Raw genomic sequence first — 70,873 nt, 5'->3', positions numbered from 1 at the left:
GGTCTGAAGTGCACCTGGACAGTGGTCTGAAGTGCACCTGGACGCTGGTCTGAAGTGCACCTGGACGCTGGTCTGAAGTGCACCTGGATGCTGGTCTGAAGTGCACCTGGATACCTAGAATCAGTGTGTGCTCAGATGTGGGCCTAGGAAGACCACAGATGAAGAAGCATGCATGATAATTGCACATGACCAGGGCCCAGAACAGCTCCATAAACTGTACTTTGAATACCAGCTAAGCCAAAAGGAATATTCTTCAGAGCTGCCTACCTTAAGAACTCCACTTAGTTCAGTTGTATGAAGTAAATGTCATCTTCTCCTAAAACAGGCTGTGACAATAAAAAGGTGCCATCTTCGCCACTGCAATTTACATTTCCAGGAGAGACTTTGAAAGCACAGAGCAAAGTTAATCAGGGTTTGGCAATGAAAGGGTGGGTTTAAGACCAGACAGTCTAGCAACAGGCTTGGTGTCCACCCAGCTGGACCACTAATTCATCACTTGGGTTATACCCCCCACCCCAGCTTCAGTCTCCTCCTCTGTGAGCAGAGACTAATAGATTCTGACTTCCGGGTTGTTAAGTGGGTTGCATGAGAAAATGAACCTAAAGACCTAGCAGTGTCTAGCAGAATAAGTACTAGTGACCTCCCCCACCAGTGCTTGGGATCCAGCTGGGGCCTAGAGCAGAACTATTCTTATGCTTGATGGCCTCCCCATGATGGATGATGACAACAGCCACCATTACCGGCTGTAGGGTCTCCATTTGTAATAAAGTCCAACATCTTAAATAACTCCGTACATATCTACCTATTTATTGAAGCCAGAGAAACACCTCTATCTGCAGTGAACTGCAGTGAACACAAAGACTTACAACTGCTCAAGGCTCGGAGAATAAGCAATGGTGGGATGCTCAGTCCTAAATAAGACGTCTGTTCCAACACCACCCCCGAAGGCTCAGGGGACACCATGGAAGAATGGTGGGGAAAAAATGTAAAAGCCGAATAACTGGGAAAATGGCTGTGAGACATCATCACAAACACAAACACAGAGCAACTGCTGTTACTCGAACTGGGCCTACTCAAGGCTGGGGAGGGGAGGGGCCTTTGGGGCTCTGCCCCTCACCCTGGACCTACTGGCTTCCAATAGAGTGTGGAAGAGCTGGGAGTCACCTTCAGCTGTGCACTCACTGGTGAGCCCATCAGGCTCCAGGATAGTTCCAAACCCATAGCCACGCAGTCAGCCCTGACTAAACAAAGCAAACGGACATGAATGTGGGAAAGGATTGGACTTGGGGGGTGTGGCAAGGATAAGAGTCATCGGAATGTACTATATACATGTATGAAACTATCAAAGAATAAATTTACTTACCTTTTTAAAAAGGAAAACCAGAAAATTCTACTTAGCCCCACCTTTAAACTAAAATAAATTTACAGAAGCTGAAGAATTCCAAGCCAGCAGATGTGCTCATGGTCTGGTTTGCTAGCACATTAAGTCAGGTTGGCACCCAGTGTTGCACTATATTCCCCAAGACTTAAGAGTTAAAACCTAAAGAAAAGGGATTAAGCTCCTTAATGGGAGCTAGCAGCTTCTGGAAAAACCAGCAGTATAAAAGGATTAACAGTGCAATTATGTACGGTCGCTAATAGCGTCAATTTAGTGACTGCGTTGGGGCCTGAGCACGGTCTTGACAAAGACTTGAGAAGCTCCAGAAACCCCAATAGACAGGGCCCTCAGGGGTGCAGGGAGAGCCCAGGAGCACAGAGCTTGTGCTCTGACCTTCTAGGACAGCGCCACTCATCCATTCCTTCTTTTTCTTCTGTCCAAATCAATCTGTTTTTCCAATACAGCACCATTTTTTTTTCCTAGTAGCAATAGTAAAGAAAATTTGTCTAGTTTGAAAAGATAAAATAAAATCCCTATATACTCAATTTTCTAAGCTACAATGCTCCAAAATATAGTTTTAACTCATTTCAAGGGAGTTTGGAGAGTTGCTCAGAAAATAGATGTAATGAAATTCCAGCAAAGCCCTTTATGGAAGACTTTTGAGCAAACTTCATAAAGTCACCATTAGGATTGATGAGACATAAATGCAGGTAAGGGGCTTAGCACAGGACATGGGACTCAGAAACTCTCAAGTCAGTCTGGGAATGACTTTCCAAATAGGATCTACGTATTTGTTCAGTGGGTTTAATGCAAGAAATTAAATAATCTTGGGATGTGATCTGTCTCGAAGCCTGTAGAGCCAGAATGGTCATGGTCAATTTCCCTGATACCGCTGCATGACATTTAAATAGTTATTTAAGTCTAGTCCCTTGAATTCTTACCCACTTGGGAAAACACATGACTCAGAAAAAGAACTACATTTGTTATGAAACTAGTCATTTGTTTTTTTAAGTCAGGCATCTAGGAATTTTCTGAATAATAACATTAAGAGATTAATTTTATTCCATATCATTTCCCTTCAATTTGCACTTTATATACTTAATTAAAATAGCTAGAGAAGGCAATTATTACTGTGTAGTTTAACCCTGTGTCCCATTCTAAGCCCAAACCCTCACTCTTCTATCTAGATTTGCATAAACTCCATAAGAGTGTGTGTGTGTGTGTGTGTGTGTGTGTGTGTGTGTGTGTGTGAGAGAGAGAGAGAGAGAGAGAGAGAGAGAGAGAGAGAGAGATTATGGTCAGTAACACTACAGTCTACACCCAGCCATTCTTTAAATTATCAACGTGGACGGACCACAACAAATAGTCCTAAAAGAATTTTGTGGATTTTGGAGCGTGAGAAACAGCTGTGACATTTTGACACATCATTCACCTTGAGTCCTCTAAGACTGGAGTTTGTGCAGGTCGATTTTGGTCTATTCGGTTCTTCCAGCTTTTCTATTTAATTATGAAAACCAAAATGGATATCATTTTTCTACTTCCTGTTCTTTGTCACTGTGTCCCCTCCAAAGGCAGCTTATTTGTACTAGGCGACTGTCTTTCACAGAGTGGTGTTAGCTTGACCAAAAGAAAAATCCTGTGATACACAAGAGAAATTCAAAGGCTAAATCCTACTTCACTACATACTCACGGGGTGCTTAGACTTAGCAAGTGCCCCAAATTTCATAATACAACTACTTATCTCAGCAGTTTACCTGTATCAAGGCAATCTCAGCAGACCAAACAAATGACTTGATGGAAGAGGGGAAATGCAGGGCCTACTCTCCTACTCTCACACACACACGGCCCCAGAGGTACCCTGTGAATGCCATGTAAAATCTTGGATTTCTTACCCTTACAAAACATTTTCACACCCACAAGTGTCATAAGTTTTTACCAAGCAGGATCAATTTTTGACTCGCCTTTCAGTGTTCAGCTTGCAAGAGTGTCAACATGTCCAGGACAAATGCTGAGAGAACAAAAGCCAAGGAAAGGAAGTGGGAAGGCACTCTGAACTCCTCAGAGAACAATGAGTTTCTATGAGGTGTGCCAAGAATCTAAGGAAGTGAAATGGCCAATCTCCTGGGGGGGTTGGGGGGGAAAGGAGGTCTGCACGTAGTATCACAAAACGCAGTGCAAAGAAGAACTAAGAGAGAGACAGCCACAAGCTGGCCTGGTAGTGAGAAAACTCTCTTGAATGAGATGGCATCCCAGCCACAGTCCGCAGTTGAGATACGAGATGATTTGGACGGAGGGAGCTGTCCACAGAGAAGAACGAGTGCTATTCTAAACCAAGAGCAACAGCCAAGAGTCTCAAGATGGAACCACGTACAGTGTTTCGGCTGAACATGAAAAGGAAGGCCTGCTTGTAATTAAGTAATACTTTAGGAAATGCTCGATTCTTTCGTTGACTTATATATTACTTGTATTTTAGTGTTTAGTATCATTAGGCTCCCTATTTTATGGGATAATAACCTGAAACACAGAAAAGCTGAGTTCTTGCCCCCGGCCACGTAATTACTTCATGAGAACGCAGCTCTCCTTCCATCCCGCCACCTTCACCACAGGGGCCATGGGGTTGTTTGGACAAGGGAGAGCCAGGTTAGAGAAAAGACTTAATCCATCCCAGATGCTCAAGCATGCTGATGAGGCGATGACAGCCCTGCTTGCCAAGCATTAATCACACCCCAGTGAACAGACTAGATCTGTGAACAGACTAGATCTCAATTGACACCATGAGGAGCCAGGGGAAAAAGACTTCAGAAGCTGGTGAACTCATCCTGGGAAAAATACTTGAAAGTCAAGTTTAGAGCACTGGTAGCAAGATATGATAAAATTAGTGAGTTGTTGGGTGGCAGGAAATGGATAAATGAGTTTTATTTTTAAAAAATGGAAGCAAGTGTCACTCACAGATAAATGGACGGCAAATTCATCATAAAGTAAGAAGGCTCAAAATCCTTCCCCCTCTGCTCTCCTCCCTAGCCAGTTTCCACCCTCTAACCCTAGCCTTTCATTGTGTGTGTGTGTGTGTGTGTGTGTGTGTGTGTGTGTGTGTGTGTGTGTGTGTGTGTACTTGTTCATGTGTAAGTACGTGTCTGTGAAGATCAAAGTCAAAGTCAGGCGTCTTCCTCGCTGTCCACCTTATCTTTGAGATGAGGTTTCTTGCTGAACTTAGAGTAATAAACTCAAATGGCTGGTCAGCTAGCCTCAGGGATCCTCTTGTCTGTCTCCTAGCACTGGAGGTTCATCATGCCTGGCTTTTTCACAGATTCTGAGGGATTGACTCAGCAAGTACAAGCACTTTGGTAACTAAGCTGCCTCCCATCCTCCATTCTCCCATATTTTGCAGCCCTAAGTGAGTTAGACTGTAAGAAACAGAAATCAGTGATAAAAAACGAGTATTTGCCAAGCTCTTTTTCTGTACCTGCCATCTGCTGTCCTAATCCTTGATATTTATTAACTCATTAGGCTCCCAAGGTAACTCCATAGAGTAAGCAAAATTATTATTCCTACTTTAGAGAGAGGAAGCAAGGATCAAGCTACACATTTAACAGTGAGCCTGGCTTATAATCCAAGCAGTCTGACTCTAGAGCCTACCCACTGGATCTACACTACCCTCCAAAGCTGTCAGGCAGTTTCCATCTCAGAACAGACGAAGACAGGGGGCAGGGGTGATGTAAGATTATCTGCAGATTTAAGATTGTTGAATTTTAAAGTTTCCCAATGAATAGGCATGGACCTTATCAATACCTTATCATAATTACTCAGCTATTCAACTCTCTCACAGGTCTCTTGGAATCCTATTCTGCACTCTCTTAGCATTCTGTCTGTCCGGATCCTCAAATACAGCCTAGATTGCTCTGTCACATGCCTTGATCCATGGGTATGTTTGTTCGCCTCTCCAGGGACACTCTATACCCCTTGAGGAGCAGGAATTATATCTTAGTCACCTATGTAAGCCCAGGTCATATTGCAGATGCTCAATTAAACCTGTTGAAGAAATGAATAAATTAATATGAACATTAACGACGTGTTCCAGCCAAACTGGTCCCCTTCCAGTCTCCACCTGCTTGTTGTTTTTCAGTCCTCACTTCCATGAACAGTCCTCTCTCTGCTGTTGCACACACTGAAAACTCCAACCCATCCTGCACAGGACTCCACTCGATTCCACCTGTACTGCGAAATTCAGTCCAGTGGCCTCAACAGTCTTACAATGTCAGTTCAGTGTCATGGAAACGGCTGTCCCTGTCGCTGTATCTTTGATTCAAAACCAGACTTTAGCACAGCTGGCTGTGCTTCTCTGGGATGACTCCTGTACAATTCTAAGATGCAAATCTTAGAGAACTGGGGGAGACTGGGAGGAGACCACCTTGACACGATATATGCTAGGCAAGAGTGGGCTCCTCCAGCCCCCCACGCGCCTTTACCCTTCATGTAGCACTGAAGTTGCAGTGCTTAGCATTTCCCTTCTATCAGACTTCAGTGACTGGAGAGATCTTAATGGCCAGGAACTGAATCTCATCCACATTTTGAACATCTCCGCATGCCTTACACAAAAATACAACAAACACTGAGAACAAAGAAATGAGGAAGTAGGTCATGACAACCCCATGCAAGTGACATCAGGACTAGAATCCTACACTTTCATGCAGAATTATCACATGGTGCCTCTGTGATTTCGCTCATGCCAAAGACTTAATTCAGCCAGTAAGTGCAATCAGAGACACAGGTTTGCTTCCATAGAAAGGTGGCGCTCTCCATACTACCTTTTAAGTCAATCTTAAACTAGACTGGGGTTTTTGTGTTTTTCACTGGCACAGAAAACTAAAAGCTAATGCTAAAGTGAACCTAGGAAAATCAAAACCCCAAATCTGTGGTGATTATCAGTAAAATCAAATGCTCTTTGCTTTTTCCATCGAGTTTCAACAGGCAGGCTTCACCTCTCTGAACCTGTCGGACTCTTCTTTTTCCCTGACTTGTCACAGCCTCCTTTTATTGTATGTTATCTTCACAGGAATCAATTCCCATGCGTAGGGCTTGTGTTTCTTTCAGCCGCTGCCCTACTTGCAGGTGCTGACAGGTTAGGGGCGCTGCAATCTGTTGGTAGTAACCTGCAGCCCAACAAGCAACTCTTCATTAATGCCCTCAACCCCTTTCCCTGCAGAAACTATTTCTGTAGCTCTCATTCTGTGGGATGTGCAGCTACAAATTTAATTTGAAAAAACAATTACTAGTGGAGTCATGCCAAGTCCCTGTGCTTTCCATATGTTCCTGCTTCCATTTTCTTTTGGTTTTGCTTTTCCCCCTGGGGAGATGCACATGGCGGGAATTGGCATCTAACACCAAATGCACCGGCAGCAGAGAATCTCAGCATAAGGTGGGATAGTAGAAAAAGGCAAAGCCAAGACTCGGCCACGTGTCAGCCAGCTAGCATTAGGAAAAGTCGCCGCCTTTCTCAGCTTCACCTTCCTGACACAAAATTGAGACAGTAACTGCTAACCCTATGTCAGTGGGTTACTCTGGAGATTTTTAAATCAACCTAGCTCAAAAAGCATTACATAATTCTAAAACATGTGTGAATCTATACATATAAATGTATGTATAACATATTTTAACAAGAGCACTGTCATAGCCTAAGGGTAGATATAAAATAATTCTCTGTCATGTAAAGTCCCAATTAAATACTTCACTAGATGCCGTCCCGCTGAAATCTGTGCACAGTGGGTCCAAGGAAATGTGTTTTGCTTGTTTCTTGAGACGGAAAATCTAGCTTGAGAACAGAGGTGCAAGTCTCGTTCTAAGTCTCAAAGCAGATGCCACTCTGCATCCGGGGTTCATACTGCTACAAGAAAACTTTTATTTTCAGAAAAACAAACCCAAATTCTCCCCTTGTAATCAGTCAGAGCATAAAGCACTGCATGCTAGTTCTTAATTCTTGTGCTCAGAAGTGCTGCATGTCGGGTTGGGGATTTAGCTCAGTGGTAGAGCACTTGCCTAGCAAGCGCAAGGCCCTGGATTCGATCCTCAGCTCAAAAAAAAAGAAGAAGAAGTGCTGCATGGCAGTCTTCGCATGGGCCTGAACCATGAGTTTCAAAGCAGGAAATAACCCAGAATAGCTTGGTGATTTCATAGTCAAAATAGTAGCATTGGGGTTGGGGATTTAGCTCAGTGGTAGAGCGCTTACCTAGCAAGCGCAAGGCCCTGGGTTCGGTCCTCAGCTTTGGGGAAAAAAAATAGTAGCATCATTGCATTTGAAGATTCCGTAGTCACTCCTTGTGTACAGTTTCCTAGGCAAAAATATGAATATACTCTCATTTACCAATAAATAATCCTCTATGTAAGAGATTGTGTGTGTGTGTGTGTGTGTGTGTGTGTGTGTGTGTGTGTGTAATACATTATATATTTTTTTCCTAAATTGTGCTTTGTAAATGTGGCAACTTTTCAACACTAATAAAATAGTTCAGCATATCCTATTTTTGTTGTTTACTTAGTTTCATGATCCTTATTACAGCATGATTCCAGCACACTTGCTACTTACTGCAATTCTAAAGGCTGTTTAAAACATGAATCTGAAAATTTCTTATTTCAACTACAATTTGCAACCAGATTTCTTTTACTTTTCATACTTAGCCAATGCTTAGTACAACTTTAAATTAGCATCAGAACAATTGTTACTCAATGATCTTCAAAAGGTAAAATGTACTCATCTGAACTCCACCCATTTTCAGTTTCAACACAGCAAATCTTCTGTTGTACCCGGAGCAAATTCAAAAGCATTGAAAAGGTATTGGTTATTACTGCAGATAATTTATGCAATCATCAGCCAAAGATGCTAAGCTGGCAAAAAGAAAACCATACAAGCAAGCAAACCCCAGGACCTAAGAGACACGCCCTCTCAGTATATAAAGGCTTGTCACTGTCCTTGGTAGCAGGCACTCCCTGGGCTACATTACACCACCATGTCTGTTCGATACGGCTCCTCCAGCAAGCAGTACTCTTCCTCCCGCAGTGGAGGAGGAGGAGGAGGTGGTGGAGGGTCATCCTTCAGAATTTCCAGCAGCAGCAAAAGCTCCCATAGTGGGGGGTTCAGCGGTGGCTCTTTTAGCCGTGGGAGCTCTGGTGGAGGTTGCTTTGGGGGCTCATCGGGTGGCTATGGAGGCTTTGGAGGTGGCAGCTTTGGTGGAGGTTATGGAGGAGGCAGCTTCGGTGGAGGCTGTGGAGGAGGCAGCTTTGGTGGAGGCTATGGAGGAGGCAGCTATGGAGGAGGCAGCTATGGAGGAGGCAGCTTCGGGGGAGGTAGCTTTGGTGGAGGTGGCTTCGGAGGAGGCATTGGTGGTGGGTATGGAGGAGATGGTGGCGGCCTTCTCTCTGGAAATGAAAAGGTAACCATGCAGAACCTGAACGATCGTCTGGCCTCCTACATGGATAAAGTCCGGGCTCTGGAAGAATCCAACTATGAGCTGGAAGGTAAAATCAAAGAGTGGTATGACAAGCACGGCAACTCAAGCCAGCGAGAGCCCCGGGACTACAGCAAATACTATCAAACCATTGAAGAACTTAAGAACCAGGTAAGGGGCATTTTAAATTCCAGCTTTCAATCACTTCTATCCGTGTAATGCAGACAGATGAGACTAAGCTAAGCATACCGCAGCTGATCACTGTGTCTACCTGCTATTTTGTCATGTCTAGTGGAACCAAATCTCCTCCGAGGTATTTATGAAGGCATGGCATGTCTGTCTCCAGCCAGCATGTGTGTTGCCTTGTCTTCCAGGATGACAGATGACTGAGAACCTTTCAGGTTTTAATAAACATATGAGTTCACAGTTAAAATATGCGAGATCATATGTATATGTGTATATATGTATATGTATATATACATGTATATATCGTTGATATTGATAACAAGTAAGCCATATCCAGCACCAACATTGCAAGAAATACCAACTTTCCAATACAGAAATGAGATACTCCTTGTCTCTAGGAACTCCATCAACTACATCTATAAATTCAGGGTATATGCACTTAGAAGTATTTATAACAAATTAAACAAATACAGATGTGAGTCACTCAAAAGTTAGCTGCAACACAGGAAAATCCCAAACCGTAAAGGAGCAAGTTCTAATTACAGGAATATACCTACACAATCCCAGCCAGTGTTCAGAAAGGAAGCATGGCCAGAAAAGTACAGAAACTACAAGGGAACATATTGTTATATGGGCCAGTCTGTAATAGTCTATGCTGAAATTAACCTCCTTCCAAGATTCTGGAAGAGAACTATATAAAAATGTAATAAATCTATGCTACTCTAAAGGCCATAAACCCACCTGACCTTTGTCTCTCCCTCCAGATCCTCACCCTGACAACTGACAATGCCAATGTCCTGCTGCAGATCGACAATGCCAGGCTGGCAGCTGATGACTTCAGGCTGAAGTAAGTTAAATGAATGTGGTTCAAATAAAGCAGGTGTTTTTAACCAGGACCTCGGATGCCCAGAACAGCACTTATATTTTCCTGAACTCATCCAGCATGAAACAGTTCTGAGATGTTAAAGAAGGTTTTTAGTTGTAATGATATCTTTTGGGTAATCTTTAAAGGGAGATATGTAACAGCTAACTCTTTGTATCAAATTATTAATATTCCTACATGAATTCGTTATTACACATGTTGCCATGATAGGAAATCAAATCTATCTTCACATCTTAGTCAGTCTCTCTCCAAGTATACCTTCACTCTCCTGTATATCCATTGTTTGTATCCTACTTGTTTCAGATATGAGAATGAGGTAGCCCTGCGCCAGAGTGTGGAAGCCGACATCAACGGCCTCCGCAGGGTGCTGGATGAGCTGACCCTTAGCAAGGCTGACCTAGAGATGCAGATTGAGAGTGTGACTGAAGAGCTGGCTTACCTGAAGAAGAACCACGAAGAGGTGACACAAAATTACATTTCCCTCCCCCCCCCAAAAAAGTTCATCTTGGTCATGGTGCATTCATTAAATCTAACTGCTCTTCCAATAGGAAATGAGAGACCTTCAGAACGTGTCCACCGGTGATGTGAATGTGGAAATGAATGCTGCTCCGGGAGTTGACCTGACTCAAAAACTGAACAACATGAGAAACCAATATGAACAACTTTCAGAAAAGAATCGCAAGGATATAGAAACCTGGTTCAATGAGAAGGTAAGTTCATTGCTCTTCTCAGCAAAGCTCCTGGAGATTTTGTTATCATGCCCGGATGTTCTCATCTCTTTGCGTTTCTAATCCTCTAGAGCAAGGAACTCACCACAGAAATCGACAGCAACATTGAACAAATGTCCAGCCATAAGAGTGAAATTACTGAATTGAGACGTACTGTTCAGGGTCTGGAGATCGAACTACAGTCCCAACTGGCTCTGGTATGTTAAACCTTGTTAAATGGCCTCCATTTATTCTATTTCGGGCTAAAAATGAGTTTGGGGCAAGGGCAGAGGGGGGTGTGCAAGAAAATGGAACCGAAATCGCAGCTTTGGGCAGGAAAAGAACCGTTAGCACTGAGGCCGTGATACTCAAACTGCAGTACTGCCATTAAGCAGGAATCCTATCCACTTTCCTTCTATGACGTCTTACTGAAGCATTTCCATGTTTCACTACACTTAACTAAACCTTCTTCTCAGAAACAATCGCTGGAAGCCTCCTTGGCAGAAACAGAAGGTCGCTACTGCGTGCAGCTCTCCCAAATCCAAGGCCAGATCTCCGTCCTGGAGGAACAGCTGCAACAGATTCGGGCTGAGACCGAGTGCCAGAACGCAGAGTATCAACAACTCCTAGACATTAAGACCAGACTGGAGAACGAGATCCAAACCTACCGCAGCCTGCTGGAAGGAGAGGGAAGGTATGTTGGAAACCTGCCAAGTTCCCCCATTGGTTTCATTCAAAAGTCCACATGGCCAAGCTTTCCCAAATCCAAGGAGGCAGGAGGGGAGCAGTGATGTTTTCAGGAATTAGGGCTGTGTGTATACATATTTATGGATGGATAAATGAATGAGTATTAATAGACAAACTCGACTGGGTGGTATTTTCACAAAATATTAATCTGGAATGCAACCTGACGCTTCCACGTTAGAAGGGACCACATTTGACACTCCACACTCCTTTTAGTTCCGGAGGTGGACGCGGCGGCGGCAGCTACGGCGGCGGAAGTTCTGGCGGTGGAAGCTACGGCGGCGGAAGTTCTGGCGGCGGAAGCCACGGCGGCAGTTACGGCGGCGGAAGCTCCGGTGGCGGCGGCGGCGGAAGCTACGGCGGCGGAAGCTCCAGCGGCGGCGGCCACGGAGGCAGTTCCGGTGGTGGCTACGGCGGCGGAAGTTCCAGCGGTGGTGGTCACGGCGGAAGTTCCGGCGGAGGCCAGAGCGGAAGCGGAGGGTTCAAGTCTTCCGGTGGCGACCAATCGTCTAAAGGACCAAGGTCAGCAGAAACTAGCTGGGGTAATCTGAATTAGATTTAACTTTCTCCAATGGTTTTGTTGCTCTTTAAACTCAAGAGCTGATTTTAAAACAATGAAAATCTCGAGTTAGATTTTCGTTTGTGTTTTTAGTAGTTTGGGGAAAATCTACAGCTTGGATTTTTTTTTTTTTTAGAACATCTTGGAAAAGATGCATTATCTTAGTTTTGTAATATTAACAAGTCGTTTCATCTAAATTCTAATTTTTTTTTCTATTCACAGATACTAACAAAACCAGAGTGATCAAGACGATTATTGAGGAGGTGACACCTGACGGTAGAGTCCTTTCGTCTATGATTGAATCAGAAACCAAGAAACACTTCTATTAAACTGCTCTTTGCACAGGCCACTGCACAGACGTGTGGAAAACAAAATGTCCAGGAAAACACTTCTGTCTTAATGGTCTATGAAAATAGATTTGCTCCTTGAAATTAAGGGTCTACAAGGTGTTTTGTGGTTTCTGTATTTCTTCTTTTCATTTATCAGAAAGTGTTCTTTTGTGGAAAAAAGAAAAGAAAACTTTCTCATTTACTAATGAATTTCTCATTTACTAATGAATTTCAATAAACTTTCTTACTGATGCAAACTATCTAAATTTGTCAGAATTATTATTCAATTGTGTGGGTGCGCTCAGACCAATATGAGTAATGTGATTGAAAAAGTCTATAATTCCCCCAAGGTTACATTTACTAAAGATACACAATGTGTGGAGAACTCCCGGTTCTCTGGCTTTAAATTGTTTCAATCTTGGAAATTTTGAAGTCATCTCAAACAAGATTCCCAAATAAAAGGAAGTTTCACAATCTCTTTATTATTTCTCCTCTTTTTTTTTTTTAACTTTATTTTCTTCCACTTTGATATTGGTTCTCAATTCTTATATACTAAAGCTATGTCTTCCAACAGAAATTTAACAAAAGTTAACCAGTCCAAAAGAAATCATATCAAAATTGTTATGCGGCCCATAAAGTTATTTTGTGTGCCAGGTGATGCCAAGTGTGTCCAAACACACATCTCTAAGTCTCCTGATTTCCCCAACTCTTTCGTAATTGCTACTAAAGACTTTGTCCTTCCAGTATACACTGAATTGTATCTCTCAACCAGTTAGACCCCAACTGTGCTGACTAGTTTTGTGTCAACTTGACACAAGCTACAACCATCTGAGAAGAGGGAGCCTCAATTAAGAAAATGCCAACCTAAGATTAGGCTATTGGCAGACAGACCTGTAGGCATTTTTTTTTTAAATTAATGACTGGTGGAGAAGGGCCCAGCTCATTGTTGGTGGGGCAACTCCAGGCTGGTGGTCCTGGGTTCCATAAGAAAACAAGCTAAGCAAGACAGGAGGCGCAAGCCAGTAAGCAGCACTCCTCCATGGCCTCTGCATCAGCTCCTGCCTCCAGATTCGTGCCATGACTTCCTTCCATGATGAATAGTGGTGAGGAAGCATAAGCCAAATAAACTTCCTCCTCAAGTTGCTTTGGTCCTGGAGTTTCATCACAGCAATAGTAACCCTAAGATACCAACTGACATCACTTAGTACTCTACTAAAAGGGGAAAGTCACAGTGTGCTTCTGGATTGCCCATGTCCATTGAGTAGCAGCTTCAGCATCTTTCTTGATTCCTTGAACGCCAGTATTTTTCAAGATCTGAGGCCTGATCCCTTGCCATTTCAGTGGGAATCTACTAAATAAACCCTACCCTGATATATAACACACTTTAGAATGTGCCTTAGCGGGGAGGTGTCCCTCCTCAGACATTGAGAATCAGGCTTTCTTTTCATATCAAGAGTCTCTATAAGAGAAACTTTCTTAGTCTATATACTTTGAGACTCCCTTGGGGTGCTAAATTGTATCCCAGTGTAAATCTAAACTAGATTGTAATGCTAGTGAGAAGAGGACTGGGCCTGCGTTATGTGTCACTATAATCCCCACCCCAGCAAGGTTTTCAACACAGATTGTTAAAACCCAATAAGTGCTGGTTAAGCAACAAAATTAGTGAGTCACATCCAAATAAGTAAATGCAGTACCTCCCAAGGTGAACCCAGAAATGCTGGGGACTAAGACTCAGAAAGTATTTACTGCCACTGTATGACAATACAAATGAGACCAACTCTTTTGTACAGTTATTATATGATTACTTTAAACACTTTGTAAACAAAATGGAAATGATTCAGTTGAGCCAAAAAGGTCAAGAGTATCCATGACACCCAGGGCCTTCCATGTGCTAGAAGTTTGATTAGCTCTCCACCTACAGTACTTTTCTTTCCTCCATTGATAGCAACCCAGCCCTAGCAGGTAACTAGGGACTAGACTATCACCAGTGAGGATGCTTCCAAATGGGAAGGTGAGGAAAGCCATCTAAATGCCAAACAACCAGAGCAGTGAAACCATCAGTCTCCCTGTTCCTCTGGCATTGAGAAGGCAAAGGGTGAAATGCACAGCCCCTTTAAAGAGGTAATAAACACTGTAAGCATTAGAGAACCCCCCCAGCATGAAGAAGGTGGGGGACAGGGAGAGCAGAGACAACTGTCAGAGAAAGGACAAAGCTGCTGAACCATGGCAAAGGTTTGTTGTACATTTGAGTATCCATGATACGATCTTTTCACAACCAATCCCAGGACTCTGCTGAATGAAAAGGAGGACATGACAGCTCCTGGGTATGGTTGAGAAGAAGGTTTTTATTGTCGATAAGAGGAAGAATACAGCCAGAGACATCTAGAAAAGTCCAGACTGGACATGGCTAGCAAAACAGACTGGACCATGAGAAGAGGGGGAGTGAGAGAGGAAGAGAAGAGGGAGGAGCAAGAGAGGGAACCGGGAGAGGGAGAAGAACCAAGATGAGCACATGGACAAAGAGAACCAAGACTGTGTTGCCAAGATGGCTGAGTTACACAGGAAAGAGGAGCTGGAGAAAGGCAAGTGGAGCTCAGGGGCTGGAAACGGTTAGGCTGGGGGCAAGGTGAGAAGTGCTGAGAGGTCCAGGGCCTGGGACAGGCACAGGCAGTGCTGGCAGCGTCCACTTGGATATGTCAATTGGCACCGCAGCTAGCCACATGTCCTGAGTTTCTTCCATCCCTAACACCTACCAAGAGGAAAGGAGAGTTTGGAGTGCTCAGGAATTTAGTTCAGTAGCTAAGATGCATCCATTCATTCAACAAGCACAGTTGTGAGAACTGTGTCATACATGCTCGATCTTGAATGTAAAACAAATGAAGACACAGCCACTCCCATCATACGTGCCACAGAAGATATATCCATTGGAGACTAAAGATCATGGACAAGGTACCAAGGCATTCAAAATAGCAGGTCAGAGAAGGTCTCTGGAAAACATGGCTCTTGAACTGATCCTGGAGGATGGCAGAAAAGAGCTAATTAGAAAGAATGTGAAATCTAGGCCAGCCAGGGACATGTTTACAAGGCACAGCACCCAAGCTCTCCACTACTACTGCTCTAAGAAAACTTCCTCAGAATCATGATTGTTTATCATTAATTCAATCATATCTATAAAGCCCATTTCATTGTGTAAGGGAATATATTCACAGTTCCTGACAATTACAATGGACTAGGGACCATTCTATTTCCAACTACATGAACAATTCTTTTTTTTTTTCTTTTTTCTTTTTGTTTTATCAAGACAGGGTTTCTCTGTGTAGCTTTGGAGCCTGTCCTGGAACTTGCTCTGTAGACCAGGCTGGCCTCTAACTCACAGAGATCTGCCTGCCTCTGCCTCCCTAGCGCTGGGATTAAAGTCTAGTGCAAGAACAATTCTTGGTTCTTCTTTTTTCCATTCACTCCTACCCATTACCATTCACTACCACAGCTAGTCACTGCCAGGTGCTGTTTAGACTATCTTCAAAATTATCACAATACCATCTAGCTCAGCTCTGACTCACCTAAACATCTCCCCCAAATTACTATGGGTGACTTTCTAATGATTTCTCATACTGATTCTTATTCCATCACCAGTTACACTCCACACACCAGCCAGAACAACAAAAAACAAAAAGCAAACAAACAAGAAAAACTCCCTGCTTAAACTTCTCAGTGGTTACCTTTCATGCTCAGAATCAAATTTAAAGTCCCTCCCCAAGCCCAATATGCTGTTTTATCAGTTGCCTCCTGATCCACTACCATCCATCCATCCTCCAGTCCCTTGAAGGAACCACAATCTTCCTTCCTGCTCTGGTTTGGTTATGGTTTGAGTGTGTTCCCCAGAAGTTCGTGTGCTGGAAAGTCGGTCACTAGTATGACAAGGCTCAGAAGAAGTGAAACTCTTACTGGGAGTTGTTTAGATCATTGTGGGCACCACCCTTGGAAGGAACTGATGGAGTTTTCATGGGATCTGGGTTAGTCTTCTGAAAGTGGTGTTGTATAAGACTGATCCTGAGAGATGGCTCAGCAGTTAAGAGCACTGGCTGCTCTTCCAGAGGACCTGAGTTCAATTCCCAACAACCACATGGTACCTCACAGCTATCTGTCACTTCAGTTCCAGGGGATCTGATAGCCTCACTCCAATGCACATAAAAATAAAGTTAAATAAAGTATTATTTTTTAAAAAAAAAAAAGTGATCCTGACACCTCGGTGTTCTGGCTTTTTACCTCACCATGTCATCTCTCCCTTCCATGGCACTCCCTCCATCATCATGAGGTCCTCACCGAAGCAGAGGACAATGCTCTGTTCTTGAATCTCCAGATCTATTAGCTAAAAATAATCCTTTCAGTATATCCAGTCTCTGGTAACTTATATTAATATAAAGCAAACTAACAGCTCCTGGAGTTAAATATAAATACCTTATTCATAATTATATTCTTTTCCACTCTAAAAATGCCTCATCATATCCCTAGAAAATATTTTTTCATCTTTTTTGTATTTACTTGATGTTGTTTCTTTGAAAGAGTACCCCAGCTTAAACTAAGTCTTTTTCAGTAGTTGTGTATTGTTTCTTTTCCTAATTTTTAACAGTTTCCTACATCAATAATAACTAAAGAAAATGCCCCCACAGACTTGCCTAGAGGTTAATCTGATGGAGGTGTTTTCTCAATCTAGGATTCCTCTTCCCAGATGACAGTAGTTTGGATCAAGTAGAAAAAAATAAAAAAACAAAAAACAACCTAGACTACACGAAAGGAAATCTCTCCCTTTCTGGTTTCCAGCTTCCTTGAGATAATGCCTAAGAAACTCCTTTGAAATCTACACCGTGCCCTATCAATTCAAGGCAATCTGGTCTTTTATTAACCACTTCCATCTGAGAGCCCAGCTTCTGTCCTATACACCAAAGCCGTGACATCCATTTGAAGACCAGCACTGCCCCCTAGTGGAAATAGTGGGCAGGGGCCACCAATGTGGGATTTATTTAAGTATATGCTTCTTAGGAGGAGACTTTATATGTGTGTGTGTGTGCCACTTGTATTATTACTTAATAAGTAATGTTCACATATGTTTATTTTATATAATATAATTTCTTGGAATTTTCATATTTGTGAAATGACTAAATTAAACTGACACATCACATACCTTTATTATGGTAACACTTAAAATCTACTTCTTTAAATGCATTGTTGTTTTCTCCCTTTCTTTGACATAAATTTTCTCTTTGAATATTTTACTTACATATGAAAATGCAGTCATATTACGCCAATTAGTTGTCTGCTCGTTGCTTAATTTTAATTATAATTATTATAAGAAATAATTAGCAATAACTAATAGGAATAATAATAAGGAAGACATTTATGTAATAATAAAGCACTGGAGACACTTTAAATTCTTCATGTCTGTTAATGTGCTATATTGATGTTCCAATTCCAACAACTCAATCAAAAGAATGATTTCATAATGCACAAACATTTAGAGTGTGGACAACAACATGCAAAGTAAGTATGCAAATCAGCATTCATACAGAGTAATTATTCATGAGCAAAATAGTGTCCTCAAGTCATTTTTCTTTAAGGGTGTGGTCCTCTGCTAGGTTGTCCATGCTCCAGTGTATGGTTCCATGTCTGTGTGATATGAGCACTTTTAATTGGACCCTCTGGTTGGGAAGGGCATGTGTGGATGTAGGTCCAGGAGGAGCTAGAAAGGGGTATGGATGTGATCAAAATACATTGCATTCATCTATGAAATTCTATGAAAGAATAAGTAAATCTCAGCGTGAGAATTTCGAGTTACCTTGAACAAACAAGTTTTCACTTGACGTGTGCCTGATAATCCTGAATAAAATGTTTGGCATTCTGGCTCTTATTTGACTAACCTGCTAATAAGGAACTGAATTAAGAGATATCTAGGTCTCTTCCTAACCTTAAACATATTCTGCACCTTGGCCCAGGCCATGCATTTAAAGACCATGCTAATGTTGGCCGCAGCACCAGCTGACCACAGCACCAGGCTTATGGCGACATCCCTGACTATCCTAGAGAGAACACAATCCATACCATCTTCTCCACCTGAACCTGAAGCCATTCATTCCAAAGTCGTCTCCCCCACAGTCCCTCCATTCAACCCTCATCTGTCCCTTCTGAGCCTCAGGGACGACTCCCTCCATGCTCTCCTCTCCTTCACTTCTCCAGCCCTGACACACATACACACACACACACACACACACACACACACACACACACACAGAGTGTCACCACTATCAGTGAAAACAGCGTTCCACTTTCTGGGCACAACGTCAAGCACACCCTCCAGTACCTAAACAAACTGATGAGATGGGAACATTTAAACTACATTTTGACAATTTAAACTTTTTCTGCAAAACTCTCTGGAAAAAAAAAAAAACAAAGAAAGTAAAAGGAAAGATATAATGGAAAATCTATGTCTTACAGCATTAACCCTTGAATGTATCTTTCCTTTGAAGTGTCCGGATGAATCTCTCAGCTAGCTCAATCAGTAGGGCATGAGATACTTAATCCCAGGGTCATGAGTTTGTGCCCCACATTGGGCACCAAGTAAAGCAAGAAATCCATGAAGTCTGTTTAAAGGGCAAAGGGATTTATTAAGAAAGAAAAACTCACAAGATAGGACAGAGGAATTGTCACAGGGTCCTGGAAAGGTGAGGCACAGTCCCACACTGTTCTTCCACTTCAGACTGTCCAAGCATCCAAGTTCCACAAGGAAGAGAGAGCAAGCGGTCTACATCTCAGGTCTCAAGAGTAGCCCTAAGCCATGCCCCAGTACTTCAAGGTCATGGGTAGGTAGGACAGTTATCTGCTATATCTCTAGGGCTAGTGTTACAAGGTCATAGACAGAATAGCTATCCATTACTATGTCATCTATCAGAAGCTTCTCATTAGTCCCCAGCCCCATTCTGGTCTCTCTCCCTACCCATGCATTTTCTCCTGACAGTTTTCAGTTCCCATCTTCTCTCTGTCCTCCAGCACCACCCTGAATCTTTCCTTCCCTTCCCACTTCCACACACCCCATCTATGGACTTTCAGACAGATAATATAAGTCCAAATCTCCTCCATATCCAATGCTACTCCCAGCTTTGTGCTACTTAATTCTTTTTTATTTGTGTGTATACATATGCAATGTATGTGTGCATGCATTTGTGTGTGTGTATATGTCTGTCTGTCTGTCTGTAATTCAGGCTTGTACATGTCATGGCCTCCATGTAGCGGTCAAAGGATAATTCATGTAGCGGTCAGAGGTCCAGTGTTAATCTTCAACTTCAGCTTCGTTTGATACAAGGTCTCTTTGTGTTGGTTTTGTGTCAGTTCAGTTGGCTTGTCCCATTGCATATGTCAGACTGGCTGGCCCACACGCTTCTAGGGATTCTCCTGTCTCCCTCCAGTCCCCGTAGATTTGCTGGAGTTAGTCTGGCTTTTGTGTGACTTCTAGGGACTCGAATTCAGGCCTCATGCTTCCGGGGTGAGCACTTACACCCACTGAGCCTGCCCTTAGGCCTGTGCCACTTAAACATTGTGCTAAAATTCTTTTGAGGAAAAATGCTATCCAAGTGCCCCTTCCCACATGCCCTTGTTAGCCCATCATCCAAAGATGTCAGCAGCTGACTGGTGGTTCATTTCCCGCCCACCTCCAGACATCACAAGACACTTCATGTCCAGGAGTTCCTGGTCTAGTATTCAATGACTTAGGGGCCTGATCTCCTCCTGACTTCTCATTCCAGTGATGCTGAATCCAGCCCTCACGGCTGGTTCCTAGGCTTGGACATCTGGGCTTCTACCTGTTTTAAAATTCTGTACATTGACCACTGTTAATTTGATGCTAAAGGTTCCTCTAGATATCTCTGTGCATAGACTTTGGTGTGTTTACATAGTTGTTATCCTACTGTGCATACAATCTTATGTCCCTTTTGTACTTAACATAAACTTTTTTTTTTTTTGCCATGTCTTAAACAGGATTTTATGGCAAAGAAAGAAATTTAAAAAAAAAAAGAAAAAAAGAAAAAAGTTCTGTACATTGGTCTCCACCCTCCAATTGCTAGAGTTTGAAGGTGGTTTGTATAAGTTTCCTAAAGGCTTCTGTGCTAGAGACCTGGTCCCTGGTGGGGTGGTTTTGAGGGAGTAGGACCTTTCCGTGGTTGGACACAATGAAAGATGGTCGATTCGCTGTTCATTAGAGACACTGTCTCAAAGAGGATTGACCCAGTTTGCTTGTGAGACCCAGGCAGCTCTTACGAAAGAGCCATTTTTAAAGCAAGGCCATCTGCAAGTCCTTGCTCCTTCTTCACATGGGCTGTTTCCCTTCCCATTTCTCTACCACATCGTGATGTAGACAAAGAGAACCTCGCCAGAAGCTGAAAAGATGGTGCTACCCACTCTTGGACTCCCATCTTTCAAAACTGTCAGCAAAATAGATCTCTTTTCTTTACAAAATAGTCAGCTTTGGGTGTCTTGTTAAAGCAACAGAAAACAGATTAACAAAGCAACTTGAATCAGCCTTCCCTCAACTTTCTCCATGTCATGTTCACTCTTTCCTCCTCTGTGACATAAAGACATCCACTGACTCAAACCCTTTCCTCAGCCTACCTGTCCCTCTGATATCATTTCTTCTTTCTATATAATTATGCAGTCAGTCGCCCAGTCATTTTCTCTAGAGCACTGGGAATTTCTTTGGCACCTCCCTTCTCTCTCCTGTCTTCAGATTCCCCCAAACCTCCATCATTCCATTTGTAATCCAGCACAGGATTCCTTCCAAATACACAATTGAACATCAGCTGAAATGAGAACCAGACCCTTTACACCTTGCTGGCCAGGCATTTGCCCAGAGCAATGAGCTTACTCTAAACATGGAGGTTTTTCCCTATCGGCAACCATCTTTATCTGGGATATCCCAGCAACCTCGCGAATTCAGTTCATCCAAAAGTAAATTTAGTGTTCCTGCCACATAATCCCGTCTCAGTGAACATTATGATTCCTGGCATCTGAAATTAATTATCAGAGTCAGCCCCAGGCAGTGCATACTTGTTACAGCAGTATTTGGCCAACTGAGGCAGGAGAATCACTGATTAAAGGCCAGCCTGAGCTACATAGCAAATTCCAAGCCTGGTCCATAGTAAGATCCTGTCAGGGAAAAAAGAAAATCCCAATTCTTCCTTTACTCTCAAATGTCAATCAATTACCATTCCCTCTCAACTCCACCCTATTGTACACATCACCATGTTCATCTTTCCCACCAGACCACTCTGCTCCTCCTGTAGTTAGCCTTATCAACTCGTTTCAACTGGGTTCTTTTGCTACTTTTTAATTAAAAAATAATTACATCATTTCCCTCCATTCCCCTTCTTTCCTCCAACTCCTCCCACACCCACCCCACCCCTCACCTCCACTCCTTATCACGTTGCTGACTTCCTCCTCTTTGTTATTGTTACATACATATGCACACATATGTAAACTACAACCTGCTGGGTCTGGCCAGTGTGGCTTGCCTGTACATGATTTCAGGGCTGACCACTTGGTATCAGGTCACCAAACTCCCTGGTCTAGTGCCCAAAGCTAAACAGAATCCAGCCTCTGTCTGAAACTAACAATTCCCTGAAGACTATAAAAATATCTTTTCATTTATACATTTATTTAGCTCCACATCTTCCATTTCTGTGTTTAACATAGTACACTAGACATGGTAGCCATACACTGTGTCATGGGCCAAGACCATACATAGGTGTCATAGCTACGGAAAGAAGGGCAAATTACCAAGGTTGTAGTCATTTAAATTACATGTGTTTTTGGTTCTCATGGGATAAAATACCTGTTTCTGTATCTAATGATCCTTCATCCACCTTCGTGGTAAGCCAGGCAGACAGGGCCCTATCTCAGTCCCACTTAGCCTTCAACACTCTATTAGCCCCTGCGCTAGGTAATAACAGTATGTTCATAGGGTCTCTAGATGAAAGAAAAGGGTTACTCACTCAAAATTAAAAGTCAAAATAATGAACTTAATATAGAACTAAGCCCTACTTTGTGCACGATAACAAATATCCTGAAGCAACACCGGGAGATGTTAGGCATTAATTATTTTTTAAATCGCCCAATTATACATCATTTCATGCTAATCTAAATGATGCTGTTTCTCTCTCGGCAGACACCTCTCAACTCAAGACAACCCCCATATCTGTGTATAAAAAGCTCAAAGAACCCACAAGCCGGGGATGTTTTGCCCTTCTTTGAAGTTACAGCTGCCCACAGACAAGCGGAACATTAGGTCTTGCACCATGTCTCTCAGGTTTTCTGGCGGATCCAGGCATGTTGGCCTGCAGTCCGGATCCCTCAGGCCACACAGCGGAGGAGCAGGCTTTGCAGGCAGCAGCGCGGGCGGCAGTTCGGCTGCTGGTAGTGGATTTTCTTGGGCCTTAGGAGGGACACTGAGCGGTACTCCTGGTGGGAGCCATGCCACTGGTGCCCTGGGAAATGCTGCTGCTGTTGGCTTCTCTGGAAATGAAGGGGGTCTCCTCTCTGGGAACGAGAAGGTCACCATGCAGAATCTTAACAGCCGCCTGGCCTCTTACCTGGATAATGTGAAAGCGCTGGAGGAGGCCAATACCGAGCTAGAGAGACAGATCAAGACTTGGCATGAGAAATACGGACCGGGATCTTGCCGTGGACTTGATAATGACTACAGCCGGTATCATCTGACCATCGAGGACCTTAAAAGCAAGGTAAGAGGCTGGGGAGATAGCTCAGCGGTTAAGAGCACCTGACTGCTCTTCCAGAGGTCCTGAGTTCAATTCCCAGTACCTACATGGTGGCTCACAACCATCTGTAATGGAGTCAGGTTCCTTCTGGTATGCATGAAGATAGAGCACTCATAAACATTAAAAAAAAAAATGCATGGATAAATTAAAAGCAAGGTAAAAATCACAAACCTGGAACTAGCCAAAATTTTAAAACTTAGTAACTTCCAGCCAAATCACAAAGAGGAATGTGTGATGGCTGTTCTCTAATTTGTATTTAATTTTAATAAATAATTCTCATTACTCAAAATTCATGAATATCAATGTAACTAATATGTTCATTCCTACTGTTTTTTTGAAATACATTTATAGACAATAAATTGCTTTATTCTAAACATAAGACAATTATGAGAACAAATTTAAAACATTGCTACTTTTTTAAAAATTAAATTCTAAATATTTTGATAATTGCCTAAATTAAAAATTGATGCAAAGGCTTAATTATTTCTTAAATAATAAATAACAAAAGCAAAGTTATTTCTTCTAACTCCCGTTTAATTTCTTCTAGATTATCTCGTCCACGGCTGCTAATGCTAATATAATTCTGCAGATTGATAATGCCAGACTGGCTGCTGATGATTTCCGACTAAAGTAAGTGACAAATGAGAGTCGTGGCCCCAAAATGAATTTCCGGTCTGTCTATGTTGTTTTTTAAAAAAAAAAAATGTTTCGTTTTTGTCTCAAGTAAAATAAATTATAACCCCAAAGAGTAAAGGAATCAAAGGATTTCTGATCCAAAACAACAGTCAACTTGAGTCAAAATGTAATATATTCATTGCATCCATGGAATAAACTGTCCGCGTAGCTCCAGGCCTGCCTAAAATAATGCCAAGCACAAAAGTAACCATAGTTCAGTGACTAGTGTTCATTCCATAAGAGTGTTAACTTAGGTAAGATTACAGAAAAGGGTGCTTTTGAGTAACGGTGACAGGCACTGGAATTGGTGTGATTGGTTAGCGGCTCATCGTCCCGCACAGAACCAGAGGAAGGGTCTTTCTCTGTGCATAGCTGTTTTGTTTTGACAGGGTCTCACTGTGTAGCCCAGACTGGTCTAGAACTCACAATCCTCCTGCCTCAGCCTCCTGAGCTCTTGGATTACAGACACAGGCTACCACCCAGGGCTTCTTCTGCGGATTTTTATACTATCTAGAGTCCTGATTTGGTTTTAGATGTCCGGTTGACATCGGGTTGAGGCTGACACCTTCAGGTTCTTGGAGAGGTCTAACTTGCACCGAAATTCATTTCAATTCACCTCCCCCACAAGGTATGAAAACGAGCTCACCCTTCACCAAAATGTAGAGGCAGACATCAACGGACTGCGCCGTGTCCTTGACGAGCTGACCCTCTGCAGGACGGACCAAGAGCTGCAGTATGAATCACTGAGTGAGGAGATGACGTATCTCAAGAAGAACCACGAAGAGGTAGGAGACGCTTCACCTAAGTCCTGTCACAACTCCGTGAGTGGAAATTGTAGGGAGGGAAGGTGCTGCAATCCCAGCATTCATCTGTGCTCGTGGAAATCACACATGGCACCTATTTGCCTCCCACAAGAACATTAGAGGAAGGAAAGTTAGAAAGGAGAGGGGTGTTGTACAGCATAGCACTGGAAGAATAAGGCCACTAGGGTGTGTTGGGTGGCAGCAGAGTGACCCCCAAACAAGATAACCAGAGCAAGGGCCTGGAGCACAGTGGGATCCATGTCCCCTTAAAGTCACAGCAACTGAAAGAAGGCAGCTTGGACTGCACTGAGCATGGGGTAAAAGGCCACCCACCTTATGACACCCTGAGAGCCTTTCCTATACCCTGTGGTGGGTGCTAACTGCAAATAATTTGATTTTGAAACTCCACAGCAACAAGAATTTTTCTTTATATGGAATCTTACACAGAACTTCAAAGTACAGAAACAAGTTAATAGCAGCTTTTCAGGGGTAACGTGTGTGTGTGTGTGTGTGTGTGTGTGTGTGTGTGTGTGTTCTTAACTAGAAAGTCAGATTTAAATGACATCAAAATCTGGTTTAAGAAAACAGAAGTAGACCGCATGGTGGTACACTGCTGTAATCTTGGTACTTGAGAGGTGGAGGCAGGCAGGGGATTGTGAACTGGAGTCCAGCCTGGACTACATAGCAAGTCCCTGTCATCAGGGTCTAGGGCAGAAACCTGAGAATCAACCATTTGCAATATGGTTTCAGTTCAGATGAAAAGGTGAGTTATTCCATGAACCAGTGGGGATCGTCGCTTTGCTTGAGAACCCTGAAGGACAGACTGACAGTACCATCCTAGACAAACTCCTGAATGCCAAAGCTGGAGAAGGGAACCACTAAGAACCAGTGCTCAAGAATCAGGGAGCCCTGTTCATTATCCCTTCTGACCAGATCCCAGCAAGCAACTTAGGCCTGTTTCTTCCCTGCTCTGTACCTTAGGGTCCTAATCTGTGAAGGGGACTGTCTGCTTCCTAAAGATGCTCAGGCTTTTAGCACCTGCTCAGAACAGTGTCCACATCCAATAGTCGCTGAATAAATGACAGCTAGTGACCCACAGGTGAAAAATTCCACAATGGTTGGGACTTTACGGGGGGGGGGGGGGGTAGTTTCCACCACTCTAGTCCATCAACCTGAAAGTTGACAATTATTTGTTGAATAAATTCGCTGGTCTTTGTAATCCTTTCATATTTTTTAAGTGGGAGATACGGTTGTCTGTTTTTTATTATATTTTACTTATTTGTTTGTGGGGGAGGACCATGCACATGCTGCAGTATGTCTGTGGAAGTCAGAAAAACTTTCAGGAGCTGGTTCTCCCCTTCCACCCTGTGGATCCGGGCATTGAACTCAGGTTGTTTGGCAGCAAGCACCTTTTCCAGCTGAGCCATCTCACTGGCCTCTGGTGTGGTTGGGCTTGGTATGGTGGTTCAGCTTTTATGTTTGTTTGTTTTTCGAGACAGGGTTTCTATGTGTAGCTTTGGCTGTCCTGGAACTCACTCTGTAGACCAAGCTGACCTTGAACTCACAGAGATCCACCTGCCTCTGCCTCCCAAGTGCTGGGATTAAAGGCGTGTGCCACCACCACCTAGCTGGTGATTCAACTTTATAATCCCAGCAGTTGGGAGACTGAGGCAGGATGATCCACAGATTCAAGGCCAGCCTGGTCTACAGAGCAAGTTCTAGTTTAGTCTAAGCTACAGAGTGAGACCCTGTCTCTTAAAAACGAGGAAGGAAGGAAGGAAGGAAGGAAGGAAGGAAGGAAGGAAGGAAGGAAGGAAGAAAGAAAGAAAGGAAGGTGGGAAAAATGGAGGACTGGTATGAACGCAGATTAAATAGGACCCATAAAGGACACATTACTCTGCAAACTTTGGGACCTATAAAACCCTCTCAGATAGCTTATAGTCACTTGCGCTTCGCTCCAGGAAATGAAGGTTCTGCAGTGCTCAGCGGGAGGCAATGTGAACGTGGAGATGAACGCGGCCCCCGGCGTGGACCTCACCGTCCTGCTGAACAACATGCGAGCCGAGTACGAGGCTCTGGCTGAGCAGAACCGCAGGGACGCCGAGGCCTGGTTCCAGGAGAAGGTGAGGGGAGCCAGACCTGCTCTGTCTTTTCCACACTAGCCGGCCAGACTCAGTGTGACCCTGTGCACCCTGTCTTCCAGAGCGCCACGCTGCAGCAACAGATCTCCAATGACATGGGCGCAGCCACCTCGGCCAGGACGGAGCTGACAGAGCTGAAGCGCTCACTGCAGACACTGGAGATTGAGCTACAGTCACTCTCGGCCACGGTAGGTGCTGACACCAGGCCACCTGTGTCTCCTGATTCCCCAAAACCTATGAGAAGCCCTTCTTTTCCTCCCTACAATAAATGCTTGCCAGAGACAGGGGAAGACAGCAGGAAAAACATCCCAGGAAGAGAGGCGGTCTTCCTCACAGACTTCTTGACACCGCTGACGATTTCCTTCCTGGATAGTGCCCAGAATTCATTTTGTTAAAATAACCCGCCTGGCACCCAGTTCCCCTCTGAGCATAGTTCATTGAGTATAGTTCGTTCAACCCCCAGAGCGTGCTGGGCAGCATTGTTCCTACTAAAAAATTAAGGGACAGGACCAGTGGCATAGTTCATTGAGTATAGTTCGTTCAACCCCCAGAGCGTGCTGGGCAACATTGTTCCTACTAAAAAATTAAGGGACAGGACCAGTGTTATTTGACCACACAGGCCAGGATGGGTCACATCAACATCTCCTAACACTGAGAAAACCGTATTAAGAGAGGGTACACGGGGCTGGAGAGATGGCTCAGCAGTTAAGAGAACTTACCACTCTTCAAGGGGACCCCATTTCAGTCCCCAGCACCCACAGGGCAGCCAACAACTGACTAACTCCAGCCTCAAGGCATCTGTCTTCTGCGGGCATTGCATCCATGCATGCAGATACATGCAGGCAAAACACCCCCTACACATAAAGTATTCTTTTTTTAAAAAGGTACACACCAACCCTGACATGGGCACACACCCCACAGAGCCTGTGGCACTCAGCCTGTTAGGCACAGCCAGGACATCGAAAAGACCTCAAACGGTTACCATGGAAACAACCCAGTTCTAAAACCTGCTTTTGGTCAGGACTGTGAGCTGGCAGTATCCAAAAGGCCTGATGCTGAGAATTGTGGCAAGCATGTAGCCCAAGGGTTCCCCGTCTTCACAAGACGTTTGTAAACTCTGGGGACGGTAGGGTGTCACATAAACAAAGAAATAGCTACTAAGCAAATGAGAACAGCAAGCCAACTCACAAAGGAAACCACGGCTCAGTCTACTAGAAAGATCTTTTGATTTAGCAACCTTAAAAACATAGATGCGATGTTCTGCCTCTAAGTAGTATTTAGACAGAGGATGTGTTCTTACCGTTGGCTGAGCCCCAGCTTACCCAGCATGCCCCTCTTTCCCCGCACCCTCAGCACAGCTGGCTCTCTAGACCTTCCTTCCGTGTCCTCTGCTCCCTGAAACCATCAGAACCTGCACGATCTGCTCCCGCTGCAGGGGTGAATTCTCCTTGTGTTTCTGAAAAACAGTGTAGGAAATAAACTCTCAAATTCCTGCATCAGGATTAGAAGAAGCCTTTTCACATAGCAACAATGACATCACGACGCAGTTAGAGTCTAGGTTCAGACCACCCAGTACAACCATTTTCACATAGAAGCAATGAAATCATGAAGCAATTAGATTGGAGGTTCAGATCACCCACCCTGGAAGTAATGCTTTAGAGTCATGCTTTCAGGAAATACCTAACCCCCAAAAATCCATTTAACAGCCAGTGTAACCAAATTATAGAGTAGCACTGGTTAACCTAGTTTCCATACCTGAGATTCTCAGTCAAGATAAATTCTAAGTTCGGTTTCCCACAGGTAGAACACACATCAATTAGAGGTTGGGAGTTATTTATATAAGCAGTCAGGTGTTTGCTTCCTGCGTTGTCCAGACTTCCAAGTTCATCTGGTCCTCGCTCATCAGCACCCAACCTTCCCCTTGGAAGCAGCTGAGAGATCCTGGCCCTCTGACTTCCCAGGGTATTAGTCATCTTAGAAAGCAATACCCAACTACGGGAAGTGAGGTTTCAAGGTTTTGAACTGTGGGTACAGCCCTCCCTGACATCTGGCTATTTGTCATGACTGTACTGGTCACCTTCCGCTTGAATGCTCCTAGAGAGCCCAGCAGCCTCTCCAAACGCAGCAGCCAGTGTCAGGCTGTGTCCTAAGAGTCTCTGCCCAGTAAGACTGATGCCTGCCTGTTGTGATGAACGTCTTGCTACCTAAACTCCTCCTTTGTGATCCTAGGATTGGATCAATACATCAGATATTTGGCATTACACAAAATCATCCTTAAAATTATAACACTGATACTGCAATCAAGAAGAAAGATGGGGGGCTGGGGCTTGCTCATTTGGTAAAGTGCTTGCTAGGCAAACACAAGGCTATGACTTTAATCTTTAGAATTCATGTTTTTAAAAAAAAAAAAAAAAAAAGGCAGGCAGGCGCAGTGGCATGAGCTCATAATCCCAGTGCTGAGGAGTAGAGACGGGGGTCCTTGGGGCCCACTAACCAGCCAGTCTAACTGAATCAGAGAGCCCCAGGCTGACTATAAAAAATGATTAAACAAATAAGTAGATATCACCTGAGGAATGACATCCAAGAGTGTCCTTTGGCCAACACACATACACACACACACACACACACACACACACACACACACACACACACGGAAAGATAAAGAGAAAGCATTTTAAAAACAAAATGCATTTATTTTGTACACTGTACACACTGAACCAAACTGCCTTCAAGAATGCCAGGCAGAGCCTTGCATCTCCTTCTAATCCAGACTTCATTTCCGGTGACGTAAGAGCCACAATCACACTTGGAGAAAAGGAAATTGAGGGAGTGGAAGAGGTGGTGGACATCCCAATAATGACTGATATCAGAAGTAATAACTGCCCAGACATCTACATTTATGTATGATAAGAGAAAGAGGGAAATTGCCACAGTTGGGCAGGGACCAGGTGGCGGGACAAATTACAGTCTATGGAAGGCGAGAGGAAGCGGGATGCACATAGGAGTAGTGTGGACATGATGACCTGCGTGTTCTGAGCTCTGGCCTTGATGGCCCACCCTGTTAAAGGATTCATTCCGTCTTAACTGCTTTAAAGGGGGGCTTCGGTGAATGACAGAAAATTGAGGATGGATCAGAAAAGGAAACAAGAGCCCAGAAGGCCTAGTAATAGGATGAGGACAGGATGAGGACAGGATGAGGACAGGATGAGGACAGGATGAGGACAGGATGAGGACAGGATGAGGACAGGTTGAGGACAGGATGAGGACAGGATGGGAACAGGATGAGGACAGGTTGAGGACAGGTTGAGGACAGGATGAGGACAGGTTGAGGACAGGATGAGGACAGGATGGGAATAGGATGGGAATAGGATGAAGAATGGGATGTTAAGGAGTAAGACTTGGATATAACAGGCAAACACCCCCCCAGGGGGGAAAAAACATTTTCAAGTATAAATCATCCCTTGTGGATTTCTTTCTTTCTTTTTTGTTTGTTTGTTTGTTTTGGTTGTTGTTTGTTTGGTTTGGTTTGGGTTTTTTGTTTTGGTTTTTTGGGTTTTTTTGAGACAGGGTATCTCTGTGTAGCTTTACACCTTTCCTGGAACTTGCTTTGTAGCCCAGGCTGGCCTTGAACTCACAGAGATTCGCCTGCCTCTGCCTCCTGAGTGCTGGGATTAAAGGCATGCGCCACCACCGCCCAGCCCTTGTGGATTTCTTACTGTTCTGTCCCCACCCCAAAGTGCTTTTATATACATGTTGGTCTTAACAGAAATTGTTACCAAAATCTTAACAGTCAAATATCTTCTAGGGGGCCCGTGAGATGACTCAGTGGGTAAGGGTACCTGCTGCCAAGGCCCATAGCCAGAGTTTGATCCCAGGGACCCATATGGTGGAAGGAAAGAACCAAATCCTACAGGTTGTCCTCTGGCCTCCACACGTTTGTTGTGACACATGCCTGCCCCCCCAACACACATACACACACACACACACACACACACACACACACGCACACGCACACGCACACGCACACGCACATGCACACACACACACATACACACACCCCTAAGTAAATGTTAAAATACACAGTCTTAGGGGTCATCCAGTGCCTGTTCACCACCTGGTTAATGCCAGGCTCCACCTCCTATCTTATTGTGGCAGGCCCCTACTTGCCTGGAGAGTGGTCCATCAGATGCTGAGAAACCCAGGGCTAGGTACTGCGCTGGTGATTCCATCCCTTGCTATCCTCTTTGATGTCTCAGAAACACTCGCTGGAGTGCTCCCTGGCAGAGACCGAGGGCAATTACTGCTCGCAGCTGGCACACATCCAGGCTCAGATCAGCGCCCTGGAGGAGCAGCTGCACCAGGTCAGGACCGAGACCGAGGGCCAGAAGCTGGAACACGAGCAGCTGATGGACATCAAGGCCCACCTGGAGAAGGAGATCGACACCTACTGCCGCCTCATAGACGGAGATGAAAAGTAAGACCATCGGGAAGTTCCCCACAACAGCCATGCTCTACCCCTGAGCCTGCCACACTTTGAGCCCATTTTTCTCTCCCGCTGTACAAGGGCATGTCTTTCTCTTGCCTCTAGAACCATTTCCTCTATATTTTGTATGTCCCAGAGGCCCCCTTATCTGCCTCAGATGACTCCCATCCTTCCTGCACAAGTTCCTCATTATTGTCCATGTTAAGCATTGTGATTTCAAGATTTTTCTGAACCCTCCCCCAAGCCCGTGAACATGCCCCCAGGACACATTCTATATGGATGTGTGGCTCCTAGGACATTGCATATTTTATATGTATCTCTCTTAAGCTAGTACATGTCTTAAGTGTTTAATTCTTGGATTTAAAAATCAAATGGGAGGGACTGGGAAGACAGATCAGTGGGTAAATGCTTGTCACATGAGACACTGACTTTGACCCCCAGCACCTATGTAAATGCTGTGTAGTGGTTCCAGCCTGTAACTCCACACCTGGGGTCAGGTCGAGACTGAACGCTGGGTGTTCACTGGCCAGCTAATCTAACTGGCATGTGAGCTGTAGGTTCAGTGAGAGACCCTGTCTCAAAAAATATGGTGGAGGGGCTGGAGAGATATCTGAGAGGTTAAGAGCACTGCTGCTCTTGAGGAGGTCAGGATTCAGGTCTCAGCACCCACACTATTCACAACAATTTGTAACACCAGCTCCTGGGAAGCTGAGGCCCTTTTCCAGCCTCTGAGAGCACTGCATGCATGCGGTGCATATCCGTGCAGTCAGGTAACACTCACACACGTAAGATAAAAGTAAATAAATCTCTCCTTAAAACTAAGGCTGAGAACAATAAAGGAGGATTCCTGATGCCAACCTACACACACTCACAGACACATATATTCACACACCTATACACTCTCACACATACACACTCATGCACATACACATTCACACACATATTCACACACACACACACTCACACACATGCACACACACATGCACACACACCATCACCACCACCACCAAAAGAAAAAACTCAAATGGAAATAAGACTTTTTTTAAATCCTCTTTAGATAACATGTAATGACTTCCTGCTCCTGCACACAAAATCATGTTTTCTTCAATAGTAAAAACTGAGATCTGTTGAGTCAGTATCTCAGTGAAAAGCTTCCAAAGTGATGGGGAACACCAATGTAAAATAATACACTCTGCTCTCTTCCAGTTCCTGCTCCAGTGCAAAGGGCTTTGAATCTGGAAGCTCAGGGAATTCATCCAAAGGTAGCGAAAAGCTCGTTTTATTTCTGCAACAGAAAAATCCCTTCCCATCCATAGCACTCACACATGGTAGCCAACTCTACAGTGAAGTAGTTCTGAACACTAGAAATGCTCTCCAGACACCCCAAAATCTTACTATAAACCCCAACACTCCCTCCCCAATGTGTGCGATGTTGGGAAGAATTCACCATTCACCTGTGTTTTCTTCTCTAGATGTATCCAAAACCACACTGGTCAAGACAGTGGTTGAAGAAATAGATCAGCGTGGAAAGGTTCTGTCGTCGAGGATCCACTCCATCGAGGAAAAGATGTCCAAGATGAGCAACGGGAAAGCTGAACAGAGGGTTCCCTTCTAGCTCTCTCACGCTGGGGGAGAGAATAACTCGGGGGCGGAGCCCGCAGAGCGACACTATTCTATATCTCAGGGAGAACGGAAACGCTTTCTACTATTACAGATGAGTGACCTTAGACAAAATACCTGTTTTCTTTCGCATGATGTTGGGTGTTTCTGTTCCAAATAAATAAAATAATTAATGGGCCCACACTTCCCTTTGCTGATGGTTAATATTGAGTTGTGATATTTTTTTCCTTAAGAGGACCTTATGGAAAACGTTTCCACTGAATTTCACTCTAGTTTTCACAACTATCAATACAATCACGTGGCATATAAGTATTAAATATTCCCTAGGCATAGTCTTTAAATCCCACCATGTCTGCATAGGTGAACTATCTGGGAACCTTCAGAAATTCTCCTGCAACTGGCACAGTCCACCACTAGATGGCGCGTGTCTGGTAGTTTTGCCCAGAACCTATGTCAAGATTACCCACAAACTAGGATGCCATTCCCAGTCTGACTGGAAAAAATCTTTGAACAGATTTACCGCAACGGAGCACATGTTGATGACTTTTTCAAAACATATTATAGAAGCTTTTCCCCAGGAAGGCCCAGACAGAAATATTTTAGGCATTGCAGACCCTAGGTCTATCACAACTGCTCAGCTTTACAATTGCTTTTAACAGAAAGAGCCATAAATTGATGGGCACAACTACTTTAGATAAAATTTTATTTAGAGGCACTGAGATTTTTGAACTGCAAATAATTTAACGTTTCATGAAAACGTTATTTTTTCCATGTTTTCAACCATTTAAAATGTATAGGCCAGGAACTAAGCAATTAAGAGCATTGGCTGCTCTCCCAGAGCACTGGGGTTCAATTCCTGGCACCCACATGTGACTCACAACCATCTCTAACTCCAGTTCCAAGGGATCTAACTCTCTCTCTTTGGGCTCCTCCAGCACCATGCACTCATGTGGTACTCACATATATGCAGGCAAAAAAAAAAAAAAAAAAAAAAAGCCATTCTTACCTCGGGACTGTACAAAAACACATGGTGCCAGCTTTCGATCCTTCCCCACACCAAGACCTGTGCTAAGACTCAAAATCTCGTGAAGTGTGTGACCTTCCGGGTCACAGAGTGGCTCTGCCTTCGGAGAGCTGGTCTGTTAAATCTCAAGTATCTTCCTGATTTCCCTGGGAAGCTCCATTCCGTGCAACAACCCAGCAGCTCCGCGGGAGTTCAAAGAAGCGGAGAAAATCATCAAATGCTTACAAAGTTTCTGCCCAAAATGCACCACGTGAAGCAAGTTCTAGAAGTTATGAGGAGATGGCTTCTTAACACACAGGGCCAGCTACATAACTTGAAAGAGTCTGTGAAATGAAAAGGTGAGGTCCCCATGTTCAAAGCTGATGTCATTGAAGGGTCTAGAGTATGACACTCTTTGCTTTTTCCTCAATTACGTTCTCTGTTGTTGTTTTGTTTTTGGGGACAAAGTTTCTCTGTGTAGCCCTGGCTGTCCTAGAACTCGCTCTGTAGGCCAGGATGGTCTCAAACTCAGGGATCCACCTGCCTCTGCCTATGCTGGGATTAAAGGCGTGCAACATGACCATGCCCAGCTTTTTAAATTATGTTCTTCATTTATCCTAGATTTTTTTTTACGATTTTGTTTTGAGACGGTTTTTTTTTCTTGTTTTGGCTTTAGTTTTATGGCCTTATGCTAGTTAATATCATTCTAAGTAAAGAGGACAAATAAATTTTAGATTATTGCATACAGTTACCACTTGTTTTGTGCCATGAAATCCCAGTTTTAAATCAAAACACTGAAATGATAGAGATCACCTGTATTTTGTAGCTCACATACCCATATTACTTTGTTCTTATCAAACAGTGGAAACAAAAAACAAAACAAGCTCAGCTATTTTTATTTCACTTTGTTATTGTTGTTATTGTTGTTTGGTTTTGGTTTGAGTTTGTTTGGTTTGTGTTTTTGGTATTTTTTTTTAGTCATTTTGATTTAGATATAGCCCTGTTTAGTCTAGAACTCACAATATAGAGCAGACTAACCTTGGACTCACAGAGATCTGCCTGCTTTTGCTTTTCCAGTGTTGGGATTAAAGTCAAGCACCACCACACCCAGTTATAGACTTCAAAAAGTTTATACATACTGGATACTTCAGTCATTCATGCTTCTTGGAACACCCATGACATTTGAAGCGAGTGGGTCACATGGAAAATCCTGGCTCCCTGAGATTGCTGGAGACCTAGCTTATCCCCATCTTAGAGGCTATATACCAAACATTTCCTATGGTGATATTGTGTTCCCCAAAATATTGTGCACCCTAATAAACTTATCTGGGGTCAGAGAAAAGAACAGCCACTAGACAGACATAGAGGCCAGAAAATGGTGGCACTCACACCTTTAATCCTAGCATTCCAGAGGCAGATCTCTGTGAGTTCAAAGTCACACTGGAAACAGCCAGGCGAGGTAACAAGAGTCTTTAATCCCAGGGAGTGATGGCAGAAAGCAGAAAGCTATATAAGGCTTGAAGACCAGAAACTAGAAGCATTTGGCTGGTTAAGCTTTTAGGCTTTTAGTGGCAGTTCAGCTGAGAGCCATTCAGATGAGGACTCAGAAGCTTCCAGCCTGAGGAAACAGGATCAGCTGGGGAATTGGCAAGGTGAGGAAGCTGTGGCTTGTTCTGCTTCTCTGATCTTCCAGTGTTCACCCCAATACTTGGCTCCCGGTTTGTTTTTATTAATAAGGCCTGTTATTAAAATTCGTGCTACAATTTCCCCACTTTAGGTATGTATAGTTGGACTCCCTTGCATCATTGTTAACCAGAATCCAGTGCATGAGGTCATTGCGTATGCTCTGTGCTTACAAAGGCAGTCTAAACCAGGACAGACAAATGGCTCACACACTCCCCCAGGCACCTGCATGCCCCACAGCCCATCAGAACTCACTTTACAGAACACACGTTTGAAGACACAATTACTGAGGATTTCAAGTTAGCCACAGAGAGCACTGGACCAAGGGCAGAACTCTTCTAACAGAGTCTTTGTGTCTGGAGGCTGTGAAACAACTCCTGCCTTGCAGGTGTGCTCAGAGGCCGATGATCTTTGAAAACACTGTCTGCCTGGGATTCCTTTATGTAGGAATGCCCAGGATGGCTCAGGAGTACAGGACGCACTTTACGATGAGAGTGCTGTCGGTACAGAAGGACTCCAAGGGAAGCAAAGCTCTCCAACTCCGCACCTTTTGCTGAAGAGATAACCCAGAATTCCCCAGGTGTCTATTCACAAAGCAATGGATATAGAATTAACCCCTGGGCAAGCTGCCTTTAAGTTCTGTTGGGTTCACAGGGTGAAAGGAAACACTCCATGCTCACACCGTGCTCAGTCACAATCTGTTCTTCCTAGAAAAATGACTCTGCCATTCAGTTCTGTGATTTTCCTGTGCTCAGCAGAAGTTAGGGCACCTGGGCTCTGAAGGAGTTCTGCTGATGAATACATGCTCTTCCCCAGTCTCTGAAGAACCCCACTCCTTTTTACTGTAGTGGGTTTGAATACTTCAAGGTTCTGTGTGGTGGTATTGTGTTCCCCAATATATTGTGCACCCTAATAAATCTATCTGGGGTCAGAGAACAGACAGCCACTAGATACAGAGCCCAAAAGCGGTGGCTAGAAAATGGGTCAGAGCAAGCCATAGCAGAAGCTGGGTGGTGGTGGTGCCTGCCTTTAATCCCAGCACTTGGGAGGCAGAGCTAGGCAGGATCTCTGTGAGTTCAAGGAAATAGCCAGCATGGAGACACACGCCTTTAATCCCAGAAATCCAGCCTTTAATCCCAGGGAGTGATAGCAGAAAGCAGAAAGGTATATAAGGCGTGATGACCAAGAACTAAGTTAGTTAAGCGTTTTGGCTGGTTAAGCTTTTAGGCTTTGGAGCAGCACAGTTCAGCTGAGAGCCATTGGGATGAGGACACAGAAGCTTGCAGTCTGAGGAAACAAGACCAGCTGAGGAACTGACAAGGTGAGGAAACTGTAGCTTGTTCTACTTCTCTGATCTTCCAGCATTCACCCCAATAACTGGCCTCAGGTTTGATCTTATTAATAAGACCTGTAAGATTCCTACTACAGTTCTGAAGAATCAAAACCCATCTAAAGGAGAAGGAATTGAACCACCCTGCTTGAACAGTTAGTTGATTCGTGTGTGTGTGTGTGTGTGTGTGTGTGTGTGTGTGTGTGTGTGTGTTGGTTTTGGTTTGTGATTTGTTGTTTTTGTTGTTATTAACACAAGATCTCATTCTGTACCCCAGGCCTGCCTTCAACTCACTATATATAACCCCTAGGCTGCCCTCGAACTCACAGCAATCCCCTTACCTCAAAACCGGGAGAACAGGTATGAACCATCACATCTGGCTTTCAGCATTCAGTTGTTACCAAGAAAACCACAGAAGTCCAAGATGTATGGGAGCCCTTTGCAGGAAGTAAATTACCCCTGGCTTCCTGTGTGTAGCTTCCATGGGGCATTCTATGCTATTTAATATGCTCCCAAATTGTGTTCAGAGATACTTCGAGATTGTGTGGTTGCAGAATATAATTTTCCTCTGGACACTGGCTTTTTCCTTAAACTTCACATTTCCTGTGACTATGTCTTATTTCTATTAACTCATTCCTAAGTTTTTATAACTTCTTTTCTTCTATCCCTTTTAATGCATCTTAGGTGATTCTGAAGTGGTAGATGATATCTTAATCTGTTTGCAGGCACAAAATGTTTTCATTTTATACAGGAAAATTGAACAGAAAAGCTTCAAAAGAAGAAATATAAATAGCAAAGGGAAAGTATATGGGTGAAGGTGTTTGACATCAAAACTACTTAAGAGTCCTCTTCACTCCAGTCGCCATGGTTTTCACCAAGGCAACAAACAATGGCAATGCCGCCATGAGTGCGGGAGGCAGGGGCCTTCCTACTCTGCAGGCAGGAGGTAAATCAGTGTGACAGTGTGGAGTCAACATGGAAATTCTTCCCCAACACTGAAAGTAGAACTGGAACCGGACCCACCCGAGTCAACACAGCACCGAGACATCATCAGCATATCCCTGTTTGGTGAGTCACTGTTCTCAATAACCAAGATGAGGAATCAACCTGGATGCCGATCAACAGATGGATGGTGTATCAGTTTTTTCTATTGGAGTGATAAAACACCATGACCAAGACAACATACAGAAGGGAGGCTTTATCTGGAGTTTATGGTTCCAGGAGGATAAGAGTCTATGACCCTCACAGTGGGAAGCATGGCAGCAAGCAGGCAAGCTTGGCGCTGAAGCAGTAGCTGAGAACTCACATTTCTATGCCCACAAACAGGGAACAGAAAGAGATAATTCAAAATGGAGGAGTCTTTAAAAGCCTCAAAGCCCACCCCCAGTGACATACTTCCTTCAGCAAAGCCACACCTCCCAATCGTCCCCAAACAGCCACCAACCAGGGACCAAGTACTCAAATGCCCAAGACTTACAGGAAACGTCTCATTCATACCAAGACAGATGACTAGAGAAAGAAAAATAAAACCATGTCATTTGCAGAAACATGGATGGAACTTGAATCATCATGTTAAAAAAACAAACAACTTAAAAAAAAAAAAACAGATTCGGCAAGACTGGTATTACATCTTCTCTCATATGCAGCATCTGGATTTCAAAAACATAGACAAACTATGAAAGAAGAAGAGGGACTATGTGAGGGGAACGTGTCCTGTGGAGAGGAAAAAGGGAGCAAGAGAGAGGGAAATGGGAGCGAACACGGTGAAAGTACATAACACACATGCATGAAGTGTGATCGTGAAACCCACCATTTCTCACATTAACTAAAACACATTAGTTTTAACAAGATGCTGGTTTGATTTCTAAAGTTCCCCAGCCCACTGTCCTTTGCCTCCTGTTTCCTCTACGATCTGGTCAATCCAAAGTCCTTGAATATTGACACGTTAGTTGATCCTAAAAGGAGCCCGAGGACAGCAGATTGTCCTTGCCAAAGATCACATAGCAAAAGTTGAGATAGACCAAGCATGGCAGTGTACATCTTTAATCCCAGCACTCAGGAGGCAGAGGCAGGAGGATCCCTGTGAGTTTGAAGTCAGCCTGGTCTACAGAGAGAGTTCCAGGACACCTGGAGCTCTAAAGTAAGACTCTGTCTGGATGAAGCTGGGGAAAAAAAATCTAGGACTTACAATTTTTCAGTTTAGAAGTTTGGGGACTTGAACATGGGGGAGGCAGGGAAATTTCATACATGTGCCCAATGAATTTTGATCGTTTCTGCTCTCCATCTTCCTCGTACATCCCATTTCCACTCAAACCCTTCTCTTTCCCAAAAAGTCCCCTTCCAACTTTGATGTCTCCTCGTGTGTGTGTGTGTGTGTGTGTCTCCCGATGAATTTAATTTGGGTTGCTTTCATGAGCTTGGAAGAAGGGTTATTTGCTGAAGCCTGGGCTGCACTACTTAACAAAGGGTCACCACCCACCTTAGGGAGGGATAAGGTCTTGTGAGCCCCTCCTTCATCCATGATGAAACACTGATTGGTCCAGACTTGTTCTCTCTGGTGAGAGTAACCAGAACTACTGTGAGTTTATGAGTACAGTGGCCGTGTGGTGTACAGAAGACACTGTTCCCGTCATCTGTACTTCTCACTGTCATCTGGCTCACATGTACCTTCCACCCTCTCTTCCAGGACATTGCCTTGACCTTGAAGGGGGTTATACAGATGTCCCAATTGAAGCTGAGCTCTCCCAGTCACTTACTATTAGCCTTTTGACCAGCTGGGAACCTCTGAACTGTCACACGTTGCATAAATGAGCCTCACTGATGAAGGCTGAGAGCAAACCTAGTCCATGGGTATGCACAGAAGTACTGAGAAGGCAGTTTGACAATGTGCCCATTTAGCAAAACAACATAGGTTCTGCCCTCAGGCCTATGACATCCCAAGCCATGGGCTGTTGACCGGGTTTGCAGAACCAGACATGAGGGTTTACAGAACTAGGAATGAATTCATACCTGTTGAGTGGCTGGCCTCTTCTGATAGCCACTTATCCATTGACAACACTTCCAGTTCCTTCGCTTCCTATGCATTAAAGCCACGTGTATGTGTGTGTGTTGCATATACTTCCTTGTAATGGCATGATTGCTGGTCTTGCATTTTCCATAGACTATAGTTAACGTTGACTCTTGGTCATATGTCTTTGTTTCTGCATTTGTTTGTTTATTTGATTGAAACATAACTTTGGGGATCTTGTGGGACATGCACTGAAATGGTTTCTCTTGGGTAGTACAGAATATCACTAACTTAGTTTTTTCTTGCCTGTGTGCATGCATGTTCATGCATGTGCAGGTACGCAGGTGCATACATGTGTTCCTTAGGAACACTGCCCACTGTATTTTTGACACATTGGCCTAGGACTCTCACTCAGCTAGGCTGTCTGGCCAGCAAGCCCCAGGGACTCAGCTGTCTCTGCCTCCCGCCACTGAGGTTACAAGCACATGCTGCCATACCTGGCTTCTTCACACAGGAGCTGGGGCCAGACTCAGGCCCTAGCCAAGCTTCACCAGCTGATCCAACTCCCCAGCATCATTGACATTTTAAATTAATCCGTTGAACTGGGATTTTTCAAACTGGAAGTATTAACCTGGCTTCCTGAGTGCTCTCATCTTTCATATAGCTTCCTTAGCATCAAAAATCTTTCATCAGGTGTGGTGGCTCACACCTTTTATATTCCGGCACTCAGGAGGCAAAGGTAGATGGATCTCCAAGAGTCTGAGGCCTGGGTCTACATCAAAGTTCCAGGCTAGCTGGGGCTACACAGAGAGACCTGGTCTCAAAACAAAAAACAAAAAATTCTATCCATCCCCACTAAAAACTTCACTTTCAGAGAACCCCTTCAGTGGTTCTCAACCTTCCTAATGCTGCGACCCTTTAATCCAGTTCCTCAAGTCAAGGTGACCCAACTATAACATTATTTCATTACTACTTTGTAACTGTAATTTTGCTACTCTTATAATGTAAATATCTGATTTGCAGAATGATCTTAGATGACCCCTGTGAAAGGGTCATTTGATCCCCAAAGGGAACCACTGACCCCTTGTTATTAAATCAGGGCTATGTTTTATTGACTGATTGATTGATTGATTGATTGATTGACTGAGACAGCTTGGCCTCAAACTTGAACGAGCCTCTGCTCTTTTTTTTTTTTTTTTTTTTTTTTTTGGTGGGAGGAAGGGGGATGGGACAGGGTTTCTCTGTGTAGCCCTGGATGTCCTGGAACTCACTCTGCAAATCAGGCTGGCTTTGAACTCACAGAGATCTGCCTGCCTCTGCCTTCCAAATGCTGGGACAAGAGGCATGCACCACCAATGCCCAGCCAGCTCACATTCTTAAAAGACTTTTTAAAAAGAAGGGGAGGAGGGGCTGGAATTGGTATGTAAAATGAAAAAAAAAAAATAAATGAATAAATAAATATTTTTAAAAAGGTTTTATTTTGGAAATTTGGGAGAATTGTTCATTTGTTTGTTGTTATTGTTTCAATTTTGGGAGACTGGATCTCATGTAGCCCACTCCAGCCTCAGGGACCCTATATAACCAAGGATGACCTTGAATTTCTGGTCTTCCAGGCTCTCTACCTTCCATGTGCTATGACTGACTACAGGCACACCCTACCACATCTAGGTTAGGCAGTACCAAGAATAGACCACTGGGCTCGGACATACTGGGCATGTGCACTACCAACTGAGCTGCAACCCAAACCTGCAAGTTAGTTTTTAACTCAAACAGCTCTTTCTGGGGCTAGAGACCCCTCAGTGGATAAAACGAGCTGGATCTCCAGAATCTATGTAATGGCAGAGAACACAGCATATTCATTCCCATCACCCCAGTACAGCAGAGTGTAGCCGTCACCCCAGCACTGGGAAGGCAGAGACAAGTAGATGCTCAAAGCTTGCTGGCAGCTGGCAGACCTGAAATGGTGACTTCCAGGTTCAGTAAAAGACTTCGCTCAGAAAATAAGCTGGAGAAACAATGAGGAAAGGCATCCCGTCATCCCAAATCCCCATTCACATGTTTTTTAATTAAAAGCTTTTCTGTGTTTGCTGTTCTATTTGAGATATTCTAGACTTCTTTCAAATACACAATATTTTGTTTCTTCTAAAGTTAGTAATTATAAGTGGTTTGTTTTGAATGTTTTCTTCAGCTTCCTTTTATTATATTTGTTCCTGAGTATCATTTCTCATTTGTAAGTTTAAGCCTACCTGTCCAGTTGGATTGTTTGTAGTATATTCTGTTTATTTTCAAGGGGAGGCCTCAATATTTAGAGATACCTGTATTTCATTCCAGGACCATTGCAGGATAGGCTTCCTTTATGAAGAGTTTGCAGATCTGTGCATCTCAAGATCTTGTGACTGGACCCTTCAGCTTCCTCAGAAGAGAACAGAGCAGTCATAGCTGGTTGCACAATTTCCAGGACTCAATGGAAAATAAAGATGGTGGGTCCCTTGTTCAAAAGTCAGAAAAATGTTCAGTTAAAAATACTAAAACTTGTGCTGGGCGTTGGTGGCACACGCCTTTAACCCCAGCACTTGGGTGGTGCGCTGAGAAACCCTGTCCCAAAAAATATCTACTAGCTGGGCAGTGGTGGCACACATCTTTAATCCCAGCACTAGGAAGGCAGAGGCAGGCGGATCTCTGTGAGTTCGAGGCCAGCCTGGGCTATAGAGTGAGTTCCAGGAAAGTTGCCGAAGCTACACAGAGAAACCCTGTCTCGAAAAAGGAAAAAAAATCTACTATTTATAATATATAATAGGGATAGTAACACTGTACATATAACAGCATAAACTTACAAACTGCAAGAAATGATGTATTATCATTTTATGTACTGCAGCAAGTTATTAAAGTAATTTAATAACATTTCTCTTTAACTTTATTTTTAATTACCTTTGAAGCAGTAGTTTTCTATACAGACATTATTTTATTTTTAACTATGTGTATGTATGTGTGCATGTGCATGTAGGTGACCATGGAGGCCAGAGGAGGGCATCAGACAGTCTGGAATTGGAATTACAGGCTGTGGTGAGTTACTAGTGTGGGTGCTGGGAATTGAACTCTGGTCCTCTGGAAGAGTAGCAAGTGCTCTTAACTGCTGAGCCGCCTCTCCAGCCCTGGAACATTACTTCTTGATTCAAATTTTCTGTTTTCTTCTCTGCAGTCTTACCTAGTAGGTTATGAAATTTGGTGTTCTTAGCTTCTTCGTTTCAAATACTCACAATTAAAAATGACATCAGTTGTTCCTGGAAAATGCGAAGATCTTCCATTTAAAATTTTAAAAAACGAGGGAAGAAGCTGACGCAAAGAGCAACATGAACCAGAAGCAGGAAGACGGGAAATCATGAGATCGGATGCCAGCCGGCAAGGTGACAGCTGTGTCAGGAAAGAGCGTACAGGGCAAGTGCAAAACTGCGAGCACACTGCGGCCAGATGTGGGCTGGACAAAGCGTGAAGAGAAGGGAGAGGGAGCAGCCGGGGGTGTGGAGGGCTTCTCAGAGGGTGACTGTCTAAACCTCGCTGTGACAGAGGTGATCAGTGACTAGTGGAACCAGGAGATAGATATGGAAGAATAAACATAAGGAACAATGGCTGAGCAGGCACTGTGGCCCGAACCTATAAAGCCAGCACTCCAGAGGCTGAGGCAGAAGAACCACGAGTTCAAAGCTAGACTGGGCAACATAGTGAGACCCTGTCAGATGGGAAAAGGAAAGGGAAGGCTGGATTGGAGGTGTGCAGTGATTCAAGATGAACCTGAAGTCTCTAAAATAATAGAATCAAACGTCAAGGAGAAGTGGGAGGTGAAAAGTAGAGGAGGCAGGTGAAGAAATACTCTAAGAAAAGGAAAATAGCCGGGCGCACGCCTTTAATTCCAGCACGCGGGAGGCAGAGGCAGGCGGATCTTTGTGAGTTCGAAGGCTAGTCTGGGCTACAGAGCGAGATCCAGGAAAGGCGCAAAGCTACACAGAGAAACCCTGTCTCGAAAAAAAAAAAAAAAAAAAAAAAAAGAAAGAAAGAAAGAAAAAGAAGGAAGGAAGGAGGGAGGGAGGGAGGGAGGAAGGAAGGAAGGAAGGAGGAAGGAAGGAAGGAGGAAGGAAGGAAGGAAAGAAGGAAGAAAGGAAGGAAGGAAGAAGGAAGGAAGGAAGGAAGGAAGGAAGGAAGGAAGGAAGGAAGGAAGGAAGGAAGGAAGGAAAAGGAAGATATACAGAAGTACTAGAACCCACAGACAGAGAGGGAACAGGAGTCTGTAAGCTACGTCCTTCATTCACAACTAAAGAAACTGGGGGCCGAGGAGGCTAATGGATTCCCCTATATAACCTGCCTAGCAACACAGTTCAGGCGGGAGAAACCTGTGCAAATTAAATGGTAATTCAGAAATAATAAAGGATCAAGGGAAAACCTTCTGTTTCCAAACTCAACTTCTTTTTTTAAACTCAACTTCTTTCCTCTAGAATCCAGGGCCATGGTCTTGAAATTATTTTCAGTGTCTCTGATAGAGAACACTGCGGACGATGATGTGCTTGCCAGAGTAATGCAGCTATTGTTGGGCAAGAGAAAGAGAACTGTATCTACCACACTACTTTTTAATTCTTTAAGGAATTTTATACTCCTGGAGCCTAGAAGGCAGGAAGGGTGGCTCACACTAAATTGAAAGGCATCACTATAATAACTTTGATAATACTCCACCCTGCTCCCTCCCAGAGATAACAAACATCAAGGTAACTACCCACCTACGGAAGTGGATACAGCAGAGTAAGACATTCATTAGGCGAAAATGGCACCCACTTACGATAATTCTCAATGAGCTGGCAAGCACCATTTTGCTAGGAGAGGCAGAGTTCACCTAGCGACACCCTAACGATGTATATATAAAGCAGTCCTGACTCCACAGGACATCCGCCATCAGAGCAGCACTCCAGTGTAAGCACCATGTCTGTTCGCTTTTCCTCTGCATCCAGACGGCTGGGCTCAGTGAGGCTCTCCAACGCTGGAGCAGCCTTGGGGGCTGGAAGTACATGCGGAGTGCCAGGCATTGGAAGTGGCTTCTCCTGCGCCTTTGGGGGCAGTTCATCTGCAGGAGGGCTGGGCAGTGCTTCTTGTGGGGCCTTTACCACGAATGAGCATGGCCTTCTGTCTGGCAATGAGAAGGTCACCATGCAGAACCTCAACGACCGGCTGGCCTCCTACCTGGAGAATGTGCAAGCCTTGCAGGAGGCCAACACTGACCTGGAGCAGAAGATCAAGAGCTGGTATGAAAAATTTGGACCTGGGTCCTGCCGTGGCCTCGATCATGACTACAGTCTATACTTCCCGATCATTGAAGACCTCAGGACCCAGGTAAGAAGTAAAGTGACACGGGGCGTATAGACAAGGAAAAGTAGAAGAGGTCGCAGCAGGACATGGAGCAGCACAGCTTCTTGAACTTTATTATCAATATTCAAATTAACTTCTGGGCTCGGAAGGTGGCTCAGCAGTTAAGAAGGCTGGTTGCTGCTCTTCCAGAAGTCCTGGGTTTAATTCCCAACATTTACACGGTGGCTCACAACCCTCTGTAACTCCAGTTCCAGGGCATCTAAAGCCTTCTCCCAGTCTCTAGGGGCGCCAGACATACACATGGTGCACAAACATGCATGCAGGCAAGACACCAAGACACATAAAATAAATGAATTTTTAAAAGCAATAATAATAATTTATATTACAATTATAATCTTTGAGCATGACCCACCCATCATCTGAAATTGGACATCCATGCATGTTTTTAGTAATATGAAAATATTAAAAAAAAAAACTGCCCAACATCTCCAACTAGATATTTATAAACGTAAAAGGGAATTTTTTAAGGTAAAGTGGAAGTTAAAATATAAAGTAAAATTGCCTATATCCTAAGTCCCCATTTTCAAACATCTTATCATCAGCTCTGGGTGCAAGAATTTCTATGATTTCACATAGTACTTAATTGCAAGGAGATTTGAATAATTTTATTATGTCCTCCCTCTGACCATTCATCAGATAATCTCTCCATTCCTCAGATAATCTCTGCAACTGCAAATAATGCCAACATTGTCCTGCAAAACGACAATGCCAGACTGACTGCTGATGACTTCAGGATGAAGTGAGTTCAGCTATAAAAAAAATAAAAATTAAAAATTAAAAAAAAAAAAAAAAAACCGGACCAGACGTTACCCCGGGACCTCCCTCTTTTCCTTGGACCGTTGGGAGTCTTCTCTGCTCTATTTGTTCATTTTAAAGCATTCCTTAATTAACCTCATTAACTTAGAAAAAATCCCCATTATCTTGCTTCACTGAAGTGTGTCTATTCCATCATGGGTAGTCTCACTGAAACTTGATCCATTAGGTTAAGCTTTAGGATGAGCTGAAATGTGGGGTGGCTCAAACCTGGTGGGAGAGAATTGAACCTTTCCAACTCATCTCTAAGGTACGAAAATGAACTGGCGCTTCACCAGAGCGTCGAGGCGGACATCAACGGCTTGCGGAGGGTCCTGGACGAGCTGACCCTGTGCAGAACTGATCTCGAGGTGCAGTTGGAAACGCTCAGCGAGGAGCTGGCATACCTCAAGAAGAACCATGAGGAGGTAGGCACTCAACCTTCCCTGCCATCATAGCCTGCCTCCTTCCCGAAATCAAAACCTAATTCCAGATGGTAAATAGCATATCTTAATATCAAGTGGTTTTAACTTCCTTTTACGCCTCTGAAATGTTTCTATTATTCCCTCTCAAATGAAACAAACCAGCTCATGATGGTAGCTCACAGCTGCAATCCCAGATCTCAGACCAGAGGGTGGCTGAGGGTTCAAGGGCAACTTGGGCTCCAGAGTAAGACTGTCTCAAAAGAGAAAAAGAAACAGACTTCACAAAAAGATTTGAGCAGGTATGGATCCTGTCCTCTTGCCTCCCTTACAAATAGTCAGAACTTTATTTCAGGAAATGCAGGCTCTGCAGTGCGCCGCGGGAGGCAACGTGAACGTGGAGATGAATGCAGCCCCGGGTGTGGATCTCACAGTCCTGCTGAACAATATGCGAGCGGAGTACGAGGCTCTGGCTGAGCAGAACCGCAGGGATGCTGAGGCCTGGTTCCAAGAAAAGGTAAAAGCAGGCTCATGCCTGGCACCAGGAGTAGATGCCGCTGTACCCACTCTGACACCAACTCCTGACTTTGCAGAGCGCTTCCCTGCAGCAGCAGATTTCAGACGATGCTGGAGCCACAACCTCAGCCAAGAACGAGCTTACTGAGATGAAACGGACTCTCCAAACCCTGGAGATAGAGCTGCAGTCCCTCTTAGCCATGGTAAGTATGAAAGATGAGGCAGATTTGCTTTAGAAGTTGGAAAAAAAAAATTCTTAAGAATGTTCATCCTCAGAGTGTTACTCACTTGGGATTTTATCCATTGATTACTATGTTGACATCTGCTTGAAAATTATGCCTATATGTTAATAAGCCCTGGAGACCTGCAAATACAATTATTTCGACGTGCTCGAGAAGAAAGGGCATTTTACCTTTACCAAAAATCTCTGCAGAGTAAAAATATCTTCCCTAGTTTCCCGGCCCGGCCTTCACTTTGGTCAGTTCATTAAGCACACTTAACTTCCTTTAAAGTGACATAAATAAGAAGCAAAGAGAGGCGTGAAGGTTGAGTCTGAAGCAAAACATGCCTAATGACAGTAATAGCCACCATTTCCATTAAGGGTTTGCTTGGTTATTTCACCCACGGATTAGTCCACAATGGCCCCTGAGGCGAAGGCAGGCAGACGTCACAACTCACATCATTATCTCCAAAAGAATCAGATTCAGAGAGGAGAAGCAGCGATACCCAGAGTTGTCCAAATAGAGACAAAGAATGGGACTCTTCCTCTCCAACTTGCCTAAGTCTGTACCTCTTCTTCTATGGCTAGGAGATGGCCAGCATGTACCCAAGAAAGACTGCACATGGTGTGTGAATGCATGTAAAATCAGGGCTCAGAGGAAAATAGGTGACTACAAAAGGGTCCGTAAAATAGTGTCATCTAGTCAGGCATGGTGGTGCACGACTTTAATCCCAGCACTTGGAAAGCAGAGGCAGTTGGATCTCTATGAGCTCAAGGCCAGCCTGGTCTAAACAGCTAGTTCCAGGATAGCCAGGGCTATGTAGAGAGAGACAGACAGACAGAGAGACAGAGACAGAGGGAGAGAGAGAGAGAGAGAGAGAGAGAGAGAGAGAGAGAGAGAGAGAGAGAAGGAAGGAAGATCCTGTCATCTCCATTTGATGTCTTCATTCTGTGTGAAATTCTAACAGGGGGCCTCTTATTCTATTCAGACTCGGCTGACTTGACAAGCCAAGCAACTGGACAGTTTTAAAGGGTGGTGCTTTTCTTTGGATCTCTCTCTACATACACTGTTTATATAACTGACTCTAGAAAAGCAATGATTAGCAGGAGACAGTCCTCATGTGATTCCCAATGAGGAAGCCAAGAGTAGGGGCCTTTCATTAGTGAGAAAATTGGAAACTGCCACACCCCACAAGGGCAGCATATATTAGTGTATATGGTAGAGCTCCTTCGAACCCTCAAGAGAAACGATTTCACCCTTCTGAATTGGCAAGGACCATTCGCCACCATCTGTGTCATTATCAAATAGGCTGGTATGGTGTGCACCGTGAATATTGAGTGAGTGGAATCTTTTAGATGGATATGCTGTTTGTGTATATGTGCAGTTGTGCGTTCATGTGTATGGTGCACATGGGGGCGGGGGGGTGTACATGTGTGTGAAGGTCAGAGGTCAACCTCGGGTGCTATTTCTCCAGAGCTCTCCACCATGTGTTTTGAGACAGTCTCTCTCACATGGGACCTGGGGCTCACAGGTTAGGCCAAGTTGGCTGACCATCAAGCCATAGAAATCCTGTCTCCACTTCCCCGGCACTGGAATTACAAGCACACAGCCGTACCTGACTTTGTGTGTAGGTGCTGGGGATTGCTTTCAGGTCCACATATTCTCACGGCATGCACTTCACCAACAGCCCTCACCACAGCCCTGGATAGGATTGATTGCTTTGTGTAGGGGTGACTCTTCTAAGAGGCTGACTCTGAATCAGCACATTGACGGTTTCTTCCCAAACCACAGAAACACTCGCTGGAGTGCTCCCTGACCGAGACCGAGGGCAACTACTGCACCCAGCTGGCTCAGATCCAGGCTCAGATCAGCGCCCTAGAGGAGCAGCTGCACCAGGTCAGGACCGAGACCGAGGGCCAGAAGCTGGAATATGAGCAGCTGCTGAACGTCAAGGCCCACCTGGAGAAGGAGATTGAGACCTACTGCCTCCTCATAGATGGAGACGAGGGGTAGGCACTGTTCCTCTGAGAACACTCTTTAGGGTTCCTAAAAGTCATCTGAAGCTGAGCCAGGTCTCTGTGGTCCAGATCGCGTGTGAGTGGACGCACAGTCCCTGGCACTATTTCAGCAGTCAGTGAAGTCCTTCCGAAAATCTGTGCTTCTCAATTGCTTTAGTAAAACACACAGATGTCATTAATACAAAACCTATTTTTTACAGCTCTTGTGTTAAGTCAAAAGGCCAAGGAGGACCTGGAAATCAGACAAAGGGTAAATAAAAGCTCTATGGAGCATTCAGTGGTTTCTTCTCTCCTCCCTTTTCTTCTTTCTCTCCTCCTTCCTCCTCCCTCCTCCTCCTTCTGCTCCCCCTCCTCCTCTTTCTGCTCCTCCCTCCTCCTCCTTCCTCCTCCCTCCTCCTCCTTCTGCTCCTCCCTCCTCCTCCTTCCTCCTCCCTCCTCCTCCTTCCTCCTCCCTCCTCCTCCTTCTGCTCCCCCTCCTCCTCTTTCTGCTCCTCCCTCCTCCTCCTTCCTCCTCCCTCCTCCTCCTTCTGCTCCCCCTCCTCCTCTTTCTGCTCCTCCCTCCTCCTCCTTCCTCCTCCCTCCTCCTCCTTCTGCTCCTCCCTCCTCCTCCTTCCTCCTCCCTCCTCCTCCTTCTGTTCCTCCCTCCTCCCCCTTCTGCTCCTCCCTCCTCCTCCTTCTGTTCCCCCCTCCTCCTCTTTCTGCTCCTCCCTCCTCCTCTTTCTGCTCTTCCCTCCTCCTCTTTCTGCTCCCCCTCCTCCTCCTTCTCCTCTTCCCTCCTCCCTCCTCCTGCTCTTCTTCCCCGGACCCTCTCTTTCTCTTGTGTGAGTGTGTGCAGGGACACCTGTATATGGAGACCAGAGGACAACCTCAAGTAGTGTTCCTCAGCCATGGTCCACTTTTTGTTTGAGACAGAGTCTCTTATGGGCCTAAAGCTTGCCAAGTGGGTGAGGCTGGCCAGCCAGTGACTCTCAAGGATCCTCCTGTCTCCACCTTCCTGGACCTAGAATCACAACTGACTTGTTTTACGTGGATTCTGGGGATGGAGCTCAGGTCCTCATCACTACAAAGCAATCACTTTGTAAAGACTGTGCCATCTCTGCAGACTTCCTCTCTCTTATTTTCTGTCTTTTTTATTATATATGTTTCTTTTTGTTTTGTTTTTTGAGGCAGGATTTCTTTGGGTAGCACTGGCTATCCTGGAACCCTCTATGTATACCAGGCTGGCCTTGAACTCAGAGATCTACCTGCCTTAGCTTCCTGAGTGCTGAGGTTAAAGGCATGCACCACCACCCAGGATATTATATATTTTTCAAATGATGAATTTAGCAAAATGTTAATGGTTTGTATGTGTCATTTTAGAGTCATCTAAAACTGCCATCGTTAAAACTGTCGTCGAAGAAATAGATCCCCGTGGCAAGGTTCTCTCCTCCAGAATTCACACCCTGGAAGAAAAATCCACTAAAGTCACCAAGAATGAGCAGAGGGTGCCTTCCTGAACTCCACTCCCTAAAACAGAGCCCTAATTGAAAATACCAAATCCAAACACTTTTTCAAAATAGGGCCCTCTTATGTTTCTACTTCTCTTCCAGTGAGTGCAGATAAGCTCCTTTTAGACTAGTAACATTTCTTTGGCCTTCTCTCTGGTGGTGTTTCAATAAATGTCTTCCTGTTGCAAGCTATCCTCCCTGACTCTGTCCCTCACTGCATTCCACATTCAGCCTCCCACAGGAGCTAAGCACTGCCTTTAATTCCCTCTGTTGAATCCACTGCTCTTTCCAAGTTAGGAACTGGTTGAATGTGTAACGGTCGTAGTCTTTCCACAAGTCTATAAAATTTTGTCTACCATCCTTCCACACATACTGGGTGTGTAAATGTTGAGTGCTAAGCTGTGAAAATAAAATAGCTACTAGAAAAGAATAAAAATAAAAACCAGTTCCTGGAGCTACAGAGACAGCTCAGATTCAGTTCCCAGGTTCAGTTCTCAGCACCCATGTGGTGACTCATAACCTCCTATAACTCCAGTTTCAGGAGATGACACCCTCTTCTGGGCCTCCTTGGGCACTGCACACCATGTAGTACACATACATACATGCTGGCAAAACACTCATACATATAAAATACAAATAAATTATCTTGAGTATAATAGGCTCATGAAAGTGAAAATAAGGAATTGAAGGGTGCCGGGCGGCAGTGGCACATGCCTTTAGTCCCAGCACTCAGGAGGCAGAGGCAGGCAGATCTCTGTGAGTTCGAGGCCAGCCTGGCCTACAGAGTGAGATCCAGGATAGGCAACAAAACTACAGAGAAACCCTGTCTCAAAAAAAAAAAAAAAAGAAAGAAAGAAAAAAGAAAAAGAAAAAAAAAAGAAGAAGAAAGAAATTAAAGAGTCAGAAACAACCTAAACATAAAGGAAAGATGATACATTCGGGATTTTTTTAAGAGGAAAGAGGAAGAGATTGCATAAGAGGGAGGCTAAAGGTCATAAGGGCCAAAGGTAGTGGAGGACTCTGCAAACCCAGTGTTTTCTGGACAGGACAGGACTGTTATGTTCAGGGACTCCTGGCAGCTTTGACTCTGTGCACAAGACCCACACAACACCAAGCCAATCAAATTCCCAGGATTCATGAAGTCTCACCCCTAGCTAATGGCAAATGATGGCTGATAGGGGAGTGAGAGCCCAAGCTCAGGGAACACAGTGAAAGACAGGGAGGAGTGCTGTGGAATAATCCTTTTGCACACTGTGAAGACGTGTTGCTCTCACTGGTTTAATAAAGAGCTAATGGCCAGTAGCTAGGCAGGAAGAGGTTAGGTGGGACTTCTGAATCGGGGGCAAGCTCAAGGAGGAAGAAGAGCGGAGTTGCCAAGAGACTCAGAGAGAAGCAAGATGAACATGCCATACTGAGGGAAGGTACCAAGCCACGTGGTAGAACATAGATAAAAAATATGGGTTAGTTTAAAATGTAAGAGCTAGTTAGTAACAACCCCAAGCTATTGGCCAAGCACTTAAAATTAATAGTAAATCTCAGTGTGGTTATTTGGGAGCTGGTTAACGGGACAGAAAATTCCACTGACAAGAGAGGGCTGTAAAGTGCTGTCTTCTGGACTTGGCATGGCTACTGCATTTATAAACTCACAGCTGTGAGTTATGGAGGTAGAGGTGGCTCCCTACACAAGACTAAGCAGGCTCCATCCCAGTAGAGATGGAGTAAATGATTCTTCAGGGCCCACCCTTATCAAGGAGCTACTGGCAGTGGATAGCTGCCAGGAGAAGAAAATAATTCTGTACTGAAAATATGGCCATTGGTAAGTTTCCACATTCTCGTGGATGGCCCAACCCCCATGCACATTTGGACAGAGCTAACTGGACTTAGAGGACTATAAAAGAAAAAAAAAAAAAACATGAAGTTAGGAGGGAGATATATTGGGGATTTTACTTTTCTGGCATTGTGATATAATGCCATAACTAAGGCAACTTACAATAAAAAAACATAATTTCTTTTGACTTAGAGGGTTAGAGTCCATAATGGCCCAGCAAAGCTAGCAGGCAGGCCTGGTGGCTGGAGCAGAATGCTGACTGCTCACATCTTGAACCACAAACACAAAGCAGAGGTCATGAACTGAAAGTGGCAAGCTTTAAGCTCTCACATCCCACCCCCAGAGACAAAACTCCTCCGGCAAGGCCATGCTCCCCAAACCACTGCCATCCACTGGGGGCCAAGTGTTCTAATGTCTGAAACTACAGGGCACATTTCTCATTCACCATCATGTGGAGCTATAGGAATAATTGGAAGGGGAAATATGACCATATTTCATTACCTACCTGTATGAAATGCTCAAATACAAAGAAAAATTAAAATTCATTGATTTATTGAAAATAGGGGTTGGGGTGTAACTTAATCTGTAGAGTGCTAGCCATGCATGCACAAAACACTCATTTCTATCCCAGGACCACATAACCCCTGGGTGTGGTGGCACACCCCTGTATCCTCACTCTGGGAGGTAGATGTGGGAGGACCAGAAGCTCAAGGTCACTCTTAGTTTCAAGGTCATTCTTAGTTACATAGAGAAGCCAGCCTGGACTATATAAGACCAAGCTTCAAAAATAGAAATAATATAACATACCCAGGCAGACCTAAAGCAAACATGCTCACTTAACTTTCTGAATAACTGGCTTTTATATCCTGTACTCTTACATCAAATCTGGGGGGGGGGGGATCTCTTGCCATAGAGTTCTACAGTTAAAAAGTTCTATTTTGCCATTGTGGAAGACAGTTCGCCAGGTTCTTACAAAGCTAAACACACTCTGATCATTTTTGATCCAACAATTTCTGGAAACCACTGGGTCCTTACTCCTCTATCCAAAGGAGGTGAAAACATCACCACACAAAAATCCTGCATAAGGAGGGGCCAGAGAGATGGCTCCACAGTTAAGAGCATTTGCGGCTCTACCAGAGGGCCAAATAAATGATGGCAGATCCAGATGATGGGGCATTAACTAACCAGAGCTATCAAGGCGGGAAAAGACAGAGAGAACTTCAGTGGGTGTGACTAAGCGAAAGAAGCCAAGCTAGAAAGACCACACCATGTAGAAGGCCAACTCTCCAACATCCTGGGAAACACAAAACTGTAGGAACACTACCTTGATCAGTGGTTGCCAAGGACTGATAGGAGAGGATAAATGGGGGAACAAAGGGATCTCTGGACAAGTACTCTATACGCTACCATGAGGGTAGGCATAGGTCAACATACAAATGTCCAACCAACAGGGTTCATCAAGAGTGAACTCTAACATGAAACACGGACTCTGGTGAGTATGACGTGTCAATGATCTGCGGAACAAATGCACTGTTCACGTGGACCAGTGGGAGCTGATAAGCAGAGAGGCAAAGCATGATGGTGAGGAGTATGGGGGAAATCTTTGTACCTGCCTCTGAATTTTGTTGTGAGCTTAAGACTATTCCTAAAAATTCTTTATAGCTTTTCTTTTAAATGACTAAATAGTTAGCTCAGATTCCTTCCATGTTTTGGATGTCTGATCACCAAATCAACCAAATTCCCAAAAGGGAATAAACTTTCTACTAGAACCAGGCTGGGAGGGGGAATAGCCGGGTGTATTTGTGGCTTTTGAACTATAACTTCAATAACGACAGATAACCAGTACCTGTGTGCTAAGCACCAGTCTAAAAACCATTTGGTCCCCACAACTGCCCTATGAGGTAGACACTGTGGTCATCGTCATTTTATGAGTAAGGGAACTGAGTCAGAGAGCAGTGGAGTTATTTTCTCAGAGTCATACAGCTAACAACTGGAGGAGGTGGAGTCTAGGCAGTCTGACTCACCGTCTGTGCTTAGCTGCAACCTAATACCCCGTGGGTGAGAACCCAGAACCCTGTGGCTCCACCCTCCTCCTACTGAAAAGGGTAGAGCTCAAGTTGTCCCCTCTTTCCCAGAGAAACCATTTTCAGAGGTGCTAACACACCACAGGCTGATTCTCAGGAGAAACATGGGGAATCTAGCAACAAAACAAACCTCATCCCTGCTCAAGAAACACGCTTTTCTGGGCAAGCAAGGTGGTCAGTAGGTAAAGCTTTGAGTTGGATCCCCTGGGGTCTACATGTTGGAAGGAGAAAACTGACACCCGGGAGTTATCCTGTGATCTCCACATGCATATTGCAGCACACGTATGCACATACATGTGCGCGCGCGTGCACACACACACACAAATTTTACATACAAACATACATACATACATAAAAAGTTTTTCAAATGAAAATGCTCTTCTAAAATAGCCAAGAGGAATATAAAATATGCATCTTTAAATTGTTTTTTAGCTATTTTGTGTGGGTGTAGTTGTGGGTATGTGAACACAGCATACCACAGCACACATGTGAACCACAGAGGACAACTTGCTTCTGTAAGTCATCTACTTCCAGATCAATAAAGTAAGACAGCAATGAGACACTCTGTGCTGAAATGAGATGTTGAAACAGCATAAGAGTTAACGTTCGATTCAGTTGAATTTCTTGGGATACCAGCAACATGCAGAGAATGCCATACTTTAACACCTAGTAGATTCTCAAGAAATGACAGGTGATATACTGCTCTCTGACCACACATACACAATCTGAAGACACAAAGACATAGATAGAAGGAACCCAGGGAACTTGTTCAAGTCATCTTCTACTTCCAGAAAGTTCTAAAGCATATTTATATTTTTAACATTTTAGTTTAGAGGGCTAGAGAGATGGTTCTGCCATTTAGAGCACTGGCTGCTCTTGCAGAGGACCCGGGTTCAATTCCTAGCACCCACAGGGCAGCTCACAACTGTCTGTAACTTCACTTCCAGGGGACTCAACACCCTTTTCTGGCCTCCACCAGAACCAGGCATGCAAGTGGCGCACAGACATGCATGCAGACAAAACATTCATATACACAAAAATTAATTAATCAATTAATCAATTAATTAAACTGTAAAAAGCATTAGTTTACAGGAAATCTGTGAAGAAATGGCCTATTTGTAAACACTGACTGTGTTCCAGGAGTTAAACATCTGTCCTGCTTTGAAAGAGAAGTCTGTGATCTGTGCGGCCATGTTATTTCCAGAGCCAGCTCATCTCCAAAATGGTTCTAATAATATGTGCTTAATGTATTCTACAAAAGATAAGTTAATTAGTATTTATAAGCTACCTACAGATAAATAGATTATGCTAATAATACTTTGCAGTCTCATTAGCGCTCTTATCTTTAAAAAAAAAAAAAATCCCAGCCTTACAAACTATCTCTCTGCCAACATACTGTTTTGGTTCTTTCATTCGTGGGAAACATTGGCAAAAAAATATGTGAAAAGTTTTCCAGGTCACAGCAAAATTACTACAATTTAGAAACCTTTTTTTTTTTCTTTTTGTTTTCTTTATTATTTTATATAAGAGATTTTTTTAGTCGTTTTACATATCAGCCATGGATTCTCATGTCCTCCCTCCTCCCAACCCTCCAGCCTTCCCCCCCCAACCACCCCCCATTCCCGTCTCCTCCAAGGCAAGGTCTCCCCTGGGAAGTCAGCCCAGCCTGGTAGATTCAGTTGGGGCAGGTCCAGTCCCCTCCTCCCTACACCAAAGCTGAGCAAAGTGTCTCAGCATAGGCCCTAGGTTCCAAAAAGCCAGCTCATGCACCAAGGACAGGTCCCGGTTCCACGGCCTGGGAGCCTCCCAAACAGTTCAAGCTAATCAACTGTCTCACTTATCCAGAGGGCCTGATTCAGTTGGGGGCTCCTCAGCTATTGGTTCACAGTTTATGTGTTAGAAATCTTACACTGCTACGGTCTGAATTATAATTTTGTATCAATTACTTTTAAATATTCGTGCTTTTTAAATTCATGCATTCTAGTCTACTGAAGAGCTCTTGTCTTGCAGTGACAAACATCTGCTCTTTCTCAAAATTCAATATCTACAACACTGAAAAATCTCATTGGGGAAAGAACTCACATTTTCGAAACTAAACCTGTAATCAGTCGACCAATCAATTTGTACCTGCCATAGTGATAGCAACCTGGCCCTGTCTGACGTGTCCACCTTATTATAATAATACAAATAATTAACATTTATAAAGTGTCTGTGCCCTTCAGACTGTCTCATAGTCACTCATTATTGGAGCTGTCCACTGAAGCCTTTGACTAACACACTCGGATGTGATTACATTCATTTGTTCCTGGAGAAGTGAAGCACAAAGAGATGGGCTAGTTTCCCCAGGGCTTCCTGGAAAAGGCATCTGTTTCCCCGTGACGACCAGTCACCTAGGCACCAGATTACGGATTTCCTAGGCAGTGATGGAAACAGCCCCCTCTTCTTCATGTATTTCGTTCCCTGCTGATTAACATGAAGCTTGTGTCAAAGTCACACGCTTTATGTATGCAGATGAAAACTAGAGAACCATGATGGAGTGGGATGGTGCATGCCTAGAATCTCAGCATTTGGAGGGGTGGAGGCATCAGGAGGATCAGACAGACTTCAAGGCCAATTTGATCAAGGTCAGCTTACATCTAGTAAACTTCAGGCCAACCAAGGTGATATAGTGAGACTTTGTCTCAAAAATAGTTTTTTTGAGGATAGAAGGCAAATAATTTGGAGTCGCCATAGTTAGTTGAATTGATGTTCTGCTCTTAAACTAACTAAATAAAAAAAAAAAAATCTCATGGGGCTCAGTGGCATGTGTCTGCAATACCAGCACTCAGATGGCTGAGAGAGAATTGGAGTTCAAAGCCAGTCTTGGCTCAGTGAGACCCATCTGAAAAGTTACTATCGAGCTTGGTACTCATTTTCAACTTATTACAAACAAGTGCAAGGGGCCGGTAAGAGAACTAAAGAGTAAAGTGTTTGTTGTGTAAGCATGAGGACACGGGTTTGATCTCCAGGGACGTGTAAAAAAGCCAGGGGCTTGGGCTTCTGCTTGTCATCTTGGGGAGACAGAGCCATGCAGATCCTGGGGCTCCCTGGCCAGCAAGCCTAGCCCGCTTCACAAGTTCCAAACCAATGAGACCCCCCATCCCAAAAAACAAGCAAGGTGGATGACAGAACACCACCACCCTCTGGCCTCCACACCTGTGTGCACATACATATACACATATGTGCATCAGCACACACACATGCAAACACCCATGAATATGCACATACATGCACATGCAAAAACAGATCAAGAATTCTTACTGGCAAAAGATTACTAAATACGGAAAGCTTCCGTCTCAGTAAAAAGAAAAACACTCAGTAAAGTCGGGACAGTTGAGATATTCTAGTGCATTTCTACATCAAGGGGGGGGGGCAAATATTTCTAACGTGAATTCTTTGTTACATGTGGGGAGTCATCTCTGCTCTTTCCCAGGGGTCAAATGGGTGTAAACCCTCATCTTGGTGACATCAAACGATGGTTTTCTCTCTGTGATCTACGGGGCTATGATTTAGTGTTACTAAGACTGCAAGGCTATGAATTAGGATCACTGTCCCTGGCACCTTTTTCATATATAAAAAATATCCTTGGGGCACTTTGCCACCTACTGGACACTATTAAAAATCACCCAATTATGAGAAACAGCAATTAGGATCCGACTAATGTTTTATTACAGATCGGTGTAGCTGAGATTGAGTCCTATAAAAGCTAGTGGGGTTGTCACCCCATGGAAGGTAGACTTTAGCTTTGCACCTCTCTGGGGAAGAAGATTGCCGGGCTGTGCTGTCACCATGTCTTTTCGATTTTCTGGGGGATCCAGGGTCTGCTCTCGAGCTGGATCTGTCAGGCTGTCCAGGGGTGGGGCGGGCTTTGTGGCTGGGAATGTGAGTGTTGGGCCCGGAGCAGAAAGCAGCTTTTCTTGCACCCTTGGGGGAATCTCTTCTGGAGGAGGCTTTGGCCATGGCAGTGAGGTGTCGGGAAGGGGTAACAGCACGAGTTTCCTTAACAATGAGCCTGGACTCTTCTCCGGGAATGAGAAAGTGACCATGCAGAACCTCAATGACCGGCTGGCACTGTACCTGAACCACGTAAGCGCTCTGGAGGAGGCCAACACTGACCTGGAGAAGAAGATCGAGGGCTGGTATGAGAAATATGGGCCTGGCTGTGGCCGTGGACTTGACTGTGACTACAGCAAGTATTTCTCAGTCATTGAGGATTTGAAAAAACAGGTAAGAAATGCAGATTCAAATCCTATGGCTATAGGCCTGGGGCAGGCATAGTTCAAAGCAAAGGAAACTTAAAAAGTATTTGGGGGGGGGGTGGCACACACCAGTCATCAGAGCTACAAAAGATGCTGCGACAGGGCATCACAAGGCTGAGGCTGGCCTGGGAACTTAGAGACCCTACCTTAATTTAAAAAAAGAAAAAGCTAGAACTATTATAGCAGAGCTTTTGTGCAGTATGCCTGGGACTCTCAGTTCAGCCTCCAGTATCATAAATAAGCTTAACTGATTCATTCACTCCAAATGTACTTATCAAGTGTATGGGTGTGGAATTTGCTCACTCTTTGTTCCCGGAGTTAAGGGTGGTACCTAATAATTTTTTTAAATGTAGGATCAAATAGCAAGAGAGAAATAGTTTCACAATCAATACAATTGAGCCAGGCCCAGTGGTACAGTCCTGTAATCCCAGCCACACCAGAGGCTGAAGCAGAAGGATCATAAGTGTGAAGCCAACCTGGGTAATTTAATGAGCTCCTATCTCAAAACAAAAAATTAAAACGAGAGCTGGACATAGTCCAGTAAAAGAATGTTCAACCAGCGTGTAGTACCACAAAGATGTTGCATTAATTTTTTGTTTTTGATTTTTAATTGATACTTTTTAATGAGTAACAATGAAATTATCTGTGGAGCTCTTTATTATCTGAATTTTATACGTGGTTGTTTCTTGTTGTTGTTATCTAATATGCTAGGCAAGAGCTCTACCACTGAGTTATACCCCAAAACCAAGTTTCTTCGAATATCCAAATAAAGACACCAGTATAAACATCTGAGACAGAGTCACACTGATGTTGGGATGTCCTTTGATCTGTCCCATTCAGATCGTTTCTATGACCACCTGTAATGCCAACCTAATTCTTCAAAACGACAATGCCAGACTCACAGCTGATGACTTCAAGATGAAGTAGGTGAACAGGATGTGATTATTACTAATAATGGCTAAAACTACAGCCATGCTTAAAGAATGTATCTCTTGTTTTTAAAACCTACTTGGGATATTTTATTTTATGTATATGGGTGCTTTGCATGTATGCCTATGCATGACTTGTGTGCTTAGTACCCTCCCTTAGAGGCCAGAAGAGAGCATCAAATCCACTGAAACCAGAATTACAGACAGTTGTGAGCTGCCATATGGATGCTGGGAGTCAGATGTGGGTCCTCTGGAAAAGCTGTCAGTAGTAGTCTTAACCACTGAGACATCTCTCCAGTCCCCCCACAAACAAACTATTTTAATGAAACCACTCTAGATAACAAAGAAGTAGAATTTAATAATCTTTATAAAAAGATCTATCATACATTTTTGAAAATCTGACACTATTTTATTCTGACATGTTATTGGATGGCAAAGATCAACTGTAAATAAATAGCACCTCTAAAATGATGTATTTATAGGGGCTTGGGTGTGAGTAAAGGGTTTGCCACAAAATCATGAGGGTCTACCTGAGTTCAGACCCCCAGCATCCACATAAAAAGAAGGGACCAGCAACACACATGTGTAATTCCAGTGCTGGTGTGATGGAGACAGGAGAGGCTTGCTGGACAGCTAGTCTGGACAAATTGGTGAGCTCCAGGTTCAGTGAGGGACCCTGTCTCAAAAATGAAGGTGGCAAGTTATTGAGAAAGATACCCAATATTGACCTCTGACCTCCACATGCACACCCTCATGCAAACACACACACACACACACACACACACACACACACACACACACACACACAGTCCTTATAAACTAATAGGTATCTCAAACTATCTTACTAGTTTGCCATGGCAAGAAGCCTCAAAAAATACATACAGGGGCTGGTGAGATGGCTGAGGTTAAGAGCACTCACTGCTCTTCCAGAGGACCTGAGTTCAATTCCCAGCACTCACATGGTGGCTCACAACCATCCATAATGAGACCTGGTGCCCTCTTCTGGCCTTCAGTCATACATGCTGTATACATAATAAACAAATCTTTAATATATATATACAGAATCAGAGCACGCTACCCCTCAGCATACAAAGTGTCTTTACAAGTTGTACCCACTGGTAATCACAATTCTAAAACACCTTCACACCCTTTAAGGTATGAAAATGAGCTTGCTCTGCACCAGAGTGTTGAGGCTGACACCAACGGTCTTCGCAGAGTGTTGGACGAGCTGACGCTTTCTACAACCGACTTGGAAATACAGTGTGAGGCTCTAAGTGAGGAGCTGACATACCTCCAAAGGAACCATGAGGAGGTAAGGAAGCCCACGGAACAGCCTCGCACACCATTTCCTTCTTCAAGTCCACTATTCGTTCCACACCAGCGTTTGGATGTCAATCAAAATCCTTCCCTGAGTAGTAATGATTTATTACCCCTTTTCCAGGAAATGGGAGTTCTGCAAAACGCATCAGGGGGAAACATCAACGTGGAGATGAATGCGGCCCCTGGCGTGGATCTAACCGCCATGTTGAACAACATGAGGGCGGAATACGAAGATTTGGCTGAGCAGAACCGAAGAGATGCAGAGACCTGCTTTAAAGAGAAGGTACATCCGCGGCAGGTGCCACGGAAGGGGCTCGTGTGGGGAACAGTCAAACGGGTTCCTAACCCGTGTGGCAATTCCTCTACAGAGTGCAACGCTGCAGCAGCAGATTTCAGATGACGCAGGAGCGGCCTCGGCGGCCAGAAATGAGCTGATGGAGCTGAAACGCAATCTGCAGACTCTGGAGATAGAACTTCAGTCCATTTCAGCGATGGTATGTAAGAACGGAACTAGAGGTGTGCGTCTGCCCACTTCCCACTACTGCAGAGAAACACCCCAAGCAGGATTAGTCTGTAAAGAAAGAGAATTTATTTCCTCACTGTTTTGGAAGCTGCAAACTCAAAGTAGCATGGCCCCAGCTATGGCAACGCCCTCCCCGGCTACATCACATGATGAGTAGCATCCTGACAGAAGTTTGAGCATGGTGAGACACAAAGCCAGAGCACAGGAAGGGACAACACACACGTGTTTTAAAATAACTCTCTCTGGAGAACTAACCAAGGTCTGACTTGGACTGAATCAACTTACTCCAAGAGCAGTGCCCTGGGTGACTTAACCTCCGGCTAGCCCCACCTCTTAAAGGTCCCCACATATCTTAATATCACCATACTGGAACCAAGTTTCTGATACATAAATCCTTGAGGAGACATATTCAAACTACATCCCAAACCTAGCATTATGTGTGCATAGGTAAGTAAATACATATATACAATGGATAGTCTTAATATTTTATGCCTATGAGAGTTTTGCCTATGTGTATGTATGTAGATCATGTATGTGCCTGGTGTCTGTGGGGGTCAGAAGAGGATTCAAATCCCATGGAGCTGGAGTTATAAATGGTTGAGAGCCACCCTGAAGATGCTGGGAACCCAGGTCCTCTGAGAGAGCAACAGGTGTTCTTGACTGCTAAGCCATCTCTCCAGCCCCTATAAGATGAATGTTTATAACACTAAATGTAAATATATATGTGTATATATGTATATATACATATATATATATTACTAAATGACCACAATATACTATATTAAGTAATATGAATTCCATAATTAAATGACTCAATATGTTAAGTAACAGGAATTCATCCATAAGCATTACTCCTGGCACACCAATCCAAACATCAACATTATTTTCTCAATGAATCTCACCAGTTTGATTTTCAATTGAAAATACATACACCTTGTGCAAACACTTCCTTCTAGCTTAAGAATGTTTCAGCACGGACATGTCGCCCTCTCTTACGCATTACTCTGCTTTTCTTTCAGAAACAGTCGTATGAGAGTTCATTGGCTGAGACCGAAGGGAATTACTACAGTCAACTCCAGCACATCCAGGAGCAGATCCGGGTGCGGGAGGAGCAGCTGCAGCAGATCCGAACAGAGACGGAAGGCCAGAAGCTGGAGCATGAGCAGCTGCTGGGCATCAAAACGTGTTTGGAGAAGGAAATTGACATGTACTGCAACTTACTAGATGGAGAAGAACGGTGAGCGCTAACACATAAAGCAACAAAATGTGTGGTAACTAGGTTTTTATATGTGCTTATTATAGATGTGTTATATATCACGTAAGTGTACTATGTGCTTAAGACAAAAGTATAGCACGTATTACATATTTAGAATATGTTTTTATTTTATAATATATATCATATTATACCCTAGAACTTCTTAAAATCATATATATGTGTATATATATCTTCAATTATGTACATCATTGCATCCAATGAAATGAAAACAGACAGAAATTTGATATCAACACTTACTTTTAGCTTGAGTGTTATGGTTGTTGTTGAAGATGATGATGATTTTTTTTTTTGAGACAATTATGTAGTCCAGCCCCTGAACTCTGTGATCTTCCAGTCTCAGCCTCCTGAGTACTAGGAATATAGGCCTGGGCCACACACATAGCCTGGAAATCAAAGATCTAAGTATGGAAAATGTTTATTTGCATGCATAATTGTATGAAGGACAATTAAATACAAAATCCTTGGTCATTCCAGTATTTGGTCCAAGGAGGAATTTGCTTTCTTTTATGTTTATGTTTAAATACATTTTTTTAACCCCCCCACACACTCTGTCAAGTTCAGAATGATGGTTAAAAAGATTTCACTGCACTGGGAGACTAGTGGTGAGCACAGCTCCTAGAAGATGTCATTAGAGAGACATCAGAGTTTGCTAGCCAAGACCCCAAAGGCCCCAGAATTGCGGTCCCAGGTGTGAATCACATCCTGAGCGAATTTAAACACGTGTGGTTAAACCTCTTGGAACCACGGTAACCTTTTTGGTAAAGTTGTGAATCCAACAAAACCACACTCTTACCTGCTCTCAGCTACAGCACCTCACCGTGAAGTGCCTTGACAGAGGCTGACTCTAAAAACCCACTTCGTCATCTGTGGCCGTCACTAAATGCTCGCCCAATTAAAACACTGAACACGCTGCCTTCTTCCGCAGGGGGAGACTCCTTGACTGTTTTTTCTTTGTTTTTTGTTGGTGATGGGGTTTTTTATATAATTTAATTTAATTTTAGATATCAGCCACGGATTCCCCTGTCCTCCACCCAGCTCACCCCCAATTCCCATCTTCTCCAGGGCAAGGTCTCCCTTGAGGAGTCAGCCCAGCCTGGTAGACTCAGCCGAGGCAGATCCAGTTCCCTCCTCTCTTCGCCCAGGCTAAGCAAAGTGTCCCTGCATAAGCCCCAGGTTCCAAACAACCAGCTCATGCACCAAGGACAGGTCCTGGTCCCACTGCCTGGGAGCCTCCCAAACAGTTCAAGCTAATCAACTGTCTCACTTATCCAGAGGGCCTGATCCAGTTGGGGGCTCCTCAGCTATTGGTTCATAGTTCATGTCTTTCCACTAGTTTGGCTATTTGTCCCTGTGCTTTTTCCAATCATGGTCTCAACATTTCTCGCTCATACAATCCCTCCTCCTTCTCACCGATTGGTTTTTGTTTTCAATACATCCCAACCACAGTTTCCCCTCCCTCCACTCCTCCCAGTACCCGAGTACCTCTCCTCTCCCAAAGAGCTCCAACTCCTCCGTTTCCCTTCAGAAAAGAGCAGAGCTCTCAGGGACATCCACCAAAGACAACAAAACAAGAAATAATAAAACTAGACGTAAACTTCCTATCAAGGCTGGGTGAGGCAACCCAGTAGTTGGTGGTGGTTCCTGTAAAGCTGCCCAGAAGAAGCCAGCAGTGATGGTTCCCTCCTCAGAATTTGGAGACCATTCATTCTTCACTTATCTTACAGTACCTTTTAGGCAATGTTAAAAACATAACTTTTTTGCAGAGCGGTGGTGGCCCATGCCTTTAATCCCAGCACTCGGAAGGCAGAGGCAGGCAGATCTCTGAGTTTGAGGCCAGCCCAGTCTACAGAGTCACAGGACAGGTAGGGTTACACAAAGAAACCTTGTCTTGAAAAAAGCAAAAGATAAAAAATGTAACTTTTTACATGAATGTGTTGTGTTTCTAACACTACAAACTACTGTGTTTCTTAGATCTCTAATTTTTTTTTATTTTTAGTTTTTGGTTTTTCAAGACAGGGTTTCTCTGTGTAGTTTTGGTGCCTGTCCTAGAACTTGCTCTGTAGACCAGGCTGGCCTTGAACTCACAGAGATCTGCCTGCCTCTGCCTCCTGAGTGCTGGGATTAAAGATGTGTGCCACCAAACCCACTTAGGTCTCTATTTTCTACAGCACCTAGTTCAGCTCCTTCTACAAGCAGGCACTGAACTGTTGAATAGAAAGTCAGAAGAAGAAGAACTTGGGATGCCCATGTTGCTAGATGGAAGAGACAGTATCTGTCCATAAGCAGCCATTTAATTTCACTAGGCTGAAGTCACAAAAAGCTTATTAGCATCCCCTTAAAATAGAACAATTTAAAACTTACTGAAACTAGAACTCCAAAACTATTATTTCTGAGGCTGGAGAGATGGCTCAGCAGTTAAAAGAGTTTAATTCCCAGCACTCACGTCAGACAGCGCCCTAGCACCTGTAACTCCAGCATCCGGAGCTGATGCCCTCTTCTGGCCTCCACAGGCACCTGCATATATGTGGATAAACACACATGCACATTAATAAAACTAAAAGTAATTTTTTAAAAAATATTATTCCCAACTCACAATCATTTATGAGCTTCTAATTGAAAGAAAAAGATAATAATCTACTCTTTTTTCCACAGAAGAAGTGAGTCCACAGGGTACAAACCAATGGATGGCAAGCCTGTGAATGAAGCCAATGGTATGGAAGGGTGTTTAGTTAATATAATTGTGTGTATGTGTGTCTGTGTGTGTATGTGTGTGTGCATGCACGCATGTGTTTGTATGTGTCTGCTGTGTGTGTGTCTGCTGTGTGTGTGTGTGTCTGCTCTGTGTGTGTGTGTGTGTGCTGTGTGTGTGTGTCTGCTGTGTGTGTGTGTCTGTTGTGTGTGTGTGTGTGTGTCTGCTGTGTGTGTGTGTCTGCTGTGTGTGTGTGTGTGTCTGCTGTGTGTGTGTGTGTGTGCTATGTGTGTGTGTCTGCTGTGTGTGTGTGTGTGTGTGTGTGTGTGTGTGTCTGCTGTGCCTGTGGAGGACAAAGAGCAACCCCAGGCATCTTTCTCAGTTGTTCTCCACTGTTCTTTTGAGACAGCGTGTCTTGATTGTCTGGAACTTGTCAGTTTGGCCAGGCTGGCCGGCCAGTGAGTGCTCATGGATCCCCCTGTCTCTGCTCCCCAGTGGTGGGTTTACAAGCATGCACACAGCCCTGGCTTTTGCACATACCTGCTAGAGACTGGACTCAGTCCCTCACACTTCCACAGCAAGAGCATCACTCACTGAGCCATCTCCCCAGCCCTGAGTGATTCTTTCAAGCCTCTTTGGCATTATCAAATGAGCTACTTATTTGTTAACTAAAGATTTATTTTAAGTTTGGATCTAATGAATGAACCAGGGGTTAGGGATTTAGCTAAGTGGTAGAGCGCTTGCTAGGCAAGTGCAAGGCCCTGGGTTTGGTCCTCAGCTCCAGCAAAAAAAAAAAAAAAATTAATGAACCAGTGAAGTCATTGTGACTTCATCTATTTATTTATTTGTCTATGTCTATTTATTTTCACCTAAAGTTTTGCTATGTAGCTCAAATTGGCCTGGAACTCATAGTTAGTTTGTTGGTTTTTTGTCTTGGCTTATCACATGCTAAGATTACAGATCTGTACCACCATACCCACCTGACAATTTTTTTTCTTTTTCTTCTTTTCTTTTTTTTTTTTTTTTTTTTTTTTTGGTTTTTTGAGTCAGGGTTTCTCTGTGTAGCTTTGTGCCTTTCTTGGAACTCACTCTGTAGCCCAGGCTGGCCTCGAACTCACAGAGAAACACCTGCCTCTGCTTCCCGAGTGCTGGGACTAAAGGTGTGCGCCACCACTGCCCAGCACATGTAATAAATTCTTAAAGAATTGAAAGTAATGAAAATAATAATAAAATTAATATTGTGCCTGAAAGTCTGATATAACCTTCTTCTTGGGAAGTGTGGCTAGGGTTGAAAAAACACTAGAACACTCTGTTAAAGAAGTTTTTCCACTTGTGGCCAACTAAGGCAGGCAGCCACCTGATAACCTGGTTCTCCAACATGCATGACGGGCATCACTGTGGGACTTTAACAAACCGGAGTAGAGACAACATGGAATTCAGGCATGTGCCATCACTGCCCGGCCCACCTGACAATTCTTAATGTTTACTTTATATCTCTGTAGAACAGATATGATAAAATTATAAAATGCCTAGAACACATTATTTTTTAGTTTTTCTGTTTAATAAAAGACCTTGTTTTAAGTCACTAAACTAGGGCAAGCTGGTATTTAAAGAAGGCAATAGCCTTGCCTGGTGGTTCAAGCCTCTAATCCCAAGTAGTTGGGAGCAGGAGGTTTGTAAACTCTAGACTTGTCTGGGTCACAATGTGAGCTGGAAACCAGTTTGAGGGATTTGATGAGACTCTGTCTCAATATAAAGAGGGAATGCGGGCTGGACATACAGGTGAGAACTGAGGGCTGGACATACAGGTGAGAACTGAGGGCTGAACATACAGGTGAGAACTGAGGGCCTGGACATACAGGTGAGAACGGGAGGGCCTGGACATAACAGGTGAGAACTGAGGGCTGGACATGACAGGTGAGAACTGAGGGCTGGACATACAGGTGAGAACTGAGGGGAAACATGAGGCTGGAGCATACAGGGTAGTGAGAAGTGAGGGCTGGGGGACCATACAGGTGAGGAAGTGAGGGGCATGGACATACAGGTGAAAGAACGGTGAAACTGGGGCTGGACGTACAGGTGAGAAGTGAGGGCTGGACATACAGGTGAGAAGTGAGGGCTGGACATACAGGTGAGAAGTGAGGGCTGGACATACAGGTGAGAACTGAGGGCTGGACGTACAGGTGAGAACTGAGGGCTGGACGTACAGGTGAGAACTGAGGGCTGGTAAATCCTCAACCCAATAGTGGATTTCCATGCATATATATATATATATATATATATATATATATATATATATATTATATATATATAAAACTAATATGTATATTAGTTTACTTCCATTTAATCCCCTCGATTCTCAACTTTTATTCTTTCTCCCTTTCCTCTCGTGCTGGTTCTCATCTACTTTTGAGACTTACCTTTGGAAGTGTGTGTGTGTGTGTGTGTGTGTGTGTGTGTGTGTTTGTGTGTGTGTGTGTGTACTCACAAGTGTGAGTTCCAGTGCTCATAGTGTATGTGGAGATCAGACCTTGGGTATTGGTCTTCACCTTCCATCCTGTTTTCTTTCAGACAGGATCTCATTTTTCTGCTTCCTTCACCACACCAGCTGACCCAAGACCTCCCATCTCCTCCTGGTGGTGCCAAGATTGAAAACATGTGCCACCACCTCCAGCTTTATGTGGGTTCTGGAGATCTGAACTTAAGCCCTCACTTGCATGGCAAGCGTTTTGCCTACCTTGAGCCATCTCCTCAGCCCTTCCCCCTACTTTTTGATTCCACCAATGAGAGAAAAACATTTGACTCTTGTCTTTAATGAGTCTGGCTCACGTTGTTTGGTGTGTAGATGTGTGACTCCATCCATTTTCCTGCAAAGGACATGATAGCAACCTTCATGGTCAAATCCTGGTGTATTGTATGCAGATGCCACATTTCATCGTCCATTCATCCATTGCTGGGCATCTATGCTAATCGCATTGACAGACTAGGAGTTAGACAGTCTCCCTGGTAGGCAGACAGATAGGGAGAGGGGCCACAATAAAGGAGATGAATTTCCAAGGTGCCCAGCTTCTTCCTCACCCTCCTGACTGAGACGGAGAGCCTGGCAGTTTAAAACTATAGGCTGTGTAGGCTTTGTCTCACACCAGGAGGCCCCCTGTTGATGGACAGGCTCAGCAAGTTCAAGGCTGGATCAGGATGGTCACACAACAGTTCTGGGCCATTCGACTGTGCTAGCTCTCTTCAAACTGACCAACTTCAAATCAGGGGAGGAAAACTGCAGACTTGAGAACCCCAGGCCTCCGGAGAGAAGAGACGGGGATTTTTGGCTTTCTGAGGTTCCCTCTGCTTTGCTTTTTTCTCCGTGTGCCTGGTGTGTGTGTGTGTGTGTGTGTGTGTGTGTGTGTGTGTGTTTCTTCTCCCCCAAGAAACACCTTTCTTAACTGCTGAGTTTGTCTGCTGCTGTTTGTAGTGTTGGAGATTTCTTTCTCGCCACCTGCTGTGCTCCAGATTTTTCCTGCCAGATTTTTAGTTCTTTAACTGGCAGAGAAACAAACCCAATCAAAACCCCTAGACCAGAGGTTCTCAACATGTGTGTCCCTTTGGATTTCAAATGACCCTTGTGCAGGAGTTGCCTAAGACCATTGGAAAACATAGATATTTGCATTATGATTTGTAACAGCAGCAACATTACGGTTATGGGGTAGCAATGGAAATAGTTTTATGGTTGGGGGTCACCACTGCATGGGGAGATGTATTACATAGGGTTGCAGCATTAGGAGGTTGAGAACCACTGATCTAGACTCTGTCACCGTGGCCTTGCTATTGTGAGTTGTGCTACAATACACACGCATGTGTGGGTTTCTCTGTCACATCCATTGAAGCCTGTGCACAGGAGCAGTCCAGCTGGATCTTATGAGGTTCTCCAAAGAACTGAAAATAAGACAAGATGGTTCAACACTGCATCCCTAATCTGGACTAGATAGAGTTTCCTTGGTGGTGGGTTCCTTTCCACTGTTTATGTTACCCACTGAGGTTTGAATGTTTCCTTTTAATTTTGTTTAACTGTCACCTATTTTGTTGGTACAAGTCTGTCTTTCTTTTCATGCTCCACCATCCCTGAAACATAGACATTCTCTTCTCGTGTGTGCTTGTACGTGTGTGTGGTGCGTGAATGTATATGTGTTTGTGTGTGTGGGTAAACACACATGGATGTGGATGTGTGGGAACCAGAAGAGTTTTCCTATAGATCTCTCCACCTTACTTTTTATTGATAGATGTATGTAAGTATGTATGTATGTATTTATTTTTTGGTTGTTGTTGTTTTTTTTTTTTTGAGACAGGGTTTCTCTGTGTGGCCCTGGCTGTCCTGGATCTCACTCTGTAGACCAGGCTGACCTCGAACTCACATGTCTCTGCCTCCCTCTGCCACCCTGAGTGCTTGGATTAAAGGTTTATGCCGACACCCAGCCATCCACTTTATTTTTTGAGACAAAGTCTCTCATGGAACCTGGTGCTCAAGAGGCGATCAGGAAGACCCAGGGCCTTTTGTCTCTGTCTCCCCAGCATTGGGATTATAACCATGCTGCCATGCCCAGCATTTTCTGTGGGCCCAGCAGCTCTGAATCCAGGTCTTTGTACATGTGTACCAAGCGCTTTACTGACTGAGCCGGTTCCCCAGTCCCTGGATAAATATTCTCTTTTTAAAAATTGAGGTATTCGAAAGTTTGCTTTCTCACATTTCTGTAATCTCTGTGTGTGACCTCCTTTGGTTTGTGAATGACAAGAAATAATATTTCCTTCCTTCTTCAATCCTGCCCCCTTTTCACGCCCTGTCTGGTAACCTTCCGAGAGTGATCTTTCTCACAAATGGCTTGAAGGGAAACTATCTACATTTGATTGTCGCTAGGGCTGGGGAACTTAGGCTACTATCTAGAGGTGGGAGTGTGTGCAGCCTGGTGCAGGTGGACGTCAGGCTTCTGAGGGTGCCAGACATTGTTTGGACAGTGGTGTACATGTGCACTCTGGCAGATGAAGGGACCAGGCTGCAAGGGGGGGGGGGGTATATGTGCATAACCCCAAACCAAGCAAGTGCTCAGAGCACTAAACTGTCTCTATGCTTGCCTGTCTCAGAGCCCCTGCTCTTAAAGGTGAGTGTGTTTTCTGTTGTGTTTTACACAACCACAGAAAGACTTCTTGTTTGTATTCTCAAGATTGAGAAAGTATCCGAAAAGTAAGCCACCCCTCCCCCATAAGAAAAGGTGACTCACTAAGCGTTGA

The 70,873-nt window shown here is 44.1% G+C and overlaps 4 protein-coding genes across 5 annotated transcripts in view; all 4 read left to right on the top strand.

Moving 5' to 3' along the window:
* The first annotated feature begins 8,376 nt into the window (after window positions 1-8,376).
* On the top strand, window positions 8,377-12,482 carry Krt10 (keratin 10). The gene is made up of 8 exons (XM_036194551.1): window positions 8,377-8,985; window positions 9,765-9,847; window positions 10,187-10,343; window positions 10,432-10,593; window positions 10,683-10,808; window positions 11,067-11,284; window positions 11,551-11,876; window positions 12,116-12,482. Exons 1-8 carry the CDS (start codon window positions 8,377-8,379, stop codon window positions 12,220-12,222), a joined length of 1,788 nt encoding a protein of 595 aa, XP_036050444.1. The 3' UTR covers window positions 12,223-12,482.
* Window positions 12,483-22,501: 10,019 nt separating this feature from the next.
* Window positions 22,502-32,793, top strand: LOC118589484 (keratin, type I cytoskeletal 28). 2 transcript variants are annotated; one of them, XM_036196802.1, is made up of 8 exons: window positions 22,502-23,003; window positions 23,587-23,669; window positions 24,343-24,499; window positions 26,479-26,640; window positions 26,721-26,846; window positions 30,915-31,132; window positions 32,348-32,403; window positions 32,614-32,793. In XM_036196802.1, exons 1-8 carry the CDS (start codon window positions 22,560-22,562, stop codon window positions 32,754-32,756), a joined length of 1,389 nt encoding a protein of 462 aa, XP_036052695.1. In that variant the 5' UTR covers window positions 22,502-22,559; the 3' UTR covers window positions 32,757-32,793. The 2 variants fall into 2 exon arrangements, with proteins under 2 accessions (XP_036052695.1, XP_036052696.1); XM_036196803.1 differs by having other exon boundaries at window positions 22,560-23,003; window positions 32,336-32,403; window positions 32,614-32,761.
* Window positions 32,794-44,716: 11,923 nt separating this feature from the next.
* Window positions 44,717-50,838, top strand: Krt27 (keratin 27). Its single transcript, XM_036197193.1, has 8 exons — window positions 44,717-45,157; window positions 45,850-45,932; window positions 46,257-46,413; window positions 46,763-46,924; window positions 47,001-47,126; window positions 48,936-49,153; window positions 49,363-49,412; window positions 50,522-50,838. Exons 1-8 carry the CDS (start codon window positions 44,750-44,752, stop codon window positions 50,656-50,658), a joined length of 1,341 nt encoding a protein of 446 aa, XP_036053086.1. The 5' UTR covers window positions 44,717-44,749; the 3' UTR covers window positions 50,659-50,838.
* Window positions 50,839-58,339: 7,501 nt separating this feature from the next.
* Window positions 58,340-70,873, top strand: part of LOC118588752 (keratin, type I cytoskeletal 26-like) — a 12,892-nt gene continuing 358 nt past the window's right edge. The window contains exons 1-7 of the mRNA XM_036195300.1: window positions 58,340-58,827; window positions 59,700-59,782; window positions 60,944-61,100; window positions 61,230-61,391; window positions 61,477-61,602; window positions 62,651-62,868; window positions 65,560-65,618. Coding sequence (XP_036051193.1) covers window positions 58,390-58,827; window positions 59,700-59,782; window positions 60,944-61,100; window positions 61,230-61,391; window positions 61,477-61,602; window positions 62,651-62,868; window positions 65,560-65,618 — 1,243 coding nt within the window. The 5' untranslated portion in view covers window positions 58,340-58,389. The remainder of the gene's footprint in view (window positions 58,828-59,699; window positions 59,783-60,943; window positions 61,101-61,229; window positions 61,392-61,476; window positions 61,603-62,650; window positions 62,869-65,559; window positions 65,619-70,873) is intronic.

Source organism: Onychomys torridus, chromosome 8 (assembly GCF_903995425.1).
Source record: "Onychomys torridus chromosome 8, mOncTor1.1, whole genome shotgun sequence".
NCBI classification, from domain to species: Eukaryota; Metazoa; Chordata; class Mammalia; order Rodentia; family Cricetidae; genus Onychomys; species Onychomys torridus.
The sequence above is the reverse complement of the archived record's forward strand: the minus strand, read 5'-3'. Positions and strand labels throughout refer to the sequence as shown.

Coding starts and splice junctions, on each gene's coding strand:
- Krt10 (XM_036194551.1), top strand. CDS start 8,377: ATGTCTGTTCGATACGGCTCCTCCAGCAAGCAGTACTCTTCCTCCCGC. Junction 10,594..10,682: donor AAACCTGGTTCAATGAGAAG/GTAAGTTCATTG, acceptor CTAATCCTCTAG/AGCAAGGAACTCACCACAGA. Junction 11,877..12,115: donor GTCAGCAGAAACTAGCTGGG/GTAATCTGAATT, acceptor TTCTATTCACAG/ATACTAACAAAACCAGAGTG.
- LOC118589484 (XM_036196803.1), top strand. CDS start 22,560: ATGTCTCTCAGGTTTTCTGGCGGATCCAGGCATGTTGGCCTGCAGTCC. Junction 23,004..23,586: donor TCGAGGACCTTAAAAGCAAG/GTAAGAGGCTGG, acceptor AATTTCTTCTAG/ATTATCTCGTCCACGGCTGC. Junction 26,847..30,914: donor TACAGTCACTCTCGGCCACG/GTAGGTGCTGAC, acceptor TTGATGTCTCAG/AAACACTCGCTGGAGTGCTC.
- Krt27 (XM_036197193.1), top strand. CDS start 44,750: ATGTCTGTTCGCTTTTCCTCTGCATCCAGACGGCTGGGCTCAGTGAGG. Junction 46,925..47,000: donor AGGCCTGGTTCCAAGAAAAG/GTAAAAGCAGGC, acceptor CTGACTTTGCAG/AGCGCTTCCCTGCAGCAGCA. Junction 47,127..48,935: donor TGCAGTCCCTCTTAGCCATG/GTAAGTATGAAA, acceptor CCCAAACCACAG/AAACACTCGCTGGAGTGCTC.